Here is a 72089-nt window from a genome sequence, read left to right on the forward strand (position 1 = left end):
TCGCTTAGATTTTTCCCAAAAACAAGATCTGTGACACTGATTAATTGTACCTTAACATATTATACTACATAATTTCACCAAGATTACAATTGGGATTAAAAATAAATAAATTAGCCAACAGCCAAGCTCTCTCCCACTTAGTAGACTAGACGTGGTGAAAGAAAGCATTGATAGTAATAGCATGGGAATTGTCGGTGGATAATGTGAAACGGTTAGTAAACCAAATTATTGACAAGGAAGCTCTAATAATTCCACATGGTTTGCACATAAAAAAAGTTGATATGGAAAGAAGAAAAGCAGAAGGAAACGATTTAGAAAATCATTAATGTTGAAAAGAGGAAAGACATCAGCCCATACAAGTACATGTGCACCCCAACAGTAACGAGGCATGATCAGTAAATATTTTGGTGAGAAGGTGAGGACATCATTGGGTTGTTCGTAGCCTTACAAGTAGGGACATCATTGGGTTGGATCTGTGGTTCGGACCCAGGTGAATCAGAACAGACAGGGACTTTGAGGTGCTACCCGGGTTTGATCAGACTCGCCATAAGCAGAGCCGTACTTAGGTCCTGTAAGGATTGTATAAACCAGATCTAGTTCATACCTGGTAAAATAATATTTTTTTAATCTTTTTTACATTAAAAATTTACAAATCTTAATGGAAACTCACATCGAATCCAGGTATAGTATGAAATTTCAAAAAGCATGTCTAGCTCCATATACTAATCGAACCCTTTGAGTTAGACATGGATTCTAATCAACCGCTTTATTATTAAACCCTAACCTTATAGGGTTCAGTATGGGCCGGATCTGGGTCAAATTTGACCCATTGACGCCCCTAGTGACAAGATCAGCTCATCCAAATTGCAAAAGGTTCAAGCTATCTAGCTAGGACTTGAGTGAGCTTGAACAGCCATATCTGAGCTCAACTTGGGTCTTTCTTTTAAAACAAAGAAAAGTTTTGCCTTTAAACTTTGTGGGGACGGGGTTCAATCCCGCCACCTCCCACATTAATGCCCAATGCCTTGTGCAACCTCTCTCTCTCTCTCTCTCTCTCTCTCTCTCTCTCTCTCTCTATATATATATATATATATATATATATATATATATATACCTGTTCCCTGTTCAAGCTCATCTCGTTTCTATTGCCAAGCCTAGACTTGACGCCGGGGCTCAATTCACTTGTTCTATTGAGTGAGCCCGTCCAGGCTTAACCGAGCGATGCTTGGGCTGAGCCTGAGCTTACCCAGACCAATGTGCACCCCTACTTAAATGGACTCTTTTTTTAAGGAAAGCAAATGACCCTGGCAGTGAACAACAAGACTAGGTGGTAGCTGCCTACCACTTTTCTAGCTTACTGATAGCTTATCAGGCTTTTGATGGGTTTTTGCGAGCAGGTTGTATGTTCCCCCCGCGAACACGGGGCCGCGTGTTCGCGGGTCCAAATGAGTGCCACGTTGGCACTCATTCGGGAGTTATGTACGGAGGAATATCTTGGGATCCGCAATATTCCTTCGTACACACCCAAACTGACGAATGAGTGCCAACGTGGCACTCATTCGAACCCCCGAACACACGGCCCCGTGTTCCACGGGGAACATACACCACCCTCTCGTTTTTTTTTCATGTTTTTCTTAAATCGGTACATATTTGTTCTAGACAAGGGCGTAGCTAGGGGGGGGGGGTGGGGGGGGGCAGCATTAGAGGTTGATGAACTTCTCAAACAAAGCCATGAGTGATTAACTGGTGTCTATTCACTTTCGTAAAACCAAGTTAGTATCTTGGCCTATGATCAAGCATTGTTCCTGGATCAGGGCTTTCTAGCAAACCTGTTGCATGCTGACAGAGATGAACGTACCCATGGATGAAACTTTATAGTCCAGATTGAAGTTTCAGGGCAAGGATTCTATTCCGTTCAACTTTGGTGATGCAAGTATTCATATCCTTAACTGATTCTTCAGGGTTTCTTGGCACCTTATACGCAATTACACTTTACTTATTTTCTTATTTGAAGCATTGGGGAAACTGGTTTTCTGCTGTACCAAGCCTCGCAGAATTATTATCAGAAGAAAGAAAAGTTTGGATGAGAAATGCTACAGCTTAATGGGATTGTTGTCTCCAGTGTGTGTGAAAAGGCATAGTGGCACGACCTTCTGGGGATGGTTCAAAGAAACTAGTCTTGTTCTCAAATGCATCCCCAGTACAGCTAAACCGTAATAATGTTGATGACATTTCGTTTGAAAAGGTTTGCTAACTGCAGAAATTTAGAACTTATCGGCAACTTTGTCTCCCATATGTGCAGAACATAAAATGATACTACCGTTGTTTGTTATGCAGTATAACTTTGTTAAGTTGACCATCCATGGACAAAAACCTGCAACTTATCTTGGGCATTTTCTAAACAGGCTTTTGATTCTACTAACTCTGAACTATTTAAAGATACTCTAAATTACCATTTTTTCTTGATAGATTGAGGGATATTATGGCTTTTAGCTGAAAGATGCTGGCCTATTTGAAGTACATTGGTGAAACCACCTTTCCTTGTTTTAAGCCATTTTGAGAAAATATGAATGCTCCCACGGAATCAATTTTGGCTACATGTAAAGAAGAGGTCATTCTTGCTAACGCTAGAATCATAGGATTGTAGGCCAAGCCGGTAGGTGCTATGTGTTTCTTATGCATATTCAAAAAGGAGTTGATCTTTTATATTCTAGGTACATGTGATGTTGTGTGCGCTCTTACCGTTGTATTGTTGGTTCAAGATGAGGTGCATTTGCTTTCTATACCCACTTGGACCAAATAGGTTTAGGGTGCGTCCTGAATCTGCTAGGCCACACTGACACCACAGTTCTGTTTTTCGGGTATTTGGTGGCCTAAATATTTTAAGGTGAGTTGGTTACCTCATATCTCAAACTTGAAGAATTTGATCTTGAGAGTCGAGGATTGGAGATATACGTATCCCACTACTTGCTGAATCTCTCCTTTTTTCTATCGTCGATCAACAGATTGAAGGCTTCCTCTTCATCTTTCTGGCTTTGCTGAGCCATTCATACAGTTAAATGTTTGATGACTAGAGCCTAGTTAACTTATCTATGCCTCTATTGCTGGGAACATACCGCAGTCGGTTACATACCGCACTCGGTTACAGGTAATAGGGTCATTCAAATCAGAAACTTGGTGATGAAAAAATACCACTCTTACAGCCTGTATAGATAAATTGGTGGCAGAGCATGTATTCAACAAGTCACTTTCCTGTGGCAATTTGTAGTATTTTTGGGTCTCCAAAAAAATGCTATAGTGATTTGCGGAAGACACTACAAATCGCTATAGCGATTTGCTGAAGACACTACAAATCGCAAATCGCTATAGCGATTTGTAGTGTCTTCCGCAAATCGCTATAGCGATTTGTAGTGTCTTCCACAAATCATTATAGCGATTTGTAGTGTTATTCAGTAAGCAAATCGTTGTAAATCGCTACCCGAATTAGGACAAATTTGTCAGGGCCATATCTCCCTAACCGGAAGTCATATTCCAAATCCGTAAAAAGTGGTGTCTTTGTTATTGAGTCTAGTTTATTTCTGTAAATTTTCAGTGATTTCTATTGTCATTTCATTCCTCATTTTAACTAAAAACCAGACCCCTATTATTTTGTGTTATTAGAGTTGCACAACACCATTCTCGCTTGACATCCACATCTTGATTCTGGCATGCTTCTTGTTGGATTTTCCATTGATTTCTTCCAATCAGGCTCCACAACAGTCAATGTGCAGGTCAGCCGGTGCTTGATAGAGCAATGTAAGATCTTCTATTGGATGTGTATAGAAGCAGAAAGAGAAGGGAGAGAGAGAGTGTGAGAGGGTTGATGTTCATGGCCTCCTCCAGAGGAGATTTCTTTCTCAGATAATCCTGCAGTGCAGAGACTGGGTCTTAAATAATCATCTTCGGGGCACAAAAATGTGTCTTTCTCACCACGATACCCTGTGCATTTTTTGACCACGACACCCGGGACCCGTGCCGGGGGGAGCCCCCGGACCCCTTCCTGTAAGGGCAAAAACTCCAAATTAGGCTCCACAACGAATCAAGTTGAACGATGCTACCCAAGCTGGGAGGAGCCCCCAAACCCTCCTCCTATAAGGGCAAAAACTCTAAATCAAGCTCCACAATGAATCAAGTTGAATAATGCTATCCACGCTGGGAGGAGCCCTCAGACCCTCCTTTCTGTAAGGGTAAAAACTCTGAATCAGACTCCACAACTCTTCAAGTTGAATGATGCTACCCACGTTGGAAGGAGCCCCCAGACCCCTCTCCTGTAAAGGCAAAAACTCTGAATCAGGCTCCACAACGAATCAAGTTGAATTATGCTACCCACGCTGGGAGGAGCCCCCAAACTCTTCTCCTGTAAGGGTAAAAACTCTGAATCAGGATCTACAACTCATTTAGTTGAATGATGCTACCTACGCTGGGAGAAGCCCCCAAACCCTCCTCTTGTAAGGGTAAAAACTCTGAATCAGGCTCCACAACAGTCAATGTGCAGGTCAGCCGGTGCTTGATGGAGCAATGTAAGATCTTCTGTTGGATGTGCATAGAAGCAGAAAGAGAAGGGAGAGAGAGAGTGAGAGGGTTGATGTTCATGGCCTCCTCCAGGGGAGATTTTTTTCTTAGATAATCCTGCAGTGCAGAGACTGAGTCTTAAATAATCATCTTCGGGGCACTTAAGTCTTTACAACCACTCCTTTTCAAGAATCATCATTTTTTTTGGCACCAATGGAGGAGAGGGTACTTAAGTCTTTGCAATCGCATCAAACTCCAATGCTAATTAATGCTGACAAACATGGGGATACGAGACGCACATGCTTACATACGTGGTGCTCTTTGGGACCCCCGAACATGAGATGTAGCTAACTGCCCTGTTCGGGGGGGAACATATAACCTGCTTTGCTTTTTGTATACCAAGGAGTAGGTTTTGGGGACACACTCCCGGAAGAAATCCCTTATTGCTGTTGTGATATATAATTGTATTTTATATGTAAATTAATTATCTATTAATTTAGTTTAACTGTTTGATTTATAACTGCTACATGTCATTGGGAGAGACTGACTGTTGGAGTGGGCTCCCAACGGTCATGAGCCTCACAGCTAGAGCATCTCTAATGAACAGCTGAAAGCAAAGGCTCCCGCTTTGGTGGTTAAGTGCCGTTCCATCCAGTGGATGAACAGCATCCAAAGGACCCGTACCACTGACCTGATCCACCATCATGCATATTGCATACTTCAAAAAATCCAAAACTTTTCTGGATTTTGGTTTCCTACTATAAGAACAAGAGAAATCTAACAACACTATTTCTTAGTTTTGGGTTCTCCAGCTGGCTTTGAAGAGTCCCACCGACCCCAATTTGATAAATTTCCTGAAAATTGGGTTTTCCACTCGGCACATGACTCTTATCACATGCTCTCTACAAAAAGGATCCCATCTTCTGACATAGGATTCAAAGTGCCCTATGTCATTCCTAGCCATCCAACCGTTGTATTTGGATAGCTAGGATCAGTCCACATCCTGGTGATAATGTGGACCAATCCTAGTGGTTGTTTGGATGGCTGGGATTGAATGTAGGCCGGAACCATCGTATGTCAAACGATGGGATCCATGTGCTCTCTAACCCGCTTCGAAAACATTCCTCACCATTGTCGCTTCCAATTTCTACAAGGCAACACACACATGGGTAATGCATTATTACGAACGTTTGTAGGTACAAAGGCCATTGGATCTCTATGGCACAGGTTGTTTTGATCCAATTGGACTTTACAGATGGATTCAGTTTTGAATAAAAGAAACACGATTTTATGACTTAGGAAAGTATTGCACATTGTAGTCCATCGATTCTTGAAGCCTTATAAAAATCAGACAAGGTGTCTAATCGGATGATTTAAGAGACAATTCTCACTAAGAAAAACGTATAGATCACATCTGTAACGTTTGTTTCATGAAAAACAACAATACCCAAAAAAATGAACTATGGAACTGTCGAGTAGAAATCACACTTTTTTTAGATTTTTTTTGCAGATCTGACCTTATGGATGCGATCTACAAGGTTTGTTTAGTAGATATGAGCTTTGAATAATGTGAATGTGACATGTAAGCAAGTTTTCTAAGGGTCTCAAAAATCAACGGCTTACAATGTAATAAAATTTCATGGCTCAAAAAATCATATTTCTACATTAAAAAACATGATCCAAGGTTTGATTATTAGCAATCAAACCATGTTGAACACTCCTTTGTGGTCAGATGGAGTTGATATAGCTTGAACCTATGATTTTCAACTCAATAGTTTGGTACCTTTAATTAGTACCAAATATAACCTCCTATCTTAAAACATGAGAACTATGGTGTGAACCTTGATTTTCATGGGTTTTTTCCCTCTTATATCCAACCTTATAAATGTGATCTACATGCTTGGTTTTATAGGGAGCAACTCTTAAATCATCCGATTATGATGTATAAACAAGATTTTTGAAGGCTTTAAAATTAACAACTTAGCATCTTCATAAATGTTCATGCATCCAAAAATCATATTTTTTTATCAAAAATACACGTTCCAACAGTCGATTCTTAGCAAATTCACTATGCTGAACACATCTGCATGGTTGAATTGGCAAAAAAAAGTGATGGAAATGCTCACTTCGCATGACAGTTCTCATATTTCTGGTTTTCATATTCTAGAGGCCCGACCACTAGAATATGAGAACTACCATGTCAACTAATATTTTCATGGCTTTTTAATTCTTTTCACTTATAAGTCTGATCATACGAATGTAATATGTATGCTTGATTTTATAAGAACCAGCTCTTGAATCATCTGATTATGATGCATAAGTAGGGTTTTTTAAGGTTTGAAAACCAACCCTTCAAATTTTTCATAAATATCTAAGCATCTGAATATCATATTTTTTCATCAAAATACACAATCCAATTATCTATTCCTGGCAAATTCACCATGAACACATTTGCATGGGATTTGCAAAAACAAATGTGAAAATGCCTACTTCACATAGTAGTTTCCATTATATATATATATATATATATATATATATATATATATATAGAGAGAGAGAGAGAGAGAGAGCATAATAATGTGTAGGTGAACTGATTTCTAGAGCTTTGCCTTGTTCAAGTTGGCTCATTTTTTGTTTAGTAAGTGCTCAAAAATTGACTCAGCTTGTCATGAGCTCCACTCTCAGCTAATTCGTTTGAGCATTCTTGTTTTTTCAAAATGAGTAAATATGTAATACATAAAAAAGGAGGATGTGGAGCATGGTTGACAATTGATATAGGATATTTGAAAATGGCAATTGATATTTGCCATTTAATTATAGGCAGAATTACTTCAAATAATTGTCGATTAACCAAGAAAAGCAAATAGCACCTTGAAACAAAATGTGACACTAGAAACGTGGTTTGGATGACATATGAAAGTTTTCATGGCTTCGAACTAGGAATGGATCTCCTTTATGGTTTAATTGAACAAAAAGCTGGTCGTAACTATACTGCTGATTTCTTCCAGGATAACTTTTGTCAAGTGATTCTTTTAGGTCCGATTTCAACTTCCATTTCAACTCAGGGCAAACTACTTCCATGTTAACTCATCGCAAACTTCAAGTTGCTTCACTTTCCTTCATATTATGGGCCTCAAATATCTCTCGCTTCCTCTAAACCTTAGGTTTTCTCCTTGTTAATTCTTAGGATGTAGCCTACAAGGGTTCACACACTTGGGTAGATGGGTTGGATTAAGACGTTCACGTCGAACTGCCTTTTGAGTTCGATATTTGGGGTGTGTCCCTTGCTGCAAGGTTGAAGCTAAAAAGGAAACTATCCCCGTGGACAGGAGAGGTACTCGTGGAGTTTTACATTGCGAACACAAAACCAAGCTATGGTCAATGTGGCACCTTTCAACCCATAATAGGATGTCCGAACCACAACGGTGTTTTCCTCATTATCAAGAGAGAGAGAGAGAAAAGAACACACACACACACCCCAGGATGCAAGCAGGATGGATATGGGTCAGGCCTAGCATGACCCAAAACTGGATCCAAAAGTTGAAGAACAGGTTCGGTGTATGGCTTGGCAGATGCAGCCCTTGGATGCGAATGGCATGGTACATTTGCTATCCAACCCTACACATTTGAAATCGTTTTTGGAAGCGTGCAGGATTGCATGAACAAATGCACCCACAAACACATGCACTTTTTACAGAATTTCAACCTTAGAGATGCAAGCCAATTCTAGGGCTCTGTTTGGGAACCAGTGTTGGAGGGGGGATGGGAAGGGTGATAGAAGTGGGAAATGGGTGATGAAAGTGGGATTGTCAACTACATCCTTATGAAGATGCAGATGAAAAAGGCCCATCTCCACTCTCATGTTCGCTCCCATCACCCTTCCCATCTCTCAAAACCGGGCTTCTAAACATCAATGAGGGTTAGGCTATGTTTGGGAGCATTGAATAGGAGGTTGTGTTGTGGTTTTCGTTATGCTCTCGTACACTCTTGCTGTTTGGGAGCAGTGGCATTGCTGAAACAATGTGTTAGCAGGCCCAATACCACATTTCAACACCTTTCACGAGAGGATGTTTTTGGCAACTCCAACTCTCAACTTCACACTTTGGCAAGACGATATTTAGGCAATACACTGAAACCATGTTTCTATCCCATTGCAAGACTTCCAAAAATACACATGGGGTATGTAGCATTTATCAACTCCCCATCTCCAGCTCCCAAACAGAGCCTAGAATGAATTGCAGATGCTTTGGTTAGGTAACAAATTGACACTACTAAAAACAATGTGAATCATGTTTGGAACAAATTGTGATCTTAAATTTTATTCTTGCAGCCCCATACCAGCATGCAGATACACCACCCATATCAGACTCTTCCAGAAGAACTCACCACAGACCGTCGTCAGAAGCAAACATCCCGTGCAGATGACTGTGGAGCTGCCTTCAGCGTCAGCGGGTCCCACACATACATTCTGCAACTCCCATTTTGGTACTCAGGGTTGGTAGTCCTCCCATTAGCTGCAGTTGCAAGAGGCCCAGCAAAGGCAACCCCACTGCTTGTTAGTTCCAACACCTCTGTGGGCATTGCTGCTGATTTTGCACTGGCTCTTGCAGATATCCTCTTTAGTCTGAGCCTCTCTGCCCTCGAGCCGATCACCTGACCTAAGACCGACGCTGCAATTGTGAATGCCATTGCAGTCTTGGGCATAAGCACCGACTTCCTCAGCATTGCTATGAATGGAACTGCAGCATGCACGGCAGCAAACCACGCCGGAGAAAATTTCTTTGTATGCTCCCTCCATATACCCAATGGAACATTGGCAGCCATTCCCAACACACCAATTACTAGCATTTTCTCATGTAGCGGCTGCGGTCTAAGGGTCTTCACAAGCGCTGTTCGGGTTAGAGCTGCACGAGCAGCAACTATGGCAGGCGGGCACTTGAGCTTCATGCCTGGAGGTGGCTGCAACACTTTGGCAATGAGCGGCACAACATTGCTTACAGCCCTGTAGGATTTTGCTATTGGGCAGTTTCCAGTTTCAAGCCATTCATTGCTCATTGCTTCATGAGAGTTTCCCTGAAAGAAAAAATCATAAATGTCATCGTCCATTGCCTGTTGTGTAGAATCACGAGCATATTCTCAAGTTTTTAGCTGGAAACGAATTCGATCTGAGGGCTAAATAAGAAAATGTTCCTTTAATCAACCTCAGCAGACAAGAAGTAAAACCAAGGATATTCCTCAAGAAATTCTACAAACTACAGCAAAACTCTGGCATTCCAATTGAAGATTCAAATTGAAACAATAGTTCATTGTGAGACCGGTAAACGAACAGAGCAACTTGTGACTCTATTCGTCATGAGCTCGTTCGTGATCAATTTGTATAGCTGGCTAGCCGAGCCATGAGCAGCTCATGTAGCTCAAACGAGTAGAGCACAGACACAGGGTGTTCCAGGAGAGCTCAAATATATATATATAGTACAATGCTCATGCAAATGCACGGGAAGGAAAACATCAAAAGAATTGTTGCATCAAGAATTTAGAGAACTAAAAAATGAATTTCTCATGATTCAGTTTTTCTACCAACACAACCCTTGTACATAAGAATATCACAATAAATTGTTAAATTTAAGTAAGCAAAAAACAACTGTGATTGTGACCATGAATGAAGTATAAGTGTGTATTTCAATATCACAAACTTTGAATAATTGCATAACATTGCACATAACAGAAACAATTATGAATGAAGTAAATATAACATAAAAACAAACTATGAATGAAGCAAATATGACATAAAAACAAACAATTATGAATGAAGTAAATATAACATAAAAACAAACAACTATAAGTGAAGCAAATATGACATAAAAACAAACAATTATGAATGAAGTAAATATAACATAAAAACAAACAACTATGAGTGAAGCAAATATGACATAAAAACAAACAATTATGAATAAGACAAATATAAAATAAGAACAAACAATTATGAATTAAGCAAATATAAAATAAAAACAAAAAATTATAGATGAAGTAAATATAACATAAAAACAAACTATGAGTGAAGCAAATATGACATAAAACAAACAAATATAAAATAAAAAAAAAACAATTATGAATGAAGCAAATATAAAATAAAAACTAACAATTATGAATGAAGCAAATATAACATAAAAATAGACAATTATGAATTAAGCAAATATAACATAAAATCAAACAATTATGAATGAAACAAATATAACATAAAATCAAACAATTATGAATGAAGCAAATATAATATAAAAAAACAGACAATTATGAATGAAGCAAATATATTATAAAAAAGACAATTACGAATGAAGCAACTATGACATAAAAATAGACCATTATGAATAAAAATAGCGTGTAACCGGTTGGTCAACATAGTTAATAAAAAAAGACATGATTGTCCCCCCAGCCTAGGCAGAGAAATAGGGCCCCACCGCCTATGACCAATAGCCCAGACAATGGGGCTACGCCTAGGCACCGCTTTTAACAACTAAGCTTGTACAACTATGATCGGTTTGAGTTGCAAAATAACTTAATCCTATTTTGAGATGCAATTTTTATGCTATTAAAGAGTGTTGCTTGAAGACCGATGATCACTGAAGAATGGTACTTGATGGCCAATGATCAGTCGGGAACCCAAAAAAATGGCGCTTATGTACATTCCACATAGAAGAGAAGATGCCCATCAATAGCTTCTTGCAACATTATTGCCCATAGATGGAAAGGGAGAGAGATACAAAGAGGTGGTTAGAGAGAGAGAGAGAGAGGGGTTTGGATGAGTGCCATCCTGCATAACATACATATATAAGGTATTTTGTGCATTAATGTCAATATGTTTTTATTGAGAACATAATAATGGAGTAAGAGAAGGAAGGTGAAGGGTATACGCATGAGACGAGTTTTTTGGGAAACATTTAATGCAATTAATGAGGTTGAATGAGAATGAAAAGATGGGAGGTGAAAGAATGTATGCATGAAGAGTCTTTTAGAATAAAAATGAGAAAAATATTATTAATAGATATATGAGAATGCTTGGATTGGAGAGTTGGGTCGTAATAAAAATAAAAATAAAGAAAGATTTTATTCATTGGTTGGTTCTCAAGAGAGAAAGAAAAAGGGAGAGTGGCATGGGCTACAAAGAAAGCATTGAAAAAAGAGAGCATAGGGTTGCATTTAATGCAATTAATGAGGTTGAATGAGAAAGGAGAGAGAGAGAGAGAGCATTGGAAAAAGAGAAAGGATGGGTGCATTTAATGCAATTAATGGAGTTGGATGGAAATGAAAAGGAGCGAGAGAAATATATAAATATATATATATAAGTCCCAATCCTTGGGAAGTTACAAGCGACCGAAGCACCTCTTTTTACCCAATTACAATTCATCTATCTAAACTTCTTAATTTCTTTGTCCAAAACAAGGCCCTCTCTCTATATATACATATCAATGTTATTAAAAGTGTGGCTCAAGATGCAAAAAGTGTGCCTCACCTCAAGGCAAGGGGCTTGATGCCTTGAGGTGCAACCCTAAAGCGTAAAGGGACGAGGCGTGCTAAGAGGCAAGCCTCAAGGTGAGGTGCAAGATCCAAAATAAAATCTTAAAAAAAATACAAGAAAAGGGGGGGAAGGGACTGATGGGTTAGGTCTCTCTCTCTCTCTCTCTCTCTCTCTCTCTCTCTCTCTCTGAAAGGAGGAAGAAGAAGAAGGAGGACAAGGAGGAAGGAGGATTGTGTCCCCTTCACTCAGGTAGGTACTCTCTCTCTCTCGCACCTTCCTCTTCATCTCCTTCTTCCCTCGTCCTTCTTCTTATTCTTATTCTTCCCTCCTTTTTCTTTTGTTCTTCTTCTCCTTACCTCCTTTTTCTTCTTCCCTTCTTCTTCTTACCTTTTTTTCTAGAAATTGATTATGGATCGGTTGTGGAGTCTGAGGATAGTTTTCAAGAATATTATTATGATGTATCTTGTGAGAAATCCTTTGTATGCATGCATATATGCTTCTACTTTAACTTTCATTTTCTTTTTTTAAGAAAACCCTTGGGACTAGGATGTTAGAATTTGTTGATGCAAGTTCGTGTTTTATCATTTTCCTTTTCTTTTTTAACGTACACCTTTTTCGTACTCCTTTTCTAGTGTAAGTGTTTGGCTGTTTTCAATTTGTGCTTTTGTTTCCGCTTTTTGCCACTGACCTATTATGTGTGCAAAAGAAATGTAAAAGTGTTGGTATTTGTGACATGAGTTATATATATTTACATATATTAAAAGTTACAATTTGTTGACACATTAAAATTGCACTTGTGTGTATCTTATACCCACTTTCTTTCTTAAAATTATGATATTTACTTCATAATATGATAATTTTCAACAAGAAAATAGCTACATTGATTTTTGGTTGTTAATGTTGATATGCATTATATGATGATGTTGAGGAATTTGGTTGTTATTATTTTATTACTTAATTTTTCATTGGATGCTCATATTTTATTTGTTATTTACTTAGATAAATTTGCTTCATTAATATTATTTTTACATATTATTCTCATATCTTTCGGTATTTATTTGAGATTTCCGATTTCTTATTGCTTGTTGCTTCATCAAGACAACATTTCTTTTATTTATTTATGTTTTTAGATATTTTTTAATTTTTGTTTTCAAGTTTTTAAAAATGTGTTTTTGAGGCTTACACTTTATGCCTTAATTTGTGGAGCGTTTCGCTATGCCTCAATGCCTTGCACAACATTGCTCTCTCTCTCTCTCTCTCTCTCTCTCTATATATATATATATATATATATATATATATGTCCCAATCCTTGGGAAGTTAGAAGTGACTGAAGCCCCTCTTTTTATCCAATCACAATTCTTATATCTCAACTTTTTAATCTCTTTGTCCAAAACAAGGCCTCTCTCCTTTTCATTTCCATTCAACTCCATTAATTGCATTACATACAACCCTCCTTCCTCTTTTTTCAATGCTCTCTCTCTCCCCTTTTCATTCCCATTCAACCTCATTAATTGCATTAAATGCACCCTTATGTTTTTTCTTTTTTCAATATTCTCTTTATAACCCACGCCACCTTATCTTTTCATTTCTCTCTTGAGAGCCAACCAATGAATAAAAACTTTTTTTATTTTTATTTTTATTATGACTCAACTCCCCAACCCAAGCACAATCTCATAGATCTATTAATAATATTTTTCTCATTTTTATTCTAAAAGACGTTTCATACATACACCCTTTCACCTCCTATCTTTTCATTCACTTTCAACCTCATTAATTGCATTAAATGTTCCCCCAAAAAAACTCCTCTCATGCATACACCCTTCACCTTCCTTTTCTTACTCTTTATTTTTATGTTCTCGATAAAAGCATATTGACATTAATGCACAAAACACCTTATATATATGTATGTTATGCAGGATGGCATTCGTTCAGACCTCTCTCTCTCTCTCTCTCTCTCTCTCTCTAACCACTTCTTTATATCTCTCCCTCTCTCCCTATTTTGTGGGCAATAATGTTACAAAAAGCCGTTAATGGGCATCTTCTCTTCTATGTGGGATGGAGATCAACACAATTTTTTAGGTTCTTGGCTGATCATTAGCCATCAAGTACCATTCTCCAGTAATAATCGGCCTTCAAGCAGTACTCTTTAATAGCGTGAAAATTGCATCTCGATATAAGAATATGTTATTTTGCAACCCAAACCGATTATAGTTTTACAGGAAGGGTTGTTTTGTAGAGAAATTGAATCATGGGAAATTCATTTTATAGTTCTCTAAATTCTTGATGCAACAATTCTTTTGATGTTTTTCTTCACGTGCAAATGGACCGGCATTGTATTAGTGTGTGTATATATATTTTATTTATTTATTTATTTCTATATAATATATATTTTAAGTGTAATATATAAAAAAATAATGCAATAAATATATATACAAAGAGAAGGATGCATGGAAGATATATACATAAAATATGAACTATTAAGTATAATATATATATATATATATATTCCATATATACAAAACATGAAAAGTTTTTACATGAGCCCGATCGTATTAGGATCGTCCCGTTCAAGGATGAGCTGAGCTCAAGCTTGACTCACCTAAACACGAGCATGAGTCAAGTCACGAGCTCCATTCATTGGTAAATGAGCCGAGCCCGAACATGCATGTTCAATTCATTCAGCTTGTTTACCAGCTGTACCTGTAGCTATTGTTATTATTGAATTAGTTAAATAACACTGAATACAACTAAATGAGCCTCATTCCAATCTAGTTCTGCAAAATAATCAGTGCATATAGCCTAGAAAGAGCTGTTTGAATTAAAGGACATTTCATTTCATTTTGTACAATTTGTTATGCGAATTGTATAGCCAAAACAAATGAGATAAACACAACATCTATTTTCTCCTACCGGGAATGATAACTGTTACCTTCCATTTTTCTCTAGTTTTCACATTGATTCATTTCTCGATAACCTGTTTGTCTTATCAGATTAAGTCAAATCTAAAAACAGGCTAACTGACTTTTCAGATGTTGATTTTAATATATTTTATAGTCAACTCAACAGGAGAGGCTTTATGCATGTGGAAGTTAAGCATGAAAATAGCCCTTATGCCAAGTTCAAGTCTTTAAGGAGCCATGAACAAACATCAGGTCAACAAAATCCCTCACCTGTTGAGAAGTTTCTTTCTTGGACGAAGGCTTCTGTGCTTGTTTCTTCCATTTCTCGGAAAAGAAATCAAAACTGAAAGGGCCCCCTAGCCCAAAAGCTGAAAGGCTAATTGTTGCTGCTTTCGCTGCCAGTGGATTAAATTTTGGAGCAGATTCAGGCTCCAAAGGCTCCAAATTTTCTGGCTGAGGAAAGGATCTCCCTGCAAGTGGAACAACTCCATCACAGCCATGGAAAAGCCTGAATGCCATGTCAAAATTAGGTCCATCCTCGAAAATTGGCCCCTTAGCTCCTCTCACCTGAAAATTGATATTGAAAAATGTAAGAACTAGCTACCAGCAAGGGACCAAAAGATAATTGTTTAATTGCAAGCCACCAAGGTTTGAAATCAGCAGCAATCTGACTCGAGGCTTCTATGTTGCGAGTCAGATTGATTCACATATTTACAAACTGTGACTACGTGTTTGCAATAAGTCGATCAAATCAATCAGGTCATCCAAGTAAAATTGGTTGGAGTATGCCATAAGTCAATGAAAAGCCTATGATATAACAGAACTTAAAAGCATGTTGGACTATCTGACTCAACATTCAATGACTTAAAAAGGATAGAAAAGTTCATTTGCATAGAACTTACAGGCACAGGGAAACTCAATGTTGAAGAGAAGGAAAAGTTTGTGGGTTCGTTGATGTTTCTCAAGAATGGGCATCTTTGAATATCCTGATGAGCAAACTGCTCTGATGATGACTGCTCATTGAAGCCTCTAAGAAAAAACTCCATTCCCGAGTGATGCTGCCTGCGCAACAAGAGGATGCATAAGACCAAATTTTCCAGGATGAACATGAGATATTCAGCAATCTAGGAACAAACTTACTTTCAAGGATCTGCCATATTAATAGAAAACCTTCATGAAAGAAAATAAAGACTAATAGCAAGAATTCAAGAACAAATGTTTAGAGAATCAGAGATATATAAAACCTTGAGGATTGTTATAAAGGTTCATGAAAATTACAAAGCGATGCACAATCATGGAGTGCCAAATCAAGTTATAAATTACCGAATAAGTTACATAAGACTCATGCAACTAAGCCTACAAATAAAGCTTTGGGAGAAAATGTTAAAACACAAGCTAGCACATGTGATCAAAATTAATCCCAACTCAATCACTTGAGCAACAATAAGATTCAGATTTGGTTGTACCAATCACTAGATCATATAAAACGGATCAAGCTCTTCATGCTACTAAAAAGTACTTCCAAACAAAATTCATAGCAGTGGAAGATTTTGTTCAAAGCACATGAACAATGCAACCAAAATAAGAAATTAAGTAGAAGATGCATCTCCAGGCAATCAAGCATAAAGATTTGGATTGTGTCATCATATATACAATCTACGTGAATAGTACATACAAAAATAACAACAGAGACCCAGATTGCCCCGGGAAAGTCCTTTTAGGCCAAAATTTCATCTTAAAAGAACAAGTATTTGATAATCTGAGTTAAAACACCCAAGACCTGGAACGCATGAAGACCAGACCACCATGAAACCTTCAGAACATGAAATGATATAAGAAAGGACAAGCAGACGACAAAAAATATTTACAATCCTCATGATTTTTCAGCATGTTTGGCAAATGGTATAAGCCGGGATGCCGTGTTCTAGTTCATCCTCTTTCTTTTAGACATGCAAATGCATTAAAACACAATCCTATGGGGGCATGCTTTAAATAGATATATTCTCCCAGAAAAACCATGATAATCCTGGAGATTATGCCTTCAATCTGAAGAGGGAGAATGTGCATATTCAAGGCCATCACACAGTTTTGAAACAACTACACGCATCCAAATGCAGCCAACAAAGGTCAGCAAAATTTGAGAACTGGATGGAAACAAAAAGCATCAAGAGAAAAAATTCAACAAATGCTAGGGAAATCCCCAAATGTCCCGCCAGTGTAAATTCTCTTTCCAAGTATGCAATTACAGAACAATATAACAAGGAGAAAAGCTGCCTGCCTATTCTCAGTCCTAATTTCTACTGAACCAACCATCCAACCAGTTTTATGACAAATCGTTACAAATTTCGAGTAAAAACACCAAAAATCGCATCAAATTCAGAAAACCAAACGAAAAAAGAAAACACTACATCTCGAATTCACATAAACTGCTAAAGATAGTTCATGGATGAAACTCACCATGTTAAAATGTAAGCTATATATATATATATATATAATTTTTTTTATTTCTTGTAAATACCCTCTAAGGGAAAATCGGTCTTTTTATTAGTGCTTGCATATTCTCTTTGAATATGCCTTTTTCTTTTTTCTATTTTCTTATTTTTCTATTTCTTATTTTTTTCTTTTTGTCTTATTAGCCTTAGAGGGGCCCACACCTTATAGACGTTGGGCCCCTCCAACAGTCCCCTCCAACGGTCCATACTATGACCGTTGGAGGGGCTCCAACATCTGCATAGAAGTTGGAGCCCCTCCAATAGTCCCCACTTGTATATATAGGGGTCTCACCCCTTTGTAATGTTTAAGCATTTGGGAAAAGTTCAATAAAGATTCCATTTTATTTGTATGCCTTTGTGCATTTGCACACTTTTTCAAGTGTTCATCTTGTGCCTTTGTGCACACATCACACGTTAATAACTTTGTGCTTTTGTACACAGTCTCTTTGAAAGACATTTTCACAAGGTATCTAGAAGAATAGATCGGGTATTGCGTCATCACGGTGGCCGCCTCAAAGAGCGTGCCCATTCCTCATTCTCGTTCTTTTGGCATGAAAAACACTTGCAAACTATTTCAAGTGAAGCATAATACATCAAGTAAGCTCAAAGAAGACTCGTTGTGGTAAGCTTTCAAATTTAGAAGACTTTCTTTCTCGTAAAGGCATCTCCATGGGGAAAAAGGATTCTCATTTTTCCCTCGGATTCAAACTCAATGGGTCCAACTATCATGTTTGGGTTGGTAATATGGAAGCTCGTATTAAGAGAAAAGGACTTTGGGGCTATGTCAAAGGTATGATTCTCGAACCTGAACAAAAAATCACTATAGTTGAAAAAAGTGAAATTAAGGTTCTTGATAGGGAAGAAAGAAAAAAAAGCCTTTAAAGAATATAACAAAAAACATGAAGAATGAGAAATGAAGAATTACAAAATCCTTTCATGGATTTTTTCTACGATGGAGACAAGGATAAATGCCAATATTTTGAAATTTAAAAAAGCATTTCAAGTTTGGGATTATCTTGAGAAGATGTATACCTCAAGTGATCTATCCCATAAATATTACCTTCAAAAAAGGGCATTGACTCTCCAACAAGAGGAGATGTCTATTAGAGAATACTTTGCCGAATTATCATCTATTTGGGATGAACTTGCACTCCTTGAACCAAAATGGAGTGGAGAAGCTATTGAGTTAAGACATAAGCAATTGAAAGAAGATCACTTCTTCAACTTTTTGAATGAGCTTAGACCTAAATTCGAGCAAACTAGATCATCTCTTCTATCTTCTTTTACTTCTCCACCCTAGAAGACGTTCTTACTAAACTAAGTGGAGAATAAACTAAATTGGGAATAAACAAAACCAATAAAAGTGTGTTGGCCATTCCTTCAAAAGATGAAAATGAAGGAGCTTATGTCATTTCTAGACTGGGGAATAACTTGAAAACATATAACTTCCTTATTTGAATAAATTTCAAAATCAAAATCAAGAAGCGAGAGAAGATGATGGTCAAAATAGAAGGTACCAAGGAAGAGATTATGGTAAAATCATTCGCCATTTTTGTAAAGAACCGAGACCCATTAAACCGGTTTGTCCAAAATGGAAGAAGAAGGTGACCATGTCTACAACATTTCAACCAAATAAAGAGGAGGGTCCATCTACTTTCGACAATAAAGCACCATCATTAAGTCAAATTATGTAAGCTCTTCAACCGCTTCTCAAGGGATCCATTTTCGGGGCCGCCATGTCAATCTTCTCTCCTTCTGGTAAGACCTTTTGGCTTTTAGATTTAGGTGCCTCCTTTCATATGACTCCAAATATTTTTGCTTTTTCCGAATACACAAAAACTTTATCTCCTTATGTTTCAACCGTAGATGATGCTTCTCTTAAAATCAAAGGTATTGAAAATTTTGAAAAACAAGGTTTTTTTTTATTCCTAAAATTAGATTTATACCTAAATTAAATTTAAATTTGCTTTCGGTCTCTCAACTATTGGACCATGGGTGTGATATCAAGTTCTCATCAAATAAATGTTAGATACAGGATTGTCGGTCCGGGAAGTTGATTGGGGAAGGCTCTAGGAAATGAGATCTATACAACAAACAACAACAACTACGCCTTCATCCCAAAACAATTGGGGTCGGCGATATGAACCAATAAAGAGAATCATTTTGGGTCTTCCACATGAATCATTCTCCTCCAATCATTTCTATCCAATGCCATGTCCTCGGTGAGATTCAAAGCATTCATATCCTTTCCTATCATTTCCCTCCAAGTCTTCCTAGGCCTATCCCGACCTCTTTTAACTAATATATTTTTTCATTTCTCCATCCTTCTAACTGGAGCATCATTAGGCCTTCGTTGAATATGTCCAAACCACCGTAAACGATTCTCTCTCATCTTATTTTCAATGGGTGCAACGCCTACCTTCTTACGTATCTCCTCGTTCTGAATCTTATCTTTTATTGTATTTCCACACATCCATCTAAGCATATGCATCTCAGCTACACTCATTTTTTGAATATGATGTCTCTTGGCAGCCCAACATTCTGTACCATATAGTAAAGCGGGCCTAATAGTCGTCCTATAAAACTTTCTCTTCAACCGCAATGGCATTCTACGATCGCACAACACTCCAGTTGCACTTTTCCATTTCATCCACCCAACCTTTATCCTATGATTTACATCTATGCTACATGAAATTTCTTCAAATTCTAAAACGCTCTTTTTGTAACATTGCCCAACATAAAGATATAAATGTTTGGCATAAATGTCTTCAGCATCCCAATATTGTCAAGCTTTCTTATTTGCATTTTATTAGAGATCTTTGTAAAAATGACTTCATTTGTAATGATTGTATTCTTGAAAAAATGACAAGCTTGTCTTTTGAACAAAGATCTGTGTTTACAACTAAACCATTTAAACTTGTGCATTCGGATGTATGGGGGACCGAGTCGACCGACACCCATTGTATATATAAGAGGATTATCTTATTATGTCATTTTTGTTGATGATTATTCTAGATATTGTTGGATATATTTTCTTAAGCATAATCATGAGGTTTTTTCGCCTTTTAAGACCTATCACATGATGATCAAAAATCAATTTAATGGTAAGTTAAAAATTCTTAGGACCAATTCCAGAGGAGAATATCTCTCAAATGATTTTAAAAACTACCTTGAGATTAATGAAATTATCCATAAAAAATCATGTCCCAAAACACCATAACAAAATGGCTTAACCGAAAGAAAACTAGAACCTTGTTTATTTCTCAAAAAATTCCTAAAAGATTTTGGGCAAAGGCAACTCTTGCATTTGTTTATCTTATAAATCGTCTTTCCTCAAAAAAATTAAATAAAATATCATATTTTGAAATTCTGTACCAAAAGGAACCACGTGAAATTCAATAATCTTATCTTATAATAGACTAAGAGTTTTTGGATGCAAATGTTTTATTCTCACCGACAAAAATGATAAACTTTCACCTAAAGCTATTTCTTGTGCATTTCTTGGATATTCGGAAACACAAAAAGGATTTAGGTGTTATGATGTTAAAAATGATAAATTATATGTGTATAGAAATGTAAGCTTTCTAGAAAATGTTAGTGGTTTTGAAGATTATGAATCTCATAGAGATAATGCAGATTATTCCTTCTTGTTGGAATTACTATCTAGAAATGATGATATTTTTAGTGATGATGAAATAATATTTGATGTTCCTTGTAATGATACACAAGAGAGTAATAATTCTCAATTTCTTGAGCAACCTATCAAAGAAGGAATATCTAGTGAACCAATCACTTATACCCATAGAGAAAGAAACACTTTTAGAAGTGCAATTGAAAAATATAGTGAATCTAGTGAACCTACCTCAATAAATAATCCTCATAGAATCGAAAGAACTAGAAGAAATCCATCTAGATTTATATCCTATGAATCATTTTCACCTAAACATAGAGCATGTCTTAGTGTCATTTATTCATACGTGGAATCTAAGAGTTTTAAAGAAGCCAAGAAGATGGTAGAATGGAGGGATGCAATGGATAATAAACTTAAAGCTCTTAGAAAAGCTAAAACTTGAGAATTTCAAGATTTACCTAGAAGAAAGAAAACAATAGGACGTAGGTAGGTCTTCAAAGTCAAAACTAAGAGTGATGGGTCTCTTGAAAGATATAAAGCTCGTTTAGTTGCTAAAAGGTATAGTCAAGAATATGAAATAAATTACGATGAAACTTTTGCTCTCATTGCGCGAATTGTTACTGTTAGGTGTCTAATTACAATTGCCTCTATTAAATAATGAAACATATATCAAATGGATGTTAAAAATGCATTTTTAAATAGAGACCTAAATAAAGAAGTTTATATGGATGCTCATCTGGGTATGAATATTCCTAAAGGTAAAGTTCTTTATCTACGAAAAACAGTCTATGGTTTGAAACAAGCTCTCAAGGCTTGGTATGATCGGTTTAACAATTTAATAATAGAAAATTGTTTTATTTCATGTTATACTGACACTTCCCTGTTTGTCAAGAGATCTGATGCAAGAATTGTGATTTTATTATTATATGTTGATGATATGTTAATCACAAGTGATGATGCCAAAGGGATCAAGAGTATAAGTCTACATTAACAGAAAAAATTGAAATGTCAAACTTGGGTTTTCTGACATATTTTTTAGGCATAGAAGTTGTCTACTCTCACGGGGGTTATTTTTTGTCTCAAACTAAATTTGCTTGTGAGATTATTGATAAGTCAGGAATTACAGATGACAAAATTTGTGAAACTTCTGAAGTAGTAGGAACAAAGTTGAAAATTGACGATAGGATTCTTCTAGAAGATCCCACTCCTTACAGGCAACTCGTTGAATCTTTGATGTATCTCAGCATCACTAGGCCAGATATCTCTCATGTTATGCATGTTGGAAGTCAATTTCAGCATGCCCCTACATCCCTACATCAGTTTATATGAATGCCATTTTTCGAATTATCAGATATATAAAAGGATCCATAAATAAGGGAGAATTTTTATCTTTATCTTCTGAATTAAATTTAATTGTGTATACTGACTCTGATTGGGGAGGTGATCCAAATAACTGTCACTTCACCACTGATTTTTGTGCCTTTTTAGGTGAATCGTTAATTTCTTAGAGGTCCAAAAAGCAACAGAATGTCTTTGTAATCTACTAAGGCTGAGTATCGAGCCAATGACAAATACAACCCTGAAAATTGTTTGGATTCGGCAATTTCTGGAAGATATGGGGGTTTGTGTTCAAGGACCTACGAAGCTCTGCTGTGACAACAAGAGTGTAATATATATTGCCAAGAATCACACATTTTATGAACACACGAAACATATCGAGAAGGATTGCCACTATGTTAGAGAAGAATATTTGAAGAAAGTCATTGATCTCCCATATGTGACATCAGAATATCAACTGACGGACTTCTTTAGTAAGGCATTTTGTTCTCCTAGATTCAACTTTCTTCTTGGCAAACTTTCGGTCATTGCACCGTAAGTTTGAGGGAGGATGTTAATATATATATATATATATATATATATATATATATATATATATTTCTTGTAAATACCCTCTAAAGGCAAATCAATCTTTTTATTATTTCTTGCATATTCTCTTTGAATATGCCATTTTTTTTTCTTTTTCTATTTCTTATTTTTTATTTTTGTCTTTTTAGCCTTAGAGGGGCCCACACTTTATAGACTATGGGCCCCTCCAACGGTCCATAATATGACCGTTGGAGGGGCTCCAACGTCTATATAAAAGTTGGAGCCCCTCCAATGGTCCCCACTTGTATATATAGGGGTCTCACCCCTTTGTAATGTTTAGGCTTTTGGGAAAAATTCAATAAAGATTCCATTTTATTTGTATGCCTTTGTGCATTTGTAATCTTTTGTAAGTGTTCATCTTGTCCCTTTGTGCACACTTTTTCAAGTGTTCATCTTGTGCCTTTGTGCACAGAACCTTGTGCTTTTGTACACATAGTCTCTTTGAAGACATTTTCACACACCATTCCCTCAAAACGGGATTTAGCAATTAACAAAACCTAAACAATAATAACATCAACAGTCAACAAAACAAATAGTTCCCAGATCATCAAGTAACAAAATAATCAGACAGTCGAAAAAATCAGCAAATCAACTACATCACCATCTAGAACCCCATAACCCCTCAAACCCATAAAGAATTCGTGGTATGCAGATCAGATGTTAACAATCCATCAATTTCATCTCTCGTCAATATCTCCAAAAAATCAGGGCTTCATCACAAAAATCAGACCAAAAATCACTCGGAAAACTCCTCTATTCATCAGTAAATAACTATCGGAACAACATAAACCACGGAATTGACACAAAATCGCTACGCAGAGCCATAACAAAGCGCTTGAAATGCCACGAATCGTCATCCGAGAGGCGAACAAGGGAAAAAGGGACAAATTCGACGGAAAAAGAAATCCAGTGGGGTTTTCTTACCTCGAGAACGTGCCTTCCGAAGGAATCAGTGGGAGAAGACAAATCTAAACCGTCGATCTTAGGTGATTCCGCCGGAAACTTCACCCCGTCGCGTGGAGAGCACGAGGAATCCTCCCTCTCCCGCTTTTATACGCTCCGGCGGTATCTATACGGTGGCGATTGACTGCCGGCGGCTTGTCAAAGTCAAAGATGTGTGGCGAGAATCACACGCTTACTTGAAATGACGGTATCACCCTGATTCTCTTACCAAAATAACGAGAAAGATAATCATCCGTCTCTTGCCATTTTGACCTTTCTTTTGCTTCGGTTAATTGGAAGACTTTCACTGTATTTTATTTTTATGAGCCGTCCATCGCTGAGATTAACGGCTCCAGGAGTAAAGTCGTTTTTATAATACCACTGCAACTTCTGATGTGGTGGGTCACCACCGAAGTCGCGTGGCGTGATTTTTCTATTTGGTAACTTTCTTTCAGTGATGTTAACGGATCGGATTTATCCCATATCCGATCCAAATTTAAATCCCCATTTGGTTAAGAAAAGATTTCATAAACTGAATCCAACAGATATCCCAATCCCCATTGACATGTTTATTCAGATTCATTATTTTGTAAGGTGGTATCCCATGTGGTAAGCGGGGTTCTGTGTCAAGCTGAAGGCCCAAGATCGAATCCCTCTGCCACACGGGGCAGCTGTTGTTCATGCAGAGGGTCTGCCTAACCCCTAAAAACAAATAAATAAATAAAATACACTGAATAAGGGTAAAAGTCAGGCCTGGTTGCTGTTGGTGTTGGGTGGGAACTGAGGGAGTTTTTGGTAGTTAGTAGAGGGAGAATTGAATGGCTGTCCCAACGTGTTCCGTGGCTTCTGACCACCACATGCATCAGTTTGACTGGAATACTATTCTTTGTCAAGTTAGGTTAACTGCTACAAAGAGAAGCTTCTTTTTTATTTATGAAATAGTCAGATTTGAAAAAATCCACTGATCTCATGTACCTGACAAGACAAAGGGTCAAGCATTATTATAATTGGATGTAAGGCTGTAAATGGGTTCAGTTTGTATTGGGTACTCGACCTGACCCGAACCTGAATTCTTAGGTACGAGTATGGAAAGTGTTGATTACAATAAATTTTGGGTCGACCCTAACCGGATCCAAGCAATATGCAGGCTGGGTTTGGGTCATGATTTTTACTGGATATTCAACCCGACCTGGATTTTTTGTTGGGTACCCAGCCTGGCCCAAGTATTTTATGTGTATTTTTAATACAAATAAATTTCTAAAATTGATCGGGTTTGGGTTTGGATTTAGAATTTCATTTTCATAACTAGACAAAACCCAAACCCAAACCAAGCAATTTGTTATTTGGGCAGGTTCAGGTATTACCTTGATGGTTCGGGTGCCAGAGCTGTTGGCAGCTTTAGTTGGATGGAGGGATGTAATTTAGGGTTTGTCAACAGGTCGGGTTTGTATATGGTACTTGATTCAACCAGATTTGAATTTTCAGGTATGAGCATAAAAAGTGCCTAACCTAATAATATTGGGGTTGAACCGAACCCAACCCGAGAGATATGTCGAACAGGTTTGAGTTATGATTTTCGCCAATATCGAACCCGTTCGAACTTCTTTGCTGAGTACCTGACCATAGTGTTTCATATGTATGTGAGGCCATTGGGTTGGGTGCATGACATACTATCATGTATACAGCTCATGTCGGGTCAGGCTTGGGTTGCATTTTGTAGCTTGACACTATAGAAATCTGACCTTTATTGGCGTTAAATTAGCATCAATAAAAGTCTGCATATCTTCAGTAGTTTCGCCCAAAAAAGTGTTGTCAGTAATGCATTTACTGACACTAATGCATAGCGCCAGAAAAAGCATTTTTATTGGTGCCAGAAAAAATACCTTTTTCAGCACCCAAGAAAGTGCCTAAAAAAACTTATTTTCTAGTATTAAAATAATGCAAAAAATAATACATTTTCTGATCTAAAAAAATAGTATAAAATAACACTTTTTTTTGGTGCAAAAATAGTGCCAAAACAACATATTTTTGGTACTAAAATAATACCCTTTTTTGCTAAAATGGCATCAGAAAAATACCTTTTCTAACACTAAAATAGCACTATTTTAATATCAAAAAGGTATTTTCTGACACTATTTTTTTCTCGTGTAACTTACTCATAAATTCATTCAAAAACGAATCTGCTTATACATAAATTTATTCATTTAAAATAAATCAATTCATATATTCATTCATTTCATTCATTAGAAATCAATCTACTCATTCATTTTATTCATTCTAAAATGAACATGTTCATACATTCATTTTTTGTGTTCAATATGAATTAATTTATTCATTCATTCATATACATTCATTTATTAAAAAATGAACTTGCTTGTACATACATTTATTCATTTATTAAAAAATGAACTTGCTTATACATATATTCAATCATTCATTAAAAAATAAATATACTCAGACGTACATTTATTCATTCATTTAAAAATAAATTAGTTTATATATTTATTTATTTCATTTATTCAAAATAAACCTGCTCCTACATAGATTCATTTTTTGCGTTCAATATGAACCAACTCATTCAATCATTTATTCATTCATTCATTACCAAATGAACATGCTTATATATACATTTATTAAAAAATAAATATGTTCATATATATATTTATTTTATTTATTTTAAATCATATTTCTTATTCATTTCATTTATTTAATAATGAACTTTTATATCTTCAACCTTTTATATATATATATATATATATATATATATATATATATATATATATATATATATATATATTTCAACCATCCATAACTCCAACATTCACATATGAACCTTCATAATTTCATCATCCGCATTTAAAGCTCTATAAAAAATACAACATTTAAAGTATACATACAGAATTGTATATATTTCTTCATTCAACCCTTAATAATTCCAACCTCCATAATTTTAACATTCACATATGAATTTCCATAACTCCAATATTCACATTTGAAGCTCTGTAAGAAATATATTTAAAATATACATACACATACAACTATATATATTTCTTCATTCAACCCTTCATAACTCTAACATTCACATATACGTATACATAATTTCAATATTCATAATCCTATCATGCACATATTCAGCCCGCTATGAAAAATTTATGCATAAAGATGAGATAGTCTGAAAGTTCATATATATTAAACCAATATAGAAAAATTTATTCATATAAATAATATAAGATAAGAAAAACAAGTTCATGAATTTCATGTAGGGGAGACAATCTTAGAACCGGAGGTGCACCACGCTTGTATACGAGGCCTACAAATAACATAGATGAAAGAATTACACACACATACATACACAAATATATATATATATATATATATATAATCACTACAATATGAAAACTAGAAATATGAGCACTTTTAACACTTTTTTTGCAAATCCAACCATGTGCATGTACTTGGCATAGTGAATTTGCTAAGAATCAACCACCGGATTGTGTATTTTTTATGAAAAACATGATTTTTGAATGCTTAAATATCTATAAAGATTATGAGTCATTGATTTTAAAACCTTAAAAAATCTCATTTATGCATCAAAATCAGATGATTTAAGTGCATGTTCTTATAAACCAAGCATATAAATCACATATGTATGGTTAAATTCAAGAAAAAAGAAAAGAAAAGAAAATTCATGAAAATCACAATTCACACATTAGTTCTCATATATATATATATATATATATATATATATATATATATATATATATATATAGGAAAATGGGTTCGTGCTAAACCAATTCGGTGCTAAACCACAGGCTAAATGAGATTTTCAGGCTTTTTTGGTGCTTTTTATGCAGTTTTGGCCTCATAAATGTATTGAGCATGGTTGATTTATTAAGAATTCATACCTAGATCATGTGTTTTCGATGAAAAAAATAATGTTTGGAGCCTAAAAAAATTTATAAAGATTTTGGACCATTGGTTTTTCAAACTTTATAAAAATCCACCATTGTATTGGAATCAAATGCTTCAAGAGCTGATTCCTCTAAAATAAAGTGCATAGGTCACATCTATATGGTCAAATTTTAAAAACAAAATGAAAAAAGCCCAAAAAACCCATTTAGCATGTGGTTTAGCACCAACCCATTACTCTCTCTCTCTCTCTCTCTCTCTCTCTATATATATATATATATATATATATATATATATATATATATATATATATGACTAACTTGCACTCTTTAGTTATATCAACTTACCTAAGGAGCTTGTGAGTTGCTAGATTAATTGTTGGATATCACTCTCAACAATAGCTTCTTTGACCTTATGACCTTAGATTCTAAACCTGTGAATCGCTCTTGCATTATATATATCTTCTCTTGATATTGTGTTTTGATGCAAGAGTTCTGCTCGGCTTGGACCTGCATGAAATACTTTTTTGCTAAACACTCTCATGCCAAACATATGTACACATCCATATATTTGTCTGGTCTCAAAACCTGAGAGAGGACATCCCCTCGTGATGGGTTTCCAAGGATGCATCCGACATCCGAGAGAACTGAGCTAGCTTGTCTTTGATTTTCGTCTATAAGACAACGCATTAATTCAATAAAAATTACATAACTTATTTTCATATACAATTCTCTAATAAATAACAATGAACCCTAATAAAGGAAATAGGCCTTACCATCGCTTTATTTGTTTTTGCACTAATATGGGTCATGCAAAACATCTGCCATCGAAAAGGCCTTGATGGCAGATAACAATGAACCCTAATAAAGGAAATAGGCCTTACCATCGCTTTATTTGTTTTTGCACTAATATGGGTCATGCAAAACATCTGCCATCGAAAAGGCCTTGATCCTTCATGATCAATCTACAAATAAATGAAATATGATTAAAAAGTGTAAAGTCTTATACATATATGACAACCATGAAAGATATGATACGTACATTCTTTTCTCAATATCGTGCAAACTCTTTATGCTTGTAGTGTTAAAAAAAAAATCTTGGGTGCAATTGGTTATTAATTGAATAGTTCATGCTTTACAGGATTTGAGTAATTCCATTTGGATTCAGTCTTCGATCCAAACCTGATCCTTTGGCATCCCTAGGTTGAAGTTACCACAAGATCAGCTGTTTTGACAACATGACTGATCTCCCCACTAGGTGTCAATCTTTTTTCTAATAAATGTCAAAAAATGCTTGAAAAATAAAAATAAAAATAAAAATAAAAATGTGGAAGATAGAAAAGTGATGAATGAACAGTCGGTGGCGGTTGCTAAAAAGGTGTGGGGCACATAATGTACAATAATCAATGTCGAATGACCCCAAAAACGGGTTAAGTGAGGGGCACCCTCGAGGATAGCACTCTGGAGGGTGCCTCGAATGCAATTCATCTAAAGATGAATGTGAAATTATGAATCACAACCACACAACTTTCATAAAGCAGCACAAACGTGCGAAAGTTGAATCATCACATGGAGGCAAAAGAAAGTAATAAACGACGAAGGAGCAAACGTCATTACGCCAATAACGTGACATGAACCTTAAAAGTCCCCTTCCCGTGTGTAGCTGACCAACATTTTATCAGGTCAAAGCTACCTCTAATGCTAATCCGTCAGAGGTCACACTGATGCATCTCATCCATGCGATGAACGGCATCCAAAACAACACTATGGTTAGACTCAACATCTTCTAAATGGGTCCCACATTTTTTTTTCAGAGCCCTTGATGTCCTAGATGAACGGCATCTAGAGTTTGCAAAAATGAATGGCTGAAAACACAGTTCATTCAACAAGTTTTCACGCGGTTCATCATATGGATGAATAGCATGAGGGCGACCTCCGACAGTAACCCCCATCAGAAGTAGGGATGCCAATTTCTGACACGACCCGCCAACCCTCCTCTTAGGCGGGTTCGGGCTGGGCTTAAGCCAACCCGTTTAATAAACGGGTCGACCCGTGTAACCCGTTTATTAAACAGGTCGGGTTCGGGTTGGGGGTATGCCAACCCGCCAACCCGGCTGACCCGTTTAATAAACGGGTTAGGCGGGTGGGTCAACCCGTCAACCGCCAACCCGACCCGTCAACCCGCCAACCCGACCCGCCAACCCGCCAACCCGCCAACCTGCCTACCTGACAACCCGATCCGTCAACCCGCCAACCTGACCCGTGAACCTGAAAACCCGTTAAACCGACCCAACCCATTTATTAAATGGGTTGGCGGGTCGTGTCGGGTTACCCGTTTATTAAACGGGTCGGGTTCGTGTTTGCCACAGCCGACCCGTTTAATAAACGGGTCGGGTTCGGGTTGAGGTATGCTGACACGCCAACCCGACCCACCAACCCGACCCGATTGCCACCCCTAATCAGAAGTAGCTCTGACCTGATACTCAATCTTTAAATTTGATAAAATTTCAGGGAGGATGGAGTGACACCTTTATCGATTTGTTTTCCACACTATTATTCTACTCATCATGAAATCAAAGGTATTTAACATGCTACTGAATTTAATGTCAATTTATGTCAAGAAAGAAACATGCAATGACGCTCGTAGAGCAGGCTCCAAAGTTACTAATTGTTTGAGAAAAAAAGACAAAGTGGGGCAAGTCAGCAAGCAAATGGGTGAGATACTCAAATTATCCAATTAACAAGCAAATATATCATATATATCATCCTCAAAGTTCATGGTGATATGGCATCCCTCTAATTAGGAAATCTGAAATGAGTGAGATACTCAAATTATATGGGGCATGTCAACACCACAAAACTCATTCGGCATAAAACTCAAAGCATTCTTTTCCTGTTTTCTTTTCTTGAATTGAGAAAGGATTACAATTGTATGAGATTTCACTGGATCGGGAATCTCTCCTTTTGGCACCAACTGAGCTATTAGATAAGATTGGTTAGGATCTCTTCAACATCGGAACTGGGTCAGATTTAATATCGCTAACATCCCCCTGCAAACTCAACAGTCTAGGCTGAACGTTGAGTTTGAATATGAGCTCTGAGAATCGAACAGCAGGTAGCGGCATGAGAGATTTTAATTCAATGCGAGGCCCGAACAACAAAAGAGGTAGCCCTCCATCTCCATGTCATGATTTTTTGGCTTTTATTCCTGATGCAAACTTAGTGGAGATCAAATATCAGGCTAGCCATTATACTAATCGTCAAGGTAATCACAATGCTCTCAATGTAACTTAGATTGGTGCTTTATCTCTCCGCTATCTATGTTGGATCACTGTCCCCACCTTTTTCAAGCTTTTCAAGTGATACCTACAAGAAATAAGCCATTTAGATTTCGAAAATTTTGGATGTTGCATGATCACTGTCGACTTATAGTACAAGACTGTTGGAAGCTATGATGTCAGGGTCCCCCCAACGGAGTGGGTCAGAAGATGAGAGAGATGGAGAAAGTCGATATCTGATTTTCTGTTATTTATATGAAGCAAATACAATACAATATATATCGTTACATTGAGATAATGTCTAACTCGTTATCTCCTCTGATGAGGTTGGTCCCTTCATCCTTGCTGGGGCGATATCTTGAAAACAAAATTTTAAATTTGTCAGGATCGACTTTCCTGATTTACAATATTGATAATCAGTAAAATGCAATGATAACCCTACAAGATAAGTACAAACATTAAAGTAAACTATGTAGTTTATGTGACATACTTTATGTGATATATAACCAAGTAAATCATGTAATTTATGTGACATTTTCAATATGCCCGGAGAATGATTTTGGCTACATGTCAAAGAATCCCCAGAGAAGAAGTTTATCATCCATGAATAAAGAATTATTTGCAAGTGTTTACGGTGATTGCTCACCTGATCAGGATGGCATCGATTCAAGCTAAGCATGTTTACCTCAATCCGGAGTTCAGGAAGACGTGGAGCGCCACATGCTGCAGGCCCACAATCTCCTCCTATTGATAAATTTAAAGGGTATGTCTATATGCGAAGAGAAAAAGTTCCTCCTCTTGTTTCTCATATAGAACTAGATAGTCATGTGTTTGTTGAAAACGTAAGGAGTTCAAATAGAATCAGACATCCTATTGTCAGGTACAATGATTTTTCTATGAATCTTCAACTCTTTTTATCTCAGGTTGATAATCATGATGAACCCGTGAGTGGGGTTTCATCAAGTTGTGAAATCAAATAAATGGATTGATGCCATGAATGAAGAAATGAAAGCGCTTCATGAATGTCAGACATAAGAAATTGTTCCCAAACTCGCTGACAAAAATGTTGTTGATTCCAAGTGGGTTTACAAAATTAAGTACAAACCCGATGGCACCATAGTACGATATAAGGCCAGATTTGTTGCAAAGGAGTTTACATAGGAATATGGTAAGAACTATGATGAAACTTTTAGTTCCGTGGTCAAAATGAGAACAATAAGAATTATATTGTCTTTAGCTCTTAAACATAAATAATCATTAAGTTAGTTAGACGTCAAAAACACATTCCTTGATAGAGATTTGAAAGAAGAAGTTTACATGGAGCAACCACCGAGATATGATGAGGAAGACCCAGACACACATGCATGCAGATTAAAAAGAGTCATCTACGGTTTGAAATAGGCCTCACGTTCATGGTTTGAAAGTTTCTCCTTGAAAATACAGAAACATGGGTTCTATCGATCTCTCTTGAATCACTCATTATTCATCTTCAAAGGTAAAGATATCATTAACCTGTTGTTGATATATGTTGATGATATTATTGTCACAAGGAACTCAATAAGCCACATTGAAGAAATAAAGAGACTCTTAAGTCAAAGATTTAAGATGAAAAACCTAGGAGATTTACGATATTTCCTTGGAGTCGAAGTAGATAGAAAGAGTGATTGCTTGACTCAAATACAACATAAATACACATTGGATTTGTTGAAGAAATTTGGTATGAAAGATTGCAAACCTTTGTCTACACTGAGTATTTTACATCAAAAGCTCAGTTCACAAGATTGAGATTTGTACACAGATCTTACAAGATATCGAAGTGTAGTCGGTATGCTTCAATATCTTACCTTTATTCATCCTGACATTGTCTACTCTGTCAATCAAGTGTCGCAGTTCATGCATAAGCCACAAATAGGACACATGGATGAAATGAAGAGAGTGTTAAGGTATTTGAAAGGTACAATTGGAGATAGACTTGTATATAAGAAAAAATGGAAAAGAAAAGATATGCATGACATCATGGTCTACAATGATACAGATTGGGCACGAGATCCTGATGAAAGAAGATCGGTATCCTGGTATTGCATCTTTCTTGAGAAAAACTTGGTGTCCTAGAGAGTAGAAAACAAAAGTCAATAGCCAGATCGAGTACTGAAGTTGAATACCGATCAATGACTGTTGCAACAACTAAAGTTACTTGGATAAGGCATTTGTTGAATGAATTGATAAAACCAATATCGAAATCTACCTTATTGTGTGACAATCAAAGTGCCATCAAAATATTCTTTAATCCTATTTATCACAGTAAGACAAAGCATATTGAGATAGATCAACACTTCATTCGACAAAAGGTTGAAGATAAAGAGATTGAGCCTCACTTCATCTCTACAGAAAACCAGGTGGCAAATTTATTTACAAAGGGACTGACGAAAAACAAAATTTGGTTCTTGAAGAACAAGTTGTCCATGGTACATGACCATGCACAACTTGAGGGAAGCTATTAAGTGTCGTGAAATGGGGTTGGATCAGTTTGGATCTGATCTAGACCCAAAATATGATTTATGTGATTGACGTGTTTATTGGGATACACTTGTAATATTGTATTTGTTGTAGGACAATTACGTCCATGAAAATCATTGTACCCTATGTATAAATATGAAAAGATAGGTCACATATGTGCATTGAAAAACATGAACCTTTTCGACCCCAATATCTTTGTGTCTTCTTCTTATTGTCCTCTTTTTCTTGTTTTTCTTCTTATTATAGATCAAGTCTGGTGAAATCTCAAGATCTAACAGGACCACTGCGCTTGCGGTAATAAAATTTGAAGCCGTTTGATTTTTGTTTTTTTTTAGGATCGTCGAATTATGTATATATAATAGGAAATAAAGTTGTTTGATTCTTGTTTTTTGAGTAGAATGAATTATTTATATAAAAGGATAATAAATTGTGTATTCAACAAGTAACAAAGTTATTTAATCTTGTTTTTTGTTTGATATATGTTATTTATATAATAGGTGATTGATTTTTTTATTAGAATCATTTGTATATAATGTGTAACAGGGAATGAACATGTTATATAACTGGTGATTTTTGCATCAAGAAGAAAATTCGTAAGATACAAGTGAATTTCAGTTTATTTTTTTTAAATGAAAATTTTTATATGGTACATGCAAATTTCAGTTTAAATTATTTTAAATAAAAAAGAAATTTGATTTCGATATTGCAAAATATTTTAATCGCATCACGCTAGTATTGCAAAAAATCTTTTTCTTATAAAATCTCAAAATTCTTTTTGTATAAAATTAACCAAAAAAGTTGCTAGAAGAGGCCAAAATTTGGGGTTTGCAAAAATAGGACATCCATATGCAAAGAAAGGGTTGAGAAACGAAGCATGCACTTTAACAAAATGAAGTCGTTCATATATTGCATTCATTCTATTTTTCACAAAATGAAGTTGCTCATACATTGCATTCATTTTATTCTTTCACAAAATAAAGATACTTATACACTGCATTCATTTTATTCTTTCACAAAATGAAGTCATTCATACATTGCATTCATTTTATTTTTTCACAAGAATGTTGGTTCTTATTTTAATTTCTTCATTTTCTTTATGCTTATGTGTCATATCCTTTTATGCCAGACATTAACATCAACATCAACATCAACATCAAATGCACAATCATTATAAGCAGAAACAATTTATTTATTGTCACATAACTTGAACAAACTATGTTCTTTTACAAATTTCCCTTCGAAAAGGACCCTGTCATGCTTTCCTACTGTGACCTTGCCATGGACAAACCTGACCTCAAAACCTTTACGAGTCAAAGCTGATATAGATATTAGGTTCCTCCTCATGGAGGATACATACAAAACCTCATTCAATAAGACACTAATGCCTCCCACATTGAGTCTATAAGACCCAATACCCAATACATCACAGTAGGAATGATTTGCCATATACACTTTATGTTCACTAGGACCAACCTCTTTCATATCCACTGCCCCATCTGTGGTCTTGGATATATGTTGGGTAGCTCCAGAATCTACCCACCATCCAAACAACTCTTCATTTGCAAATAAGCATTCAGACACTACACAACTGACTTCTTTGTTGTTATTTCTCCTCCTATTGTTGTTGTTGTTGTTGTTGTTTCTCCCATTGTTCCTATTGTTGGGAAACTTTGTCCTGCAGTTCCTCTGAATATGCCCCAACTTGCCACACTTATAACACTTCACTTGAGAGTCGTTGTTCTTTTGAGGCCTTCGAAAATGTGCATTTGGACCTCTATTGAACATGCCATCTTTATTACCCTTTCTTTTAAACTGGTTAACTTTAAAGGGTACTCAGCTACTGGAGGACTTGTCTTGGGCTACCATCAGCTCAGATTTCTTATCTTTAGCCACATGTTCTTGTTCAATGGACAACTGAAGGGGTAATTCAGTCAGGTTAAGGCTTTTGGAGTTTAGCCTAAGAGCAGTGGTTACCATCTTCCAAGAAGCTGGCAAACTATTCAAAATTGTGGATACTTGCATCCTATCCGGTATAACATTACCTACTATGGTTAGGTCTTTAGTCATCACCAACACCCAGTTGGCATGATCAACTACATTATTAGACTCCTTCATTCTATATGAGTTGTATTGTTCAATGAGCAATTGGATATGGGCTTTGGATGTTGTATCATATTTGGCAGCTATGGCATCCATAATTTCCTTTGCAGTTTTGTAATCCTTAAAGACTTTAATTAAGTCATCATCTATATGTGTTAACATGATGATCCTAGTCATAAGGTCATCCTTTTTCAATTTGTCATATTTGTCTTTCTTCTCTTTAGTGACAGTCTCCCCAAGTTGAGTCATGGTTTTCTGAAGAATATACTCAAGGCCTTCTAGAGTCAAGGCCAAAGGAATCCTGTGTTTCCAAATGGGAAAGTTGGTCCCATTTAGCTTATCGGTCTTGGCGAGCTCTGATGCATACACCTGTCTCATCATTTCCTAAATATTATAATTTTTATGACAAGTTTAACAAAACAAATAAAAATAATAATATTAGCTTTTGCTTGAAGAAACCAAAGAATTTATACATAATTAAGCACGATAATTCTTAAAGAGCAGTTAAAAGCAAAAAGAACAAATTTAAACAATAAAAGGAATTAATGTTTATAAGCCTTAATTTGGAATGGTAAAGAAAATCATGGCTTAAAGAAAAGCATAATTTGTTTTATGCTAAATTCTGAAAATTCAGTGGTATTGAAATGGAATTTCTCTATAAATTTCAGTTTTTTATAAGAAATTTTCTGACGCAAACCTCTTTTTGCAAAAACTAAAAACATAAGAGGTGTCAGCTTAAATAAAAACACAATTGAACCCCTTTTTAAAAAAATGAACAATTTTTGGGGTAAATTGAATTTTTCTAAAAAACGGGTATAAAACCTGATTTTTTTGTTTTCTGATTATACTCATATTTTTCGCGACTTTCTCTCTCTCTCTCTAGAGGCTTGGTCACGAAGCTTCTCTGCATTTTTTTTAGGGTTTTGAAAAAAAAAGAAAGGAATCGTGGCTTAAGGAGATCGACTGACAGAGTGATCGGCGGTCGAGTGGTAATACCAGAAAATCAGGGAGCAAAAAACACCAGTCAATGTTCAAACGATCGAAATATCATTGGAAGAGAAAAGAGAGAGAAAAACCGACTATTGGGCCAATGACAACGCCTGTAGAGGGTGTTTCTGGCCGCTGCTATTCTCAGATGGGATAAATCTCTGTCGTAAGGCTAAAACCACTGATCACAGTCGGCAGTCACAGGAGACCACTGAAGAGCAGATGATGTTCCTTGATTTTTGCTGGAAGAAGAAAAGCGAAAACGAAAAAATAGATGGCCAAATCTGCCTTAAGCCCCTTTTTTCTTCTCTTCCTTTCTGTTTTTTCTGTTTCCTTCTTTTTTTTTGTTGATATAGCTATACAGGGCTCATTACAATTACAGAGGGTGAAAGAAGCCAGAGATAATAGAGAAAAAAAAAATGACGACCCTTCTTTCAATCTCCCAGTTTCAGTTCTTCTTCCTTTCTTTGCTTTTAATCTCAGTCTAGGTATTACCAGAGGATGTTTTCGACAACAAACACACAAACTAGATGCACAAATAAGTCACAGTAAAGAAAGTAAATAAATAAACAAAGTTTTCTCTTTTTTTTTTCGATTTCTAATTTTACTCTATGTTTTCTTTGTTACATGACAAATTATAACCAGATGCACAAAGATATTTACAATAGGAAAATAAACAAGAAACACTACACCCTAGATCAGAAGCCTGCTGAATAAATGAAGACCTAGGAACTCAGGAAGTTGCCTTCCCTTTGTTTTATTTGATTTGTTTTTTTTTTTTAAAACTTACTGTGTTTTATTTATAAAGGTATATAAAAAAATAGATTTAATCATGCACACATTCACGACAGAGATCTAATACTAGACTAAGCTAGCATCTACAACAAATAAGAGTATATCAAGCCTTAGTTTGTAGAGGCAGAAACAAAACACTTTTTAAAAATTGTGTGTGTTTCTTTACACACAATCATATGTAAAAAAAAAAAACTTCTCAATAAGCCTTAAACTTACCGAGTGATCGGCAATTTTTGTATGCAGATGATGTAGCTTCAATGGGACAAATAGTTCACCTTTGGCGCAGGACCAACAACAGAAGATAGAGTTTGAAGGTTACCTAGATTGCAGTCTGAGGACCGGTTCACTGACACGGAAGCTTCTGAAGAGAACCTGACTGTGATACCACTGATGATGCAGTAGAAAGCAAGCAATAACATGGATTCACCTCAACAGCTACAAGGATAGAAGATGGAGAGTAGAAGAGAGATACGAAGGTATATGTTTTTTAGGTTTGCTTCAAGAGTGCTTCGTATTATCTTCTATATCTCTCTTTGTATATGTATTGGGCATACATGTATACACTCTTGGATTTTCTATTACCCAGAATTGGCAGTTAAGCAATTGAGAGAAATGCCCCGACATGGTCTTTATTAAAACAGTTTTATAAAACAGAAATTTGATTTTGAATTATCTTTTTGAAAAGGTATGCAAAACTCATAACCATGAGCCGGCCCACCCAAGATTATTAGATACAAGAAAGATATGGATCATGGCCATATACCAACAGAAAGGAAGGGAGGGATGACATTGAAAATGTCCCTCTTTGTGTGGGGAAAGAGTGGTCAGTGTTTGCGTAGCCATGGTGGAGCCTGCAAAAATGCTTTGTGCTTAGTGCATTCCTACATAAACTCCAAATGTGTCCTTAATCTCTCATTAGTTTCGATACCATGAGACTGGTGATCACACTGAGGAATGCAGGATGTTCAAGAACAACCTAGTGACGGGCCAGTGGTGGGCACAGCGGGTGACATGATTCCAAAATTCCAATGATGAGCTCTTTCTTAGGTTTCATGCCAAACTCGTCTTCGGCTTACTAGGAAAAATAAAAACCTTGTTTAGCAGAGTGTGTTAGTTTTTTATTTCTATGTCACGGGTAGGGATGGCAGTGGACTGAGGGAAACGGGGCCCCACCTTGCCCCGTTTGGACTGGGGATGGTGGACATTAGTAAGGGGATGGAGGCGAGGGTGAAAGTTAGAATCAAAACCTGTGCGGGGATGGACCTATGCTTTCTCTGCCCCGTCCTCTATCCTTGTTAGTGAACACTCATCTCCTTCTTTAAGGATGACAGTGGGCAGAAGGGAAACGAAGCTTCGCCCCGTTTGGAAGGGGGATGGAGGCGGAGATGAAAGGTTAAAATCAAAGCCCATGCTAAGATAAATGAAAGGCAGAATTTTGAGACAGGGCCGCGGGTCCACTGCCATCCCTAATCACGGGGATTCTCAAACTTTGCTCTCGTATCATGTCTTTTTGTGTACTATTGTTACTGGTAAAATCAAACAATAATAACGTGTCAAGTGTCCTTCTCGTCGTGTTCCTGTGACGTACGCTTTTTGGCTCTCTTAGCTCGGTTTTTGGAGGAATCTTCTGGACGCTCGACTGCGTCACCGTACGATAACGCACGACCCCCCCTTCGTCGACGCCACAACACGTCAACTTTACCTTCCCAAGCCCTAACCCTCTCTCTCTCTCTCTCTCTCGTTTTTTCCAGCGGTATCGAGGGCTGCGCGTGGTGCAAGAAGCCGGCGAGATCTGCAGGTCCCGTCCCTCTGTGTGTGCGCCTGTGGTTGGGGAGGAAGGGTGGGCACGATCTGCGTCGGAAACGGCCAGGTAGAGGCTGGAAATTGAGGAATATATGTAGATCTGGCCGGATCTGTCCTGTAATTTGGGGATTTTTCGCCGGGAAAGGCCTTGCTGTTTTATTCCTTTGTTGTTTCCGGCGTGGATATGGCCAAACACAGCAGGGGGTGTTTTTGTGCGCATCGTTTCCAAAGACCCCCTTACCCACCAAGAGAGCCCGTCCGGGTTAGGGTTGGGATTAAGGTTATGGCTGGAAACAATACTATAATCGTTAGCCGTGCCTTTTTTTCATTTAAGGAAATCCGGGTTTTTGTGGTTGGATGATGTTCTCCCCCCCCAATCGGCCTTAATCGCATGCATGAGGCGAAATTAGTGTTTGGATGAATCTGAAAGGGGAGGGAGTAATGAGGGGATGGAAATTTTTTGGTGGTGGATGAAACGAATGGTTGATAGAAGATGATGATGATGGAAGATCGATATATGTATTCTTTTCAAAATTTTTAGAATATGATTATGTTTTAGACTGCCTCTATTTTTCCCATTTTTTTGAAAATCATGGATGATTTCATATATTATTATTTGCTCATTTGCAGTAATTTTAAGGGGAAATTAATATAAAAAATAATAATAAAGAACTTCCGAGGAAGCCTTCAGAAGGATTGCCCCCTGGATGTTGGTTTGCTGGTGGTATTATTTGTAGTGAATAATGTGTGGGGTGCTCTTGGTGGAGAACAGGGCGCACAAATTAGTTCTTCTGAACGACCAACCGTTGGTTTGGAGAGGTTTTCCTGATTGGCCATCTGCATGGTCTTAAGAAACGTAGAATGCGTCTTATTTTGTTGGGATGACTTTCGGTTTTGTCTCGCTTGATTGTTCCCAACACTGGTTTCGTTTTGATTTTGCTATTATATGCTCTGTTAATATTTCTGCTTGGTTTGACATATTCAGGTATTGGGGTCTGCACTATACATGCTTTGAGATCATTAAGTTCGGAGAGTTATAAAGCAATGAGGGGTCCCGATAGATATGTAAGCAGATTTGTAGTTTATAATGGAGCACATTTTTTTTTTTGAATTTTTATTGTGGTTGTGTATTGCGTATCGTAGCTGATATTGATTCCCTTTTCTTTTTTCACAAATTTGATATGTAATGCGGCAGAGTGATAGAGATCTGGACGAATATGAAGATGATGAACAATATGAAGAGGAGGAAGAAGCTGAATATGAAGAAGAAAATAATGAAGAAGAAGAAGAGCCGCCGCTCACCAAAGATCAACTAGAATATTTGGAAAGGAGGCAAAAGCTGAAGGAAATTGAAAGGCAAAAAATGAAAAAGGAAGGCTTGGTTGTGGTCTCTTCCAAGGATAAGAAAGAACCTGCCAAAGACAGGTAAAAGGATGTGGTGTGTAAAAGTTGATTGCTTGTTTGGTGAAGGACTGATCACCATCCACCCAGTTACTAGTTTGCTATAAATAATAAAAAATCTTTGCAAATTGTTGTTTGTGTCCAGTATCTGAGCTGTTCCTTTACATACAACCATTGTAGATTTTTTCTTGGCTTTATGCATGGAATTACAACGCATATTTGTTCTTTCACGTTTCTTTCCTCATGTTAAATTTATGCCTCTACCATTGTTCGCTTAGGTTGTACTGGGCTTTTAGATCTGTAATGCACCTAAATTCTCTGGGAACTCGTTTTTGTTTTTCATGCTTCATCTTTGTTCGTGCATGTAAAAACTAAAAAGAAAAGATCTAGGATTTTTTCACATGTATCGTTCTTGCATATGCATGCATGCTTGTGTGAAATTTCTTGCACTCAGGAACAAATCTGAATCCTATTAATATGGATCATGTATTCATATTGCTGTGGTAACTGCTAGATTTACATCTATGGTACCATTCAAAGTGTTCAACATTCATCTAATCCAAATAGGTGGTCATCCATGCCAATGTGATTTTGTTCCTTGCATACTCTAGTTTCAAGAAGTTGCTGATCATCTGATTTGTGTCAGTTGTCCAGTATCATACGTTGAATGGAGATTATGGAGAGTTCAGGCATTGCTGAATTTAGCTGACTAGGGTGTTCGTCAAGTGAGTCTAGATCTATGGTTATTGAAAGTGTTGGTAAGACTTGTAGATTTAATATATCAAGTGGAGTAAGTCTTGCACTAGATAAAGTTCATAAAGTCTTGTCATGTGTTATCAAGTATTTTCAGTTATTTCAAGTCTGCATTCTTGAATACATCCTGCTCGACACGTCTTACTCTTGTTGTGCAACTGTCCATGTTGAGGACAAAAGGCCAAGATTTTGTTAGCCTTTCCACGGGTTTGCTAGGCTTATTCTCTTCTAACTTGAGATGGTTCTAGCAGTTGTTTTTTTCCTTTTGTTCACTTGCCAAGACTTGCTTGGGCCATGATATTCAGATGGTTGCAACTCCTGAGTTCAAGTCTTGCCTCTGCAGTTCGATGGAGTTCTGAAAGTCTAGGTCACGTAAATGCTCTATTTTTACTCCTGTACCATATCCTCTATTATATTCTTAATGGAAAACTTTGCCAGAATGGCTTTATCTCTGTGTCTGGAGCCGTATCCATGTGACAGCCTAAGATAGCATCCTAACGACAAACAGTTTGGCTTCATATGCATTAGGTACTTCCTGAATGTCTGAGCTTGACATAGAGAAGAATGGAGAACTTTTGTAATTTGGTGAAATGTATGTTCAGTACTTCGATTTTTAATGATTGCATGTCCTTGTATACCTGCAGCATGTCATAGAGCTGTTGTCATGATGCCTCTAAGTATTGGTTTATTTCTAGTCGTTTTCAAATTAATGGAATATTTGTAGTGAACATGTTCCAAATTCCAAAATGATAAGTACTGTATTCTGCAGCTTTGGTTCTTTTTTTGGACCTTCTCAGCCTGTTATTGCAAAAAGGGTGATTGAAGAAAGTCGTGCAATGCTGGACTTACGACATATTACAGCCACTGGACCAAAGGCTGCTTCACAGGTATGAGCATGTGAACCTGCTGGCTTTGTTGCATGTTTGTCTCCTGCTGACTCACCTTATGAATGCTCGCAACCGCAGAACAAGAATGTCATTACCACTCCAAATGCAAATACAAGGTCTACTGAAAGTAAGCGGCCAGTGAAGGTTGTTGACAAGGTATGAGGGCGACAAATAACTGTTCCTTCCAATTATCTATGACAAGATGTAAATTTCACATCAAAATGAATCACTGTATCCTTGCAGGTAAAGTTGAAAATACAGAAACTTAAAGAAGCCAGAGATTATTCATTTTTGTTGTCAGGAGATGCAGAAATTCCTGCCCCTGTAAAGGAGACTCCCCCTCAACAGAAAGTCGTCCCTACTTCTGGTGTGTCAATGGTGCCCTTATGTTCACTATGTTTGGGTTTATGCTTTCTTATATTGTCACGGGGAGGACTTATGCAGGTCACTCTGATGTCTAAGATGCTCGGCCAAGGCAAGTGACTGCAAACGGAAAGCCATCAGTGAGCAAGCCTGCAAACCTGTCGAATGCTGTTCATGATAAAGATAAAACTGTTTCAGCTGGGAGGCCGCTACATAAGGTTGGGGTACAAAAAGGGGCTCCTCCAAACAAGCTTAAACCCTCAGGCGAACCTAGGAAACTTCTCGATAGTAATACAAGTGCTGGACCTGGCCGGCCTGTTGGAACAAAAGTGCCAGATCAGAAGTCACTGCCAGTTCAGAAGTCACATGGTGCTACATCGGATCAGAAGAAATCTGCCCATGCTAATAAAAAATGTAACCCTTCTGTTGGTGCACCAAAGACGCCCTTGGCAAGGCAACAAACACTGGTCCAAAAGCGGCACATAGAGCAGGGAAGGCCACACCAGAAGGCTGAGAGGCTAATTGCTAAAACAATGTCTGAACGACTGACATCTACATCTGCTAAAGTGGCATCTCAACGACCACCCACAGTAACATCTCAACGGCCATCTGCAGTAACATTTCAACGCCCACCTGCAGTAACATCTCAACGGCCATCTGCAGTAACATCTCAACGCCCACCTGCAGTAACATCTCAACGCCCACCTGCTGTAAAACAACAGGTCTCTCTCTCTCTCTGATATACAGACACAGACAAGCCAATCTGCACAATTTTGGGTCTGCGTCTTTTACCTAGTAGTTTATATTTAATGGCAGTCAATGTTCCATCTTTTTCTTCTTTATCTTTTTGAGTTTGCAGAAATGTTTCATTGGCTACCTCAAATTTGCTTTTGGCTGCAAGGGAATATAGTGATGATGTCTATGATTAATCTAGGGCTACTGAAAATGCCACTCCTAGTTGGGAACCATACTTTAGATTAGAATCATGAGTCACGGTTCTCTTGCCTCTGGTGCACCACAGGAAGCATACTTCATGCGTTTAATACACTTTCTGCATTTTCAAACATGCTTTTCACACACTTCATATTGTCCATTGCAGTGGTTCACTTCTTAATTCAGTTTTTGTCCCACTTCACATGGACTTGAAAAGTTCTTGCTTCCATCATTGCTTTTCGATTCTGCTTTCTTTCCTGGAAACTTTGGATTAATCTCCAATGGTCGAAACAAACACTGTGGGGGTTATCATTTTTGAACTCTCAAGGGGTATGTATAGGGTACGATTGTAGGGAAAAAGTCGGTGACAACTTTGCATATGGGAGAAGAAAATTATCTCACCTCTTTCCGCCATGGCTCTGTAGTGGCAAAGTTTATATTGCATATTGCAGGAATTGGAATCAGCATGCAAATGGGCATGTATAGGGATGCCAACGGGTCAGATGTAACCCAATATCCTACCCAAATCCGAATCTGATTAGTTGGATTCGGTAGCCAAATCCCGATCTGTTTAAAAACCGGAGTCTGGTTCTGTATTGAGTTTTGCATTGAAAACCAAATCTGAATTCTATTAAAAACTGAATCCGACTAAAATTCAAATCCGATTAAGCATAAATTTCGGGTTTTAAGCTAGTTGGATCTGGCTTCGCTTTTTCCATCCGACTCCAAATCTGAATCCGAATCTGATCAGGTCAGATCCATTTAAGTCGGATTCGGTAATGCCTAGATCTGACCTCAATCCGACCCGTTGACATCCCTAGGCATGTACTAGGTGGGCATTTGATTGCCTTCCATATGTGGATCTTTTTGACTTGTTCTTTTATCATTTGCTCTCTCTCTCTCTCTCTCACTCACTCATTGTAATTTTTCATTTTAGAATGTGAAGCCTCCAAAACAACTTCCTTCACGGTCTATGAGCAGCAACCGGCCAAAGAAGAGGCCTGCAGATGAGTGTTCTGATGAAGATGAAGGGGGTGGAGAGGATTACCGCAGTTTGATCAGGCAAATGTTTCGGTGAGTGTTTCCTTTTGTATCATTCATTCTTGTTGAAAAGTAGGTCTGAAGTTTGGTTAAGCTAGTTGCTTTCATCAAAAGGTGGACATGTCCTGGAACTTTGGCATTCATAGTCTGGACCAGGGGCGGAGCCAGGAATCTGAACTAGGGTGGGCACAAACTCTATGGCTCGACTTAGAAATTGAGCTTAGCGAGCCAAGCTATTAGCTAGCTCATTTGTGTAAATGAGTCGAGCACGAACATGGCAAGCTCGATTGGTTTGACTCGTATAGATCATTTTACATACTATATATTTATATATACTTGTATGTTATATATTTATACATATATTATATATAATGCATATTGTGTATGTTTTGTGCATGGATTAAACATATTTTTTATATATTATCAAGATTTAAAAAATACGCAAAGATCTAAAACATTTTTTTTAGAAGACGAGCCAGCTCATGATTGACTCGCAAAGAGCATGGGTGTAGCCTTAAAGAGCCAAGCTTGAACAGTTCAATCTCAGCCTGTTTACCAGCTCTAAAAAATCCTCCATTGTGGGGATTTTTGGGTTGAGAGAGAGAGAGAGAGAGAGAGAGAGAGAGAGAGAGAGAGAGAGAGAGAGAGAGAGAGAGAGAGAGAGAGAGAGAGAGAGAGACGGGTGGGGTGGGGTGGGGGGGCACATAAAAGATCTTTCATTGGGTCAGGGTGGGCCCACAATGTCTGGACTGCCCTATAAATTTGCAACTCAGGAATTGGTTGCTAAGAGTTGGTTATTTGGTTTACCATGCCTTTTTATGACTTCTTACGTTTGTTATTATCACTTATCATGTACAGGTATGATCCTAAAAAATACAGTGGGATGGATGATGATGATAGTGACATGGAGGTTGATTTTAACCGCATTCAAGCAGAAGAAAGGAGAAGGTAACAGATTATTTTGAGGCAGTTGCACTGGTTCACGTATTAATTGAAATTCATAGCCATGTCTGTGATCCTGTTAGCTTGAGGTTTCCTAATATTTGAAGCTACAAAATATCCTGCCCCAGGTAGAACTTTATTGATATAAGGGCTTTGATGATTCTTGGTTATTCTGAATTGTTATGAAACCTTCTATCAAAGACTGGACTTTGCAATCTTGCCGAAAGAATTTATACAGAATCTTTAGTTTTCTCTGCTGAATCCTGCAATTTTCAATATAAGCATGTATTGAATGTGTTTGAATAGATTTCTCCAGCAGATTAATTTATGTGTTTCTTCTTTTGCTTCTATAGTGCAAGGATTGCGAAGGAGGAAGATGAGAGGGAACTTGCCCTCATTGAGGAGGAAGAGAGGAGAGGGCGGCAGAGGAGAGAGGCAAAGAGGCTCAAGCTCAAGAATAGTCAAAGGTAGTCTTGTACAGAACGGGGTTCATCTTAACATCTTGCTTGTTTTCTTATAACCTTAGAGGAGAGTGATGCATCAGTTAGAGTTACCTTCATTCCAATTACATATTTATTATCTGATTATTTCATTTAAGCTTGTCAACTTTTCGTTGAGCCATGAATGAGAAATATTTAGTGATGCATCTTTTGTTCACGTCTCCATCACCCTTAGTGACCATGTGAAACTTCAAGATTGTTCACTCCATTGACATCTCGGAAGTTCCTGCCTGTTTGGGAGAAGGTAGTCGGAATTATATAAAGAGATACTGGTTTTATGTTGTATCTTCTCCTTGATAACCCAGACTTAAATTTCTTTGCCTCTTTCTAACTCTCTTTGCATATGGGTTACGTTGAGAATGGAACCTTTTGAGGTGTTTGGATTTTTCACATTAGAATCCTCTTTTCCCCTGTTTTGGATATAAGAATTTTGATGAAACTGGATGCATTCCACCTGATTCCATGAATTCAAACATGCTCTTCACGAATTTCACATTTATGATGAATACCAATCTTTTAGATAGAGGCATGATCCAGGACAATGAAATGTGTTATTGGTTGCACAAGCAAGATTATGGTTTTTGTCCCTGCTTAAGAATATCAAATATCTTAACAAATCGAACACCAAGGTAAGGAACTCGAACGACCTTGCTTTTATAAAATTGCATCCCGATTAGTAGCACCTCTAAATCCAATGTGGGTGAGAGTCTGATAGATGATATATGGTCTTTTCCAATTTATGAGGGCCTACTAGATTTTGGGTTCCGTTCATTTTCATGATAAATGGCATCTTGGTGCCTTGGACAGTTTTTCTGTCCAAGGCGCTGGACCTGATCCTCTCTCATCTACTGGGTCATGGAGTTTGGGCTCGGCTTTTTTGGTCATGTATTGTATTAAATAAATCAAACATGTACATATTTTTATACCGCTTGTATATGACAGAAAAACGAACCATCTTATTCAGTAGCATGGCGTAAGTAAGCAGCTGGCCATCGCTCAGATTATCTAATCTGCACAGAGCCTAGGTCAAGGTTGCAGCCCAGGTCCAACTCGTTCAAATAGAGACAGCGGCCAATAGACAAGGTGGCCTAACCTAACCCAGTTGAGAACGGATCGTGCCAGGCTTGACCGTTGCCTGGCCCTGCCTTGAACACACTTTCACCTCTCTCTCTCTCTCTCTCTCAACGCGAATCCAACCAAAGTCTGACCTACTTGGTTATGGTCCCCTGCATTAAAGGTTGGGCAACCTGAGCTTTTCTTGACAAACTAATAAAAAATATTTTGTACTTTGAAAAACGTATATATATATATATATATTTTTTTTTTTGACAAGAAGACAGGAAAAATTAGTTATAAGTTGAAGAGGGATCAACCGAAAAGAAAAAAGAGGGCAATGCATAAGGGAAAAGAAATAATGGGCGAAGCCAAGAAAAATGGGAGGAACCCCCACCGAACAAACACCAATTGAAGCATCTCACAAGATTCCGCTGATGGGCTGAACTGAAGCCAAACTTTTAGAGGCACTCTTAATTTTTTTTAATTATTAAAAAAATAAGATAATGATCACACATTTGATAGCGTATAACATAGTGTGTCCGTATATCTTGTCGTATCATGTCACCTAACACTTCACCCAAAGAAGTGTATGTGACAGAGATTCAAACGATGCCACATTGATATTTCTTTTGCATATTTAATGTTATAAAAATAATTTTCACAAGGTGTATAGACTATATAGGTAGGGAAGGACATCGGGTTGGGGCTGCCGGGCCTAATTTGGACCTCATAAGGACCCGACATGCTTGAATGAAGTTTAGGGCCGACCAGAGCTTGACCCAGCTCTTGTCGGATTGGGCTTGGCCCGAGTTCTTTTGAGCTTGGGTAATAGAGTCCCGCCTTGTACCCACCGCTAGGCCGTGGGCAAGTTGCCGGGTAGGCCCGAGTGGAACCCAAGACCCAGAGAGAGAGAGAGAGAGAGAGAGAGAGAGAGACGGTTCTACTATTGTTCTTGATGGTTCGACCCCTGTACTTAACTGCACGATTATTCGTTATAGAACTTAGTAATTTTATTTTATTTTATTTTATTTTTACTTTTTATTTTAAAAAAATAACTGTACGGCTAATTTGATACATTTTTCTAAAACCCTATATTTTTTGCTATTTTTCATATGCCAAAAGTGCAAATACCTGACCTTGTTAGGACCTTTTTACCCTTTGCAATTGCTAATTGACGAGTTATTGAGATAAAATTGTACTGCTCGTCCCCTAGTGCAAACTGTCACTTAAATCTCGAATAACACATTTTCTTATGCTGACCTCACGAACTCGGATAAATTTATTTGCGAACATTTGGTGAAACTGAAACCACTAAAATAGCAAATATCATATGTATTCGCATAAATATATTTGCGCACATTCGGTTAGACTGAAACTACTAAAATCATAAATGTCTTACTTATTCGGATATACTTCACGAATTCACATAAATACTTTTGTGAAAATTAACCCCAAACTTCGCAAATATCCTACTTATTCGCATATACTTCATGAATTCACATAAACATATGTGTGAAGCTCCATTTAAATTTGAAATGAATGTCACAACATTGCAAATATCCTACTTAAATAATTATGAATTTATAACATATATGTGGTATTTCTTATTTTTTGCGGAGTTCATAAATCATATATAAACTCATTGTATGCATCCCAGGGCTATTTTCACATAAACTAAGGTTCTTTGTGGTCCCCAACGTTCTTTCCTTCAATGACTATTCATAGGCGGCACTTCATCACGAATAAACCATCAATGACTTTTTTTTTTGTAAGCACATCTTTAACGACATTCTTAACTGCTCAATCAAACAGTGTTCTCTGACTAATGATCCCCAACCTGATCACCTTTGGTTCTTTGTTTGTTTATGCATTGCGTAGTTTGTATTATAAGCATGTCGTTAGAACACTGTTTTATTAGGGGATTTGCTCATCCTCGCAATTAGTTTGTTTGTTTTTTGCAATGCCTTTCAATATTCCCTGTCTTGTTATTATAAATTTTTTTGAATTTGTTTAATATAATATGACCACTGAGAAGCCTATGTCTAAGGGGTCCACACCCACATCATCTTCTAATATTGGAGTACAACAATAAAATCCAATGAAAAATTATGAACTGGGTCATCCTGATCATTTGCATGCATGACTTACTATTCACAAGTGGATAGAAAGGGGGCAACATCCAAAGCAAAAAATGTGAGTGTTCGACATTTTCTACAAAAAATGCACCCTTGATAAATACAAAAAGTTGTGCTCAAACAACAAGGTGAAAAAACAAATACAAATTTCAAAGTGACCCATATCTAAGATAGCATGTGCAGAAAAGGTTGGTCAGTTTGTGGTCACATTCTTGTCTCCCATCTGAAAAGCATATAAGGAGGGAAATGGTGACCCATTGGCTTGCACTGAGATTGTTGCTAACCTCAATGCCCGAATAGATAAAGCTGGAGATGTGATCACCTACAGTGGCAGTGGAAGTGGCGAGATGAAGATAGAGAGGGTGAAGGAAGTACCTCACTAAGGGACTAAGGTTAATGTGGACCCTCCTCAGGAAGTGGATGTGAGTGAGGGTCATGTAGCTGTATCGAATGTGAACCCTAAGACTGAGGTTAATCTGAACCCTCTTCAGAAGTTTAAGGTTGATATCACGGAGGAGAAAGTGCAAGCTCCGAGGAAGAGATTGCAGTGGGGAAGGTCTGGTGCTCATTGACATGTATTTTTTTCATTTGTTATTTTGTAATCATTGTCAATTTTATATTCAATCATTATTTAAATTGCCACATATATACATTTAACTGTTATTAGTTTAATGTTGCTATTATTTATTGATGTAATTTATTAGTTTGTTATTATGTGTAAAACATATAAAAATACATATTTGTATGTGTGTGTAATTCAATAATTAATTTCACTGATTCTAGAAAAATTAATTTTAATTGCAAAATTTGCAACCAATTAATTTAGAAGTGCCAACATCCCATAAGTACCGGTTCTATTGGAACCAAGCACACCATTAGTTCATAACACTAATGGAGGAAGCAAAAAAGTTGCTGGATCAGATGCATTTTTACAAATTCTTGGAGGTTACACCATGAAACATCAGTCACCCCCTTATAGAGGCCATTATGCAGTTGGAATCCCACAACCAACACATTCCAGTTTGGAGATCTTAAGATGACCATCACGTTAGAGGACATGACACAAATCATCGAACTAAAGTACCATAGGGAGCCAGTGAGTGGATAACGGTGGAGAGATTTCAAGCACTTGTGTGATCTTTACTTACAAGCAAAGGATGATGCGTTTAAAGGCGAAATGATCAAATTTTCATGGCTTAGGAGCCACTATGACCCAAGTAAGGCAAGGAGGATAAAGGTGAAGCTACCATGTGTTTGAAGGAAGGGCGGTAGTAGGGTGGACAAGGAGGTGAGGACATTCTTGCTCTATTTCTTTGCCTCATGTTTATTCGTTGACACTGATGAAAAGTTGGTCCATGCATTATATATCAAACTTTTGCAAAACCTATATCGTGTCGATCAATGCGCATGAGGAACAACCTCACTTGCACACCTGTATGTAAGTTTGAGTAGAGCGAGAAGTAGAAGAAAAAATATTGTCGTAATGTTGTTATTGTTAGAGGTATTTATTCCTTCATTGTACCTAATCTTTTGATTTATACTCATACATTATTTAACATTATAGTATACTTGCATACTGTATATTAATCCTAAAGTTTTGATTTATAGATAGATATTGTGTATTAATCCTTTTTAATCATTGTAATCCTTATAGGTTGGGTTATGGGAGCACATATTCATTGCAAGAACCCAGATGTGTGACTTTGTCCATGAATTTTTATGTGCTCAATGTGGAGTCGATCTTGCAGCGAAGAGGGTCATGACCGAAGATTGATGGGTCCTCAAATGAGACGCATCGAATGCGTGGCATCGATGTGTAGGCTGGCCACAACAGACATAAGTATTGTTTATATATATATATATAGGCCTGACCATGAAAATGTAGGTAAACTGGTGCCCCTATAAAGGCATGGAGGAGGAAAAAAATGTCGATGTGGTTGCGAGGCCAAAGTATATGAATTGGACTTGATACATTTTCTTAAAAACTTGTTAAAGTGTATGACTTTGTGATTTAGACGCTCTAAAAACTATGCCCATGACTCATTGAACTCCTTATCAACAACTGCAAATAGTATCAGATACATCTCACTACAATGATTAATATTGTGGGCCGACAACAATATACCTGCATATATTTCTTTTTGGAATGTGCCATCTACCATAAGAACTGAAGGATATCCTTTCAAAAACTCATTGATGCTTGGATGGAAGAATAAGAACATGTACTCAAATTAATCTTTCTGATCGGTCTGAATGTACCCTAGTGATCTTTTGTTAGTCTTCATCAAATGATCCAAATAGGCAGAAAGCAACTTGAAAGACTCTTCAAACGAACCATATAGCGCCTTCTTAGTCTGTTCTCGTCAATGTCATGCTTGTTTGTAAGTAACTTTCACGCATTCCTCGCGATTGATGTCATTCATGAATTTTGTTGGAGTTATTTTTGAGTTATCATGTATGCATTTATGAATAACACCTAAAATCTACTTGGAAGGCATTTTTTCCACTACAAAGTTGCCTAGTGATCTACCACATGTATGCTCGCTTTGATACTTCTTTACTTGAAAGAACCCTACTCCGCATACCTTTGTGCAATGGATCTTCTAGAGGCAATCAACCATCATATGTGAGTTCTTCCTCATGTAAACAACAATGACTTTGTTATTGCAGCTCTTTAAAAATTGTGCTTTATAATTATTCTTTATCACACGATCTTTCAAAAACTCGCGACAATGCTGAAGATCATTAAACCTTTTGCTGAAAGCAATTTCTTGATTGTTCGAGTCTGTTGTTGGCCACTGAAATTATTTATAATCATTAAATTTTTTGTTACGCAATTGGTCATATAAATGCGATGTCTTCGCTTCAATGATTTTCAATTGCTCGTCATTGTATGAGAATTCATTAAAGGCTAACTTATTCAACCATGTCTCATTAGTGTAAAGACATAAACAAGTTATACTGCCTAAAAAATATTTATATAATTATACAACATACTAAGGTTTGACTTTTTAAATGTCATTAGTGCATTGCTTTCACGCACCATTATTTGTCCCATGTCATCAATGTTTTCATCCTCTCTTATCAATATGGTATACTTATTATCATCGATATCATCTGATTCTTTACTGTCAACATGATCACTATTACCGCTAATTGATTGTTCGGTTGCACAAACTAAATCAAAATTCATCATATCTATCACTTCATTTGCTTTCATGCATGCAACATTCCTGCATTTTCATCATTCAAGATTAACTATCAAAATATTATATTCATGATCATACTTACATCTCAACCATAAATTACATCAAAATTATAACATGTACCTAGTTTTGTAATATGCCCGAAAATGCTGCATGTCATTCAAATTACTGCGATGAAGATCAATAGCACTGATTTTCTCATGTGGTTCCATATCCTTTGTAGTGATCATTTGATCATGTACAACATCAATGTTATTCATTGTTTGAGACGGTTGGATGATCGGCAAAGGACTCATCTTGATAGATGGTTCCTGAGATAGATGCATATTCTCCACTGTTTTATCTTTGCGAATAACTAAGTAAACATCCCTATAAAATAACATCAATTTCATATCATCATTTTCTAACAAAACCATATGGTGCCTGAGATAGATGCATATTCTCTACTTCTTTATCTTTGCGAACAACTAAGTAAACATCCCTACAAAATAATATCAATTTTACATCATCATTGTCTAACACAACCGTCCATATATGTTGGATATCTAGGTTTGGAGAAAAACTGTATCGGAGGATCATTAACTTTTCCACATATCCAGTTTTATGAGACATCAAAGCTATAAATTTCATATAGTTATTATTTTTTGAGATGATTATAGATCGTCAAGTGGGGTAATCAGTGTTATGGTAATGTACTCTAACCATTTCAGAGTCCATCTTTAACTGACTATACCAACTACACAACATATCATTCATCTAATAAAAATAACATTTAAGAAAAGACCATTCATATACACTTCATACATTCAATTAACATTACTACCTACAACAACCACTCTGAAAACCAACTACCAACAATAAACTTTTAACTCCTATTCAGTGGTTGTAACACTCCAAAATCCCAACTTGAAAAATCCTTAGATTTTTAGAGATTTTTTTTTTGAAATATTGCATAAGCAAAAAATCATAAGAGGAAAAACAGTTCGCAATTTTGAGCGAGTCACAGAATGATCAACAAGAAGAAACATTCCATTACTGTTGGTTTACAAAATGAAACAAGAGAAGGTGCACATCATTTCATTTACAAAAAATATCTCCCAAAGCAAAATGGGGGATTTCCCACCAACTACCAAGATCGCAGAAGTCCAAAGTATGGGTTCAATTCTCCGCCGCGCATCAAATGCCATCGCACCTTAGCAATCATCACCTGCATCTCCATAAAATGGGGTCAGTACTCTTGCGAGTTGGTGAGATAATATCCACAACTATCCATTTATGAAAAATATAAGCAATAATAGCATGATGTGCAATAATAAACATGTCTAGTTATTGTAATAGCACAAGTAAATCTAACATGATGGAACAGTTGGAAACATTTGCATTAATTAAACAAGTACAACTATAAACAAGTAAAGAACAATAAGCAAGATGAGCAAAAGGCGGCAATATTAAATAACTAGCATGCTGAAGTAGTAAAATTAAGCATTCAATCAAGTAAGCGATTCAACGACTAAGCAGTGAACTACGACAAAAAACATCAACTCATAAGTCAGTAGTTAGTTTTATTGTTCTGTCTTGATTACTCCTTCATGTATGCGAAGGAACTTCGCATTCTGTGAAAAATACTGTCGGCATTTGTTATTTTATGTTATGTGATAACCGGGGTACCTACAGACCGAGTAAACCTCATGCGGGCGGCCCGTGGCCGAGAGAAAACCTTGCATAGGTGACGGATTGCAATCCACACTACTGCAGTAGCTGAGTCACCTCAATAGGTAACCTTGACCTCTATAAGTCTGAGTGATTGGAGGTCAAATGACGTCTTTGCTCCTTAAAACGTGTCATAAAATTGACCGGTCACTCAGGGCTGTACCATCCACCCTCTCCAAGGTGAACCGTTTTGTGAATGGACAACTAGACAGTTTATCTTTTTAGGGCTTTAGTTAGTAAATATTTCCTTATTTCGAGGTACTTAGGCCCATCTGGCCTTGTGTCCTCCGTAAGGCAATACGAACAACACACAAAGTCTAGCCCTCTGATTCACGTGCTCGAGCCTCATACGACTACAAAGAGCACTTCGCCTGTGAAGACAACCATCACACATTTATTATTTAGGGGTTTTTGATACAACAAGTACAAGTGAGCTCTACTCATGAAAAGGGCTCAACACCCAACACAACTTGCCATGGAGTTCCAAAGTGCACCCAGATTTGCAAACACGTGTTATAACCCTACTGTGATGTTCATGTCCCCTTGTCATTCGGGACGAGTCAAGTGTCAAATGTACAGATACATCCATATGATGTGAAACATACAAGAGTCCATTCGAGACATTTATGCCAGTAGTAACATTGCACATTCATACCTCAACTATACACATAAGGTACTTGACTACAAGCATGATTCAATCAATCCATTTGAGTTCAGTGACATGATGTGCAAGTGGTAAGTTTTCATCTGTGCTATAGCATTGATGTTTTCATGTTATATCATGCTTATTTGTATACTTGCAACCGTGTCAAGATATGCGACAAGTGACCGTGACATAAGTTATTTCATTACACATATTGTGAAAAGCTACAACACTTAAAATTATGATTAACATTGGAAAGTTCACAACCGTGCTTAGATATGAGCATGCTACATCACATTCAAGTTGCAATGCACTTTATTTGGCTCAAATTACCCTATAAAAAAATGCAAATACTGCCAAAAGATGTCGTAGGTACAGTGAAATGACAACAACTATGTATGCCCAAACTGTGATCTAACTGCCGCAACAACGACAGACAAGGTACTGGAATCTGCAACAGCCATGTGCTGCCTTACATGTGCCAATTGCGTAGGAAAATCACAGCAAACCATTTGCTGCCATGCACTCAAAGTGTGCAGGGAAAACACAACCCGTTAAGTGCTGCCAGCAGGCGCACTGCTACAAGGAATTTGCTCTGCACGAGGTGCTACCCGCAAGCGCCAATGTGCAAAAAAATTACAGCAAGTATGTTGCTACAAAGAAGCCTACACTCTGTATCACACTGTAGTACGAGGTGCTGCCAAAAGTATGTCAGTCAGTGGGGATTTACATGAAAGAGCATGCTACAACGAAAGCCTTAGGCGTTCAGAAAATCGTAGCATGCACATGCTGCCAAGAGCAGGAGAAATTTGTAGTCGGAGTCTCAAACAAAGTTTTCGGATAACTGCCCACTTAGGGTACCAACTCGAATGAGGTACGGGGCTCCAAAAATGCGTTGACGTACCAGCATTTGCTACGAATATAGTCTATGCAGTGTGTTCCATTAGGGGGGTGTGGTATGCATTATATATATATATATATATATATATATATATCAGTTTCACAACCGAGGAGAGGTACTTGAGCCCGGACCTCGGATTGGGTCAAGCATAGCATGGCAGCAAGTGCCCAACCATGCTTCCAGCAGAGGGTAACACCTGGGCTAGGTTCAAGCCCGAGCCATTTGGCCAGACCCAACCCAAGCCAAGCATAAACTACCAATCATTAGGCCCGCCCGCGCAATAATGAATCTGCATCATTGTGTATCATTATGATATATATATATATATATATATATATATATATATATATATATATATATATTATTTTTATATATAACTTCTTTTTGTTCACACAGGCAGACTTGAGGGCTGAGTGAAACCCCTGGTGCTGGGTCGCTACAGGGTTCACTTGGAGGTGCACCCAACTCCGCCCAGCCGAGTGGTGCGCCTGCCATGCGACAGCCGCCCAATGGCAAAAAAAAAACAAATACGCCCGGGTATGATCAAAGTGGATTCAGACCAGAGGCATGCTGGTCTGGTCAAACTGACCAGGTCTGAACCACGTGGTTCAGACCCTGGTCTAGGTCACCCAGCTGAAGCCCGAAACCGATAAACAAATAGAAATCAGACTGATATGCAATATACATTTTTTTGCAAGGTGGGGTGCCAGAAATGGCAACCCTTGCACTCAGGGCTGAGAGGGTGCGTTCCAGCCACCCTCCACCAGTTTTACTCCATGTGCTTGGGGTCCACAAGACCATAAATAGGTTGTGGGACACCCAACCGTGGTGTGGTCGAAACAAAAAGGTAAAGAAATGTACAACGAGAGAAGGGGCTATGCGTGTGTGACAATGCTATGTGATAGCATACAACAAAAAAGAAGAAGCTGCCATTATCATTCTAATCCACCAAATCCACCATGCATTTCATAAGGTACATTGGAGGATTCAGTTTCATGCTTGCACACAAAATGAAAATACATTTTTCAAAGAACGAAAATGAAAGTGGTAGATAAATTCTCACCTTGCTATATCGAAAATCCGAAGAAGGGGGAATCTTCTTTGGCTCAACGTGTAGAGGGGAGTCCCTTTTCGGTACCCAACCCTACACAATAGCACAAAGAACTCTAATAGAGGTTGTACAATCGACTAGGGTGAGAGAGAGAGAGAGAGAGAGAGAGAGAGAGAGAGAGAGAGAGAGAGAGAGAGAGAGAGAGAGAGAGAGATGAGCTCTCTCTCTTCTTTAAGTTTAAATAGGTTGGGTTTTAGTGTGGACGACTGAGATTAAGTCCTTAGATCAGACGGTTAGGGTGTGTTTCGCACCCATCTAGGCAATGACAAGCTTGAAATACCTCAAGCTTGCCTCCCACGCCCCCAATGGGCTTCTTTCATTTGAAATCCTTTAATTTTTTTTTCAAAAACGCCACTAGGCAGCCACCCCCTATGGCCAATGAGCATGCTACCTTTTTTAAAACCCACAGAAATTTCAATTGGGCCACTGCTCAGCTAGTCAAACATGCCCAACTGGTGTTTGCAAAATTTTCAAAGATGCCACTAAGGCGATTTTCAAGTTTTAAAATCATTTTTTTGTGGTTACTTCAAAATGGCGTGGGCTGCTGCACTCTAGAGTGCGCCCATACCCCTTAGGCTGACATTGTCCCTATGCCATCATCTCAAAATTTTTATAAAACCCCTTTTTACTTTGTTAAATTCCAATTCGGCTCATTTCCAAACATCTCTTTTCTTTTGAAATCACACTTTGGTCTTTGGAAATATCCTTTCTAAATTCCTAAAAACTTTTTTCTTAAACCACATTCAATGCAACAATATTTTAATGAAATGAGTTTAAGCCCCTTTTTAAAATCTCGGTGGTTCAATTCATATAGTCATATGAATTTTTAATAGAAACTTATGGTCTCGATGCAAAATTACGATATATATATATATATATATATATATATATATATATATATATATATATCCATTCTAGGGTTTCATATACCTATATATATACATACATAGATCCACATAAACACATATATTTTAAAATTTCATCATGTATTGATTTTTTTTCTCAGAAAATTCGCGGGTCTTACATCTTACCCTCCTTAAAAATGATTTCGTTCGTGAAATCACAAATCTCAATCAACAAAAGATCAAGGTATTTCTCTTTCATACTCGCTTCAGGCTCCCATATGTATTCTTCGATGCCATGGTTTTGCCAACGCACTTTAACCAATAGAATGATTTTTGTACACAGAACTTGATCTCAAAGATCTACGATCTTGACAGGCTTCTCGGTTATTGTCAGGTCTTCTCGAACTTCCACATCTTCATATCGAATGATGTGTGATGGATCAAGAATGCACTTCCTTAACATTGACACACGAAAAAATTATGAATCTGGGCATATTGCTGAGTTTGTTCAACCCGATAAACTGCTTCTCTGATTCTCTCGAGAACCTTAAACAGTCCGACGTATCTGGGACTTAATTTTCTTTTCTTTCCGAAACGAAAAACACTCTTGTCGGTAACACTTTCACGAAAACCATGTCGCTAACATCAAAATAAAGCTCTCACTGTCTCTTATCGGCGTAACTCTTCTGTCTATTTTGAGCTGCCTTCAAACGTTCTCGAATCTTCTGCACTCACTGACTGTAGTGTTGAAGAACAATCGACGATTCGCTGGATCTATCACTGATATCATCCCAATATGACAATGATTAGCAAGGTCTCCTGTACAAAGCTTCATATAGAGCCATCCTGATACGAGCGTGATAATTGTTATTGTAGGAAAACTCGACTAAACATAAGTGTGTATCCCACTCACCTTTCAAATCGAGCATACAAGCCCACAACATATCTTCTAACGTCTGAATCATTCTTTCTGACTGTCCGTCAGTCTGGGGGTGAAAGGCAATACTGAACTTCAACCTTGTTTCCAAAGCTGACTGTAACTGTCTCCACAGTCATGATGTGAACCTCGGATCACGATTCAAAATAATCGACATTAGTACACCATGTAGCGTACGATCTCTTGGATATACAAATCGGCTAAACTTTCAAGAGACTGATTGATCCGGATGGACAAGAAATGAGCAGACTTGGTGAGTCTGTCCACAATTACCTAAATCGCATCGTGCTTTTGTCTAGTTCGCGGTAAACCTACCATGAAATCCATGGTATAATCTTCCCATTTCCACTGAAGAATATCAATCCTCTACATGAAACCTTAGAGATGTTGGTGCTCAATCTTGATTTGCTGACAAGTCAAACACCTCGATACGTAAGCTGCTACTTCTCGCTTCATACTGTTCCACCAATACTTCCGCTGAAGATCCTTGAACATCTTAGTACCACCAAGATGAACTGTGTACTTCGACAGATGTGCCTCATCAAGAATCTCTTTCTACAACTTAGGGTTATTTGGCACCCAAAGTTGATGCTTCATACAGATACTACCATCATCATCAATGCAAAAAACTGAGCCATCTTCACATGCTCGATCTACAAACTTCTCGTAACATGCATCTTGCTTTTGTGCTTCGATAATTCTAGGCAAGAACTCTGATTAAATAGTCAAATCAGACAATCTGCTGGTTCCGCCTCCAATCGAAAATGGCTTTCAAGATACAAAATTTTCAATCAACTTCTGGTTCCACACAAGACTAGCCAGAATATTGCTCGATTTGCGACTAAGCGCATCCACCACGATGTTCGCCTTACCAGGGTGGTAAGACAACGTGAACTCGTAATCCTTGATTAACTCGAGCCAACAACGTTGTCTCATATTTAATTTCTTTTGGAAAAATAAATACTTGAGACTCTTGATAGTTTTTTTCATGAACTTTCAACTACCTTGATGCATACACGATAACTCTGTCATGCTGCATTAGCACACATCCCAAACATGTTCCTGAGGCATCTATGTACACCACAAAAACACCTCTACCAAAAGGTAGAGCTACGACAAGAGATATTGTTAGCTTCGTCTTCAGGATCTGAAAACTCTCCTCGCATGAGTCAGTCCACTCAAACTTGACTCCTTTACGCAAAAGCTTCATCATTGGTAGTGCAATTCTGGAGAAATCCTGAATGAAACGCTGGTAATACCCAGCTAATCCAAGAAAACTTCGGATATCAGAAACATTTTGAAGCTGCTTCTAATCTAACACGACTTCAACTTTCGCTGGATCAACTGATACTCCATCACTGGATATCACGTGACTAAAAATGTGACTCACTTTAGCTAAAACTCGCATTTGGAAAACTTGGCAAACAATATATGCTCCCAAAGTACTCCCAATATGATACGCAAATGCTCTCGATGCTGCTCAGGACTCTCTGAGTAGATCAAGATATCGTCAATGAATACGATCACAAAGGTATCCACGAATGGATGAAATATCCGATTCATCAAATCCATGAATGCTGCTGGTGCATTAGTGAGCCCAAACGACATCACTACGAACTCATATAACTCGTATCTCATTCAAAATGTTGTCTTCAAGATATCTTCCTCCTTAATTCAGAGTTAATGATAACCCGATCTGAGGTCGATCTTTGAGAATATCTTTGCTCTCTGCAACTGGTTGAAGAGATCTTCGATTCTCGGTAACGAATATTTGTTCTTAATCATCGCTTGGTTGAGCATCCGGTAGTCAATGCACAACCTCATAGATCCATCTTTTTTTTTCACGAACAACACTGGTGCACCCCATGGAGATGCATTGGGTCTGATGAAACCTTATTCCATCAACTCTTGCAATTGACGCTTCAGTTCTTTGAGTTCCGTTGGAGTCATACGATATAGTGCCTTAGAAATCAGAGTAGTTCTAGGCAATAACTCGATACAAAACTTGATCTCACGCTTTGGAGGTAATCTGGGCAGTTCCTCAGGAAGCACATTGAAAAACTCCTGAACTATATCTAAGTTCTCAATAGGGACTATCTCTGGTTCAACTGGGGCGATACTGACCAAGAACGCAGTACCCACGTTCTGCAAATACCTCTGGGCCTTGAAAGATGAAATCAAACGGCTATCTCGAATAGGTCGAGAGAGTCTGATTTCCAAAACTGGATGATCAGGCTGATATAAGACCACTTTGCCTTCTCTACACAGAACTTGAGCGTGATACTCAAACAACCAATCCATACCTAGAATGACACCAAACCCAGTCATGTCTAGCAGGATCACGTCAGCTGGCAAGTTCTGAGCTACTACTGATACCTCGATGCTCAAAATATAAGAAACACATAAAGATTGATCATCGGATGGGGTATGAACCTCCAACGAGTAATTCAAAGGTTCAACCAAAATAGGCAATGTTCTAGCAAATCTAACAGAAATAAAAGATCGAGAAGCTCCATAATCAAATAAAGTAAATGCCGCTTGTCCAACGACTAATACGGTACCTTAGACCAATTCTTCCTTGGTCACTTGCTCTATAGTGGCCGCATACGCACGTCCTACCACCATTCTCTGACCGCTTGCCCTCTGCTGATGAGATGGTTGCTTTTGTGGCAGTCACTGATATGACAGTTGTGATGTTTCTGGGGTGTTCCTCTTCAAGTCATCCGATTGCTTCTTCTAGCAGTCCTTGATATAGTGACCCATCTTGCCACAATACAAACATCCTCCAGTGTCGCGAGGACACAATTAGCCAGAATGATCAACAAGACATTTTGGGCAACCTGGTGTTGCCACTGGCTTCTGTTGTTGTTGGTGTTGTCGGTTCTGATAATGATTGTTGTTGCCTTGAGGTCATTTTTTCTTCGTTGGTGGAGTGAATTTCTTTCCACTGATATTCTTCTGAAAATGTCTCTTTCTAGGCCAACTCTTTTGGCCTGAATGCTGGTTTCTTGTGAACAGTTGCGTCTTCTGAGATTCAGACAAATCCTGGTCCAAGAGAGTGGCCGTCTCCAAGGCCTCGTTCAGAGTTTTGGGGCCACGAGTATAAACCTTTGTTCACAGGACTGGCTTCAATCTGTGAGCAAACTTCATTGCTCGATCCTTCTCTATAGTGTAGACGTCAGGGCAGTAACGTTTCAGACTTCTGAACTTCGTAACATATTCAACTAGTGTAGAGCTCTCTTGCTGAAAGTCAATGAACTCTTGCATCTTCCTGCTTCACTCATGCATTGGAAAGTACATGACATAGAAAACTTCCATAAACTGCTCCCACATAACTGGTTTATTCATAAATTTCACTTCTAAGGTAGTTGCCCACCACCTTTTAGCATCCTTTCGAAGTCGGTGAGTTCTGAAATCCACTTTTCACTCGTCACTAGTAGCATGCGAAAGATTCGTTCAATTTCTCTGATCTAGTCTTCGGCTGCCTCGGGAGTATACTTTCCATCGAATGACGGAGGGTTCATACTTATAAATTGCTTGTACAGTACCGCAGTGGTTGGAGTCAGAGTAGGAGTCTCGCGCCCCTGGGTGGCTTGCTGAAGATTGTCACCCATAGTGCGCATCATTTCTGCTTGACGACTAACAACATCTGCAAGGTTGTTGAGCGTGTCCATGATGTCATTGCATCGCTCTCACCAAGCCATCTTAAACAAGAAAAGGGCTTGTATAAGCGACGATATGACTCCAAAAACTCAAATTCTATTCATAAAGTAAAAGAATCACGAATTTTCATTACATATCAAGCCAAAATACTCTTTCACTATGACAGGGTTACAAAACATATCCAACCGTGTTGAAAAACAAATACGAAACACTGACTCAGTGTCTCAACAAAATGCTCATAACAAAGCAATCATCTTCATTTCCTACTGGTGTAAAGGGTTCGATAGTGATTCTGGTTCATACACCGTCTCCGCTTCGAATGAGGAGAAGATGCTGGTATGTACTCAAAAGAGTTCGGTGAAGTACGCCAAGCTATCTCGGGGCCTACATCAAGAACTTCATTTAGCACTGGAAATAGAGGAGGAACTGACATGTACTAAGAGAAAATAGAATAAGAATAAGAAGTTGGCGAGTACTGAAGAGAATTCGGCGATGTGCACAAATCTCCCACAAGGTTGTCAACTTCTAGCGGTACAAGACAGGTCTCTAATGCTACGTCTTCTACCATTTTGGCATTAGCCTTCTAGATTTCGTCTCTCAGTTTAAACTGGCACTCAACCTTAATATGCCCTCTAAGGCCACAATAAGGGCAAACACTCAGTTCACGGGGACAAACTTGTCTCATGTGTTCCAACTTGCATGTAGCACACGGGGGTGCTTGATCCGCAAGTACAAGAACACTTCTCTTAATAGTCTGAACTGCTTGGTCCAGATCCTTAATACCTCGTGTCAAGTCATGCAGGGCTTTGAACAATATGTCTGGTCTCACATCGGATGACATCTAACACACCATACATCTAATTATGCATGCAGAACTAAATAAAGCAATAATCAACAGTAAACAACAAAATTTACTAAGTCAAGTATACTTACAGTGCAATGGACGATGCATGTAGAGTCTTGAACCACACTTTAAACACAGCTCTGATACCAAGATCTGTAACACCACAAAATCCCAACTTGAAGAATCCTTAGATTTTTAGAGAATTTTATTTTTTGAAATATTGCGCAAAAGAAAAATCATAAGGGAAAAAATAGTTGGAAATTTTGAGCAGGTCATAGGAAGATCAACAAGAAGAAACATTTCATTACTTTTGGTTTACAAAATGAGACAAGAGAAGGTGTACATCATTTCATTTACAAAAAATGTCTCTCAAAGCCAAATGGGGGATTTCCCAAACCAACTACCAAGATTGAATAAGTCCAAAGTATGGGTTCAATTCTCTGTCGTACATTAGATGCCATCACACCTTAGCAATCATTACCTGCATCCCCATAAAATGGGGTCAGTACTCTTGCGAGTTGGTGAGATCCAAGTTATAATGCCCTTCATTTGGCTCGAATTACCCTATATAAAAATGCAAATACTGCCAAAAGATGTCGTAGGTATAATGAAATGACAACAACTATATATGCCCAAACTATGATCTAACTGCTGCAACAACGACAGACAATGTACAAAAATCTGCAGCAGTCATGTGCTGCCATACATGTGCCAATTGCGTAGAAAAATCACTACAAACCATTTGCTGCCATGCACTCAAGGTGTGCAGGGAAAACACAACCCGCTAAGTGCTGCTTGTAGGTGCACTGCTACAAGGAATTTGCTGTGCATGAGGTGCTGCCATCAAGCGCCAATGTGCAGAAAAATTACAGAAAGTATGTTGTTGTAAAGGAGCCCCCACTCTGGACCATGATGTAGCTGCGAGGTGCTGCCAAAAGTATGTTAGCTAGTGGAGATTTGCACAAAAGAGCATGCTGCAGCGAAAGCTCAAGGCATTCAGAAAACCGCAGCATGCACATGCTGCCAAGAGCAGGAGAAATTTGTAGTCGGAGTCTCAAACAAAATTTCTGGATAACTGCCCACTTAGAATACCAACTCGAATGAGGTACGAGGCTGCAAAAACACGCTATCGTACCAGCATTTGCTATGAACATAGCCTATGCAGTGTGTTTCATTTGGGAGGTGTGGTATGCATTATATATATATATATATATATATTTATTTATTTATTTATTTATCTGTTTCACAACTGGGGAGAGGTATTTGAGCTAGGACCTCGGATTGAGTCAAGCATAGCATGGCAGCAAGTGCCCATCCATCCTTCCAGTAGAGGCCAACGCCTAGGCTGGGTTCGAGTCTGGGCCATTTGGCCAGACCCAACACGAGCCAAGCATAAACTACCAATCATTAGGCCCGTCCGCGCAATAATGAATCTGCATCATTGTGTATCATTATGATATATATATAATTTTATATATAGCTTCTTTTTGTTCACACAGGCATACCTGAGGTCTGAGCGAAACCCCTGGTGTTGGGTTGCTTCGGGGTTCACTTGGGGGTGCACCCAACTCGGCCCAGCCGAGTGGTGCACCTGCCTTGCGACAGCCGCCCAATGGCCAAAAAAAAAAAGAAATGTTCCCGGGTTTGATTCGAGTGAATTCAGACCAGAGGCATACTGGTCTGGTCAGACTGACCAGGTTTGAACCACGTGGTTCCGACCTTGATCTGGGTCTCTCAGCTAAAGCCCGAAACTAGTAAACAAAAAGAAATCAAGCCGATATGCAATATACATTTTTTTTGCAAGGTGGGGTGCCAAAAATGACAACCCTTGCACTCAAGGCTGAGAGGGTGCGTTCCATCCACCCTCCACCGGTTTTACTCCATGTGCTTGGGGTCCACACGACCATAAAGATGTTGTGGGACACCCAGCCGTGGTGTGGTCGAAACAAAAAGGTAAAGAAATGTACAACGAGAAGAAGGGGCTATGCGTGTGTGACAATGCTATGTGATAGCATACAACAAAAAAGAAGAAACTGCCATTATCATTCTAATCCACCGAATCCACTATGCATTTCATAAGGTACATTGGAGGATTCGGTTTCATGCTTGCACACAAAATGAAAATACATTTTTCAAAGAACGAAAATGAAAGTGGTAGATAAATTCTCACCTTACTATATCAAAAATTCAGAGAAGGGAGAATCTTCTTTGGATCAATGTGCAGAAGGGAGTCCCTTTTCGGTACCCAACCCTATACAATAGCACAAAGAACTCTAATGGAGGTTGTACAGTCAGCTAGGGTGAGAGGTCGAGAGAGAGAGAGGGAGAGAATTACGCTCTCTCTCTTTAAGTTTAAATAGGTAGGGTTTTAGTGTGGACGACTGAGATTAAGTCCTTAGATCAAATAGATAGGGTGTGTTTCACACCCATCTAGGCAATGGCAAGCTTGAAATACCTCAAGTTTGCCTCCCACGCCCCCAATGGGCTTCTTTCATTTGAAATCCTTTAATTTTTTTTCAAAAATGCCACTGGGCAGCCACCCCCTATGGCCAATGAGCATGCTACCTTTTTGAAAACCCACAGAAATTTCAATTGGGCCATTGCCGAGCTGGTCAAACCCTCCCAGCTAATAAAAAACGCCCAGCTGGGGTTTGCAAAATTTTCAAAGATGCCACTAAGGCACCACCCCTCCTTTGGGCAATTTTCAAGTTTTAAAATCATTTTTTTTTGTGGTTACTTCAAAATGGCGTGGGCTGCTCTCTAGAGTGTGCCCATGCCCCTTAAACCGACGTTGGCCCTATGCCATCATCTCAAAAATGTTATAAAACCCCTTTTTACTTCGTTAAATTCCAATTCGGCTCATTTCCAAAAATCTTTTTTCTTTTGAAATCATGCTTTGGTCTTTGGAAATATCCTTTCTAAATTCCTAAAAACTTTTTTCTTAAACCACATTCAATGCAACAATATTATAATGAAATGAGTTTAAGCCCCTTTTTAAAATCTTGGTGGTTCGATTCATATAGTCATATGAATTTTAAATAGAAACTTATGGTCTTGATTTAAAATTACGATTATATATATCCATTCTAGGTTTTCGTATACCTATATATATACATAGATCCACATAAACACTTATATTTTGAAATTTCATCGTGTATTGAATTTTTTTCTCAGAAAAATCGTGGGTCTTACAATGGTTGTGCACAGTAAACCCTAGCCTCATTAGACCAACACACAAATATTGAATATTAACTAAAGGATAAGAAAACAAATATAAATCATTTACAACAAGAATATATATATATATATATATATATATATATATATATATATATATATATATATATATATATATATATATATATATATATATATATATATATATACCTTAAACATTAAATCCGATAGCTGAGAAAGTAGATGACAACACAAGAAAACATACAAAAACATATTCATAGCAACAATTAAACCGAAATATGCATGAGGCTATTAAATGATCATATCTACGAAAAAAGAAAAATGTTAGGGGTAACACTCACTCACACACACACACACACACACACACACACACACACATATATATATATATATATATATATATATATATATATATATATATATATATATATGAGAACTGAACATATTAGGCCCCATTTCTTGTTCTGCCTCATTCTGCTCCATAGGTTTTAAGTGTTCTATGATAGATTAGAAACATTAGATATGTTTAGCATGCTCGATTTAGTGAGAATCGACTCTTGGATCATGTTTTTTCAACTCAAAAATATATATTTTTGAGAAGGGAAACGCGGGTACCTTCAGAGCCATTGATTTTGGATAAAAAAAGCCTGTATACAGGTCAGATTCCGACAATCCAAAAGTTGGTTCCCACTAAACAAAACTTATAGATCACATTTACGGTGTTTGACATGAAAAAAAAATACTTAAAACTATAATTTTTGAAGGGGCCTAAGGAACACATTACATATAGAGTAATGGGTACATGCTAAATGAAATATGCTAAATGGGTTTTTCTTCTCTTTCGATGTTTTTTTGCAGTTATGACCCTATAAATGTGTTGGGCATGGTCAATTTACGAGAAATCCACGCCTAGATCATGTGTTTTTGATAAAAAAATGATATTTGGAGCCAAAAAAATTTACAAAGATTTTGGAGCATTTATTTTTCGAATGTTATGAAAACCAACCCATGTGTCTGAATCAAACACTTCAAGAACTAATCCCTATAAAATCAAGTACATAGATCATATATGTATGGTCATAATTTAAAAATAAAATAGTAAAAACCTGAAAAACTCATCTAACACATTTCACTTCGCATATTTCATTTATCATGTACCCATTACTATATATATATATATTGTATGAAACTTACCTGCCGCAACCTACTCAAAATGCAACACTAAATTATACGGGAATCACTGCAAGGGAAGATGAACAATTCAAAGGGTTCTACGGGAAAGTTCTTTACAAACAAAAATGAAAAGAAGAAACCCTAGGTACAAAAATGAGTTTATATATGATTCACAAACTCTGCAAATAATAAGAAAACTCATATATTTGTAATAAATTCATAATTATTTATTATAGATATTTTAATGTTGCGACGTTCAGTTTAAGTGGAGGTTTGCACATATATTTATGTGAATTCATAAAGTATATGTGAATAAGTAGGATATTTAAGATTTTAGTGGTTTCAATCTAACCAGATGCGTGCAAATATATTTATGCAAATTCATGAAATATATGTAAATACATATGATATTTGTGATTTTCGTGGTTTCAATTTCACCAAATGTTCACCAATAAATTTATGCGAGTTCATGAGGTTCGCATAAGAAAACGTGTGATTCAAGATTTATGTGAGAGTTTGCACTAGCCGACGAGCAGTATAGTTTTATCACAATAACCCATTAGTTCGTAATTGCAAAGGGTAAAAAGGTCCTAACGAGATTGAGTATTTACGATTTTAGACATATGGAGAATAGCAAAAATTGTAGGGTTTTTAGAAAAACATGCCAATTTAGTCATACGATAAGGTCATTTTCTGTTCTATTTTTACCATGTTTTCTTTACTATTATACATCTCATTCATTTTGGTAAGTGTATCAGGATCTTCCTTGATTAGGGATAGAGATCCTTATCAGCTAGGATCAAGGAGATCAATTTAGCTAGGATTGAGGCAGTTTATATCTTGTATAGTCTTCTATATGTATATATTTGTAACATTTAAATTCATAAACAAAAAGAACATTTTCCACTATTTTATTACTTGACAAATTACATGGTATCAAAGCTCAAAAACTAAACCTATCACCCAAGGCATCAGGCGGTCCCAATCTTAATGCCAACAATCAAGAGACCACCTCCAATAACACGACTGGCGATGGTGCATCAAATCTCTATTTTCTCTATCATTCCGAGAATCCTGATATGTCCTTGACATCCCAATCACTCACTAGAGATAACTTTTTCATGTGGTACTGCAACATGTGCATGGCCATCAGTGTCAAAAACAAACGTGGTTTCATTGATGGCTCTCTTCTGAAATCGAGTGGACCTCCTTCCATGGCGGTGATGTGGGAACATTGTAACAACATGATCCTATCATGGATCTTCACTCTTTGCACAAGGACCTTGCTTCCAGTGTCATTATGCCAATACAACAACTTAAGTATGGGGCAAACTTCATAATCACTTCTCATAATCCAATACTCCCATGACATAATCATTCACAAACCAATGCAAAGTTTTGTTGTTGTCTTTTTCACCAAATTCAAGGGCATGCGGGATGAACTTGCCACATGAGTTTCCCCACATGCTCATGTAGAGGGGTAAGATGCTTGGACCTTTGTTGTCGGTAAAGACTAATACATGGTAGTTTGATTCTTGACATTCTTCCAAGGGTTTTAATAGTTTTATGAATTAAGGTTGTATTCTAGGTTTTTGTTAAAGGATTTTGACGAAGAAACTTCTTCTATGTAGTCAAGAGGTGCCTTGAGTTTTCGCTCAATGATGCCATTGTCAAAGTTAATGTCACAATTTAATGTCATTCTATTTTAGATTGTGATATTTGTGACTTATCAACTTTATCCAATTTCTCTTTATTCATATTATTATTTTGAGTATTCGGTCTCTTTTTCGTTGTGGATATTTCGTATTGTTTGTAACAATGGTACATTTGATCTTGACGATTGTGCTATCACATATTCCTGTTAAACAAATTAGTTGACCGATAATAAGTCCTTAAAAGCAAATCAGTTGGCTAAATGATATACCCAAGGATCCAGAATCAGATCCAAGCAAGACCATCAACAACAAGAAGAAGAAGAACAAAGGATGCTGGAATTGAGATCCAGGATCCAATTGGATACGTAATTAGTATTTAGGATTTGGGTTTTATTTTGGATTTGTTTTTATATTTGGATCTTATCCAAGAGCCAACATAGAGTTAGGTTTTCCTTTTTATGATATAAATATTTGTTATGGGATTTTTGAGGGATGGTCGATAATCGAAACTTGATATTTTCTTTAATTTTATACACCAATAAATTTGATTTTTTCATTAATTCTGCTTTAGTAGTGTAGATTCGTAGGAGTAGCGTAACTTGGTTGTTTTTCGCAATCTGGGGCTTCTAGATTGCATCACTAAACAATGCAAAACTGGATTCTTGTATTAATATCAGCATGAGTAAAGTCTCTTTATTAAACTCGCTAGTGTCCAAATGAGTCCATTTTGGTCTTGGATTAGGTGACTCTAATTTGGATTCATGACTTGGTAATTTTTTGTGTTCAGAATATGTCGAAAACTTATTCGTTCACATATGGTTGCAAATTGAACTTACAAGGTAATGGAACAATGGCAACATGATTTAGGTTGGATTCAATTCTTTGTCTTGAATTGAATTAGGGTCAAAATTATTTGCACCCATAATGATTTGGGCTCTCAATGGGGATGGAAATATATTGTCTATGGCAGGTTAAGCTTGAGAAAGCATCACACCCATATTTCAGAAGTGGATTTGACTTTGAGCCCATATTTGACTTAATCTTATGGTAGTGCCTGATATATATGGACATTGCATCAGATCCACCAAAAACTGGTTTTCTGTGAAATAATTTGAACAGAGCAGGTGTAGGTCACACCAAATGATCCTATCAAGTTCTGATGATCTACATTGTCACTAGGGATGCAAACAAGTTCATTGGTTGGGTCAGGTTCATCCCAACAATAGACCCGAATTTCAAAGGTAAGCCTAGTTTCAAGTCTAGATGTAGGTCCTGGTAGCTTAGTTTGCTAAATGCCAGGCAAAAACAAAATATCAAAGTAGCCAAACATATAATAGGATCTCAACATGTTTCCCAACTACAAATATTCCTTGACTAAGTATAATTTGATGCACACCAAGTTGCCAGTTTCATTTCAAACTATTGACAACAGAACACAAAATCCAAAAGAGAAATCACAAAATGTCAATTGAGTACTCGAATGGCACTATGATTTGCAGCTAAACCATCTCTGATTTTCTTTAACCTTGCCATTACGGTGGGCATATCCATCCTATCACTACAAGAAAAATGCGAATTAGCAACAGACACTTTCTGTCGCTTATTCGTCGCTTACGTGTTTAGCGACGAAAAGCGTCTGTTGCATAATCCTGGTCGCTAAAATGTGACAGAATTTATCTGTCACCAATCCATCATTAATTAGCGATGAACATGGTTCGTCGCTAATCCATCGCTAAATAAAAACTGATTTGGTTGTATGAAGGAATGTATTCCATCGCTAATCCATCGCTAAAATTTAATGACCAATACGTATCCGTCGCTAATATATATCTCCAATTTAGCGAGGGATTCACGATGGATTAAATTCTGCCACAAAATATCGACTGATTTAAATTGGTGATGGATAATATCCATCACAAATGTTAAAATAATAATAATTTTTTTTTTTGAAATATGAATATCGAGACAAAATTCTCGTTCTACAATTTATATAACCTGTGTATAAAAATAAAGTACACATAAAAAATACATATACAAAGCAGGTGAAACAAATTTAACATAAGTTATAAGTTAAACAAATTTAACAACCCAGTACAGTCCTTGCCAAGTTCTAATTAGTTACAAGTACGTGAAACAAATTAAACACATGAATCTAATCTTCGTCAAGATTCAGGGCATCATCCTCTTCATTGTCTCGATCCGCCCCGCCATCCATGCCTCCATCAGCTCTTCTATGCTGATCATCTCTAGCATCCTACAAGATAACCGAAATGTTAGTATTGATAAACAAAATATAATAAAATAAATTATATGCAATAAAAGTAAATGGCTGAATGACACATAGACTAGCAATAAAGTGAAGGACAATAACAGAATTCAGATATGTGTTCTAAGACTGACAAAAAAAATTCATAGTGATTCAATCATGCAGATCTATGTTCTAAGGTTGTCAAAAAAATGTCACAGTGATTCACGCATGCATATAATGTTTATAAGGTTGTCAAATAAATGTGTTATGTATCACAATCATGCAAATATGTGTTATAAGGCATTCAAAAAACTTTCATAGTGAATACATGTGTTCTAAGGTTGTCAAAAAACTTTCATAGTGATTCAATCATGCATATATGTGTTCTAAGGCAGTAAAAAAATTTCATAGTGATTCAATCATGCATATATATGTTCTAAGGCAGTAAAACAATTTTATAGTGATAAAATCATGCTTATATGTGTTCTAAGGTTGTCAAAAAACTTTCATAGTGATTCAATCATGCATATATGTGTTCTAAGGTTGTAAAAAAACTTTCATATTGATTCAATCATACATATATGTGTTATAAGGCAGTCAA

The 72089-nt window shown here is 37.4% G+C and overlaps 3 protein-coding genes across 5 annotated transcripts; 1 reads left to right on the forward strand and 2 right to left on the reverse strand.

Moving 5' to 3' along the window:
- Positions 1 to 8667: 8667 nt before the first annotated feature.
- LOC149845176 (uncharacterized) lies at positions 8668 to 24063 on the reverse strand. The gene is made up of 4 exons (XM_089995578.1): positions 23938 to 24063; positions 15867 to 16026; positions 15235 to 15531; positions 8668 to 9624 (listed from the first exon to the last, which is right to left on the reverse strand). The coding sequence occupies exons 2-4, from the start codon at positions 16008 to 16010 to the stop codon at positions 8950 to 8952; spliced, it is 1116 nt and encodes a 371-aa protein (XP_089851704.1). The 5' UTR covers positions 16011 to 16026; positions 23938 to 24063; the 3' UTR covers positions 8668 to 8949.
- Positions 24064 to 35491: 11428 nt separating this feature from the next.
- LOC149845177 (uncharacterized) lies at positions 35492 to 36136 on the reverse strand. The gene has a single exon (XM_089987114.1). It carries the CDS (start codon positions 36134 to 36136, stop codon positions 35492 to 35494), a length of 645 nt encoding a protein of 214 aa, XP_089843240.1.
- A 3057-nt stretch (positions 36137 to 39193) lies between these two features.
- On the forward strand, positions 39194 to 46305 carry LOC149845178 (uncharacterized). Of its 3 annotated transcripts, none has more exons than XM_089995580.1 (10): positions 39194 to 39338; positions 40329 to 40408; positions 40539 to 40768; positions 42267 to 42384; positions 42463 to 42540; positions 42628 to 42751; positions 42847 to 43469; positions 44618 to 44754; positions 45580 to 45669; positions 46017 to 46305. In XM_089995580.1, exons 2-10 carry the CDS (start codon positions 40388 to 40390, stop codon positions 46132 to 46134), a joined length of 1539 nt encoding a protein of 512 aa, XP_089851706.1. In that variant the 5' UTR covers positions 39194 to 39338; positions 40329 to 40387; the 3' UTR covers positions 46135 to 46305. The 3 variants fall into 3 exon arrangements, 2 of the variants coding, with proteins under 2 accessions (XP_089851706.1, XP_089851705.1); XM_089995579.1 differs by lacking the exon at positions 39194 to 39338 and adding an exon at positions 39418 to 40162; XR_016430175.1 differs by lacking the exons at positions 39194 to 39338; positions 45580 to 45669; positions 46017 to 46305 and adding exons at positions 39417 to 40162; positions 43847 to 44010 and having other exon boundaries at positions 44618 to 44750.
- Positions 46306 to 72089: the final 25784 nt, after the last annotated feature.

The sequence above is a fragment of the Nuphar pumila genome, chromosome 2, assembly GCF_984573655.1.
Source record: "Nuphar pumila chromosome 2, dmNupPumi1.hap1.1, whole genome shotgun sequence".
Classification (NCBI taxonomy): Eukaryota; Viridiplantae; Streptophyta; class Magnoliopsida; order Nymphaeales; family Nymphaeaceae; genus Nuphar; species Nuphar pumila.

What these genes read in the sequence shown, in the direction of transcription:
- LOC149845178 (XM_089995579.1), top strand. Translation starts at nt 40,087, where the DNA reads ATGTGTGGGGTGCTCTTGGTGGAGAACAGGGCGCACAAATTAGTTCTT. An exon ending in AAAGAACCTGCCAAAGACAG is followed by an intron (nt 40,769 to 42,266) that starts GTAAAAGGATGT and finishes TGTATTCTGCAG; the next exon opens with CTTTGGTTCTTTTTTTGGAC. An exon ending in CAGTGAAGGTTGTTGACAAG is followed by an intron (nt 42,541 to 42,627) that starts GTATGAGGGCGA and finishes GTATCCTTGCAG; the next exon opens with GTAAAGTTGAAAATACAGAA.
- LOC149845177 (XM_089987114.1), bottom strand. Translation starts at nt 36,136, where the DNA reads ATGAGACAGGTGTATGCATCAGAGCTCGCCAAGACCGATAAGCTAAAT.
- LOC149845176 (XM_089995578.1), bottom strand. Translation starts at nt 16,010, where the DNA reads ATGGAGTTTTTTCTTAGAGGCTTCAATGAGCAGTCATCATCAGAGCAG. An exon ending in CATTGAGTTTCCCTGTGCCT is followed by an intron (nt 15,532 to 15,866) that starts GTAAGTTCTATG and finishes ATCAATTTTCAG; the next exon opens with GTGAGAGGAGCTAAGGGGCC. An exon ending in AGAAAGAAACTTCTCAACAG is followed by an intron (nt 9,625 to 15,234) that starts GTGAGGGATTTT and finishes TTTTTCTTTCAG; the next exon opens with GGAAACTCTCATGAAGCAAT.